General features: G+C 42.5%; 4 protein-coding genes across 4 annotated transcripts; all 4 read left to right on the forward strand.

The window, feature by feature from the left end:
- Positions 1-13,567: 13,567 nt before the first annotated feature.
- LOC134472100 (UL16-binding protein 1-like) lies at positions 13,568-18,823 on the forward strand. The gene is made up of 5 exons (XM_063233014.1): positions 13,568-13,731; positions 14,119-14,211; positions 16,177-16,443; positions 16,658-16,933; positions 17,577-18,823. Exons 2-5 carry the CDS (start codon positions 14,124-14,126, stop codon positions 17,687-17,689), a joined length of 744 nt encoding a protein of 247 aa, XP_063089084.1. The 5' UTR covers positions 13,568-13,731; positions 14,119-14,123; the 3' UTR covers positions 17,690-18,823.
- An 11,498-nt stretch (positions 18,824-30,321) lies between these two features.
- On the forward strand, positions 30,322-33,162 carry LOC134472171 (uncharacterized). The gene is made up of 3 exons (XM_063233344.1): positions 30,322-30,781; positions 32,700-32,966; positions 33,071-33,162. The coding sequence occupies exons 1-3, from the start codon at positions 30,322-30,324 to the stop codon at positions 33,160-33,162; spliced, it is 819 nt and encodes a 272-aa protein (XP_063089414.1).
- LOC134472101 (UL16-binding protein 3-like) lies at positions 33,146-34,347 on the forward strand. Its single transcript, XM_063233015.1, has 2 exons — positions 33,146-33,453; positions 34,095-34,347. The coding sequence occupies exons 1-2, from the start codon at positions 33,195-33,197 to the stop codon at positions 34,253-34,255; spliced, it is 420 nt and encodes a 139-aa protein (XP_063089085.1). The 5' UTR covers positions 33,146-33,194; the 3' UTR covers positions 34,256-34,347.
- A 19,202-nt stretch (positions 34,348-53,549) lies between these two features.
- Positions 53,550-58,551, forward strand: LOC134472172 (UL16-binding protein 3-like). The gene is made up of 4 exons (XM_063233345.1): positions 53,550-54,009; positions 55,931-56,197; positions 56,412-56,687; positions 57,331-58,551. Exons 1-4 carry the CDS (start codon positions 53,550-53,552, stop codon positions 57,489-57,491), a joined length of 1,164 nt encoding a protein of 387 aa, XP_063089415.1. The 3' UTR covers positions 57,492-58,551.
- Positions 58,552-71,325: the final 12,774 nt, after the last annotated feature.

Here is a 71,325-nt window from a genome sequence, read left to right on the forward strand (position 1 = left end):
CTCAATTCACCAATCTAAAGATATAGACTGGCAGAGTAAGTCAAGAAACAACATCTAACAATATGTTGCATATAAGAAACACATTTACCTCAAAAAGAAATATATACACTTAAGGTCAAGGGTGGAAAACAGTATTCCATGTGACAGGAAACAAGAAAACAGCAGGGGTAATTATTCTATTTGCAAACAATGTGAAATGTAAGCCAAGAGAAATGAAAAGAAGTACAGAAGGTCACTACATTCTTGTTAATGAGAAACTCCAAGAAGGGATAACAATCATAAATATTTATGTATCAAACGTAAGAACACCCAACTATATCAAACAAATATTAGTGGACATGAAAAATCACATAAGCACTAACACAATTATAATAACGGAACCTATACTTTACCCCTTTGTCACAGATAGATCCACTAGGCAAAAAGTCAATACAGAAATATCAGAACTTAACCCAACCTGTGATTAAATGGATTTAATAGATATCTACAGTGTTTTATCCAATGACATCAGAGTACACATTTTTAGCAGCTGCACATGAGACATTCTCCAAATCACACCACATACAGGACAAAATACAAGGAAACAACATGATTAAATAAATGCAAATGAATTTAAATTATGCAATATATATGATCTGACCATAGAATAATAAAAGGGTACATATTATCTGAACATGGAATAATGAAATGAATAGCAAAACAACAAAAATTCTATGAATACATGTAAATTAAATAACACCATGCTGACAACAAATGGGTCATAGATGAAATTAAAGAAGAAATTAGACAGTACCTATGATTAAATAATAGTGGTGACACAACATCCCAGAATCTATGAAATGCAATGAAAGCAGTCATAAGAGAGAAATATATAACTATGAATACTCATATTGTAGGCAATGCTTGCAATGGAAACAATTTAATACAGGGCATACAATTTACAGTATTATTTTATAATAGTCACCTAAAGAGTCAAACATAAAAGTGCAGGAAATCCATCTACGTACTAAAGACCCCAAGAATTCAGTTGAGGGCCTGGATCACACAGCAATGTCCTGCCTAAGTCCATCTGAAGACCTAAAACTTATGACAATGCCTCATGCAAGTCTGTTTCATGATCTGCACTGGGAAGGTCCAAAAGTCAGTAATGGAAGTTAGAAAGTCTGTGCCAATGGAATGAAGGAATCTGTGCCAGTAGGCTGAGGGTTATACACTGCAGCCAGGAAACAATATTCAAAGTAAGGGCCAGGCCTCCCCCAAATAGTACCACAACCATCCTCAGTGACAAGGTCCCAAGCTCCTCTGATGATGAGACCATCCAAGTTCATATCAGAAAGCCAACTTGACAAGCTTCTCCAAGAGACTAAACAGCATACCATCTTCTCTCCAGAGCCAGTAAGTGATGTTCAATGTAAGGACCAGAGACCTCTCAAACTGACCCGCAGCCATTCTCAGCAACAAGGTCCCAAGCTACATCAATGATGAAAACAGCCAAGTTTGCTTCCAGGAGAACATGGCAGACAGATAGCAGCAGCTACGGAGGCTCTCTGAAAGACCCAGCTTAGAATTCAGGAATGGTGTGGCGTGAGGAATCAAAAGCAAGTGGAGATATGCCCTGCTGACCCAAGAATGAACTGGGCTGAGAGAAAACAACTGGGAATGCAATCCTGGTGCTATAACAGGAACAGAAAACCCTTAGTGTGGAAGCTGGAGCCCACAGCATTGGAAGCCATGATTTGGGTTTCCCGCTGCCACTGCTGCATCTACATTGGCTCAGCAGGGAGAGAGACACACAGAAGCTCTGAGAATGGGAATCTGTGAATGGAGCTGAAAGCAGGACGGGCGGGGAGCTGTGCATTGACTCGTGGTGAGTGAGAGAAACTGGGTCTCTTCCATGGTTTAGGAGCCTCCAACAGAGGACATTCTGGGACCGGGAAGACTTGCGGGAACAGGGCGTGGCAGTGACTTTAGCCACGTACCCCCTCTCAAGCGGGATTGGTGAGCAGTGCCTAGCCTACGTGACGCTGCTGGCTGAGACCCAGTAGGCTAGCACAACCCAGGTCCCAGCGCCTGAAGGTAGATTGACCTGGAGGGGTGGGCCCCGCATAGGCTACCTGGTCTGCAACTTCCTGGTGTGCTGCGGTGGGCGGAAACACCTAGCCGGCACAATTAAATCAGACTGTGGCTGACAGGGAAGGAAGCTGGGCCTCCTATATATGCTTGCATATATAAGGAACAAAGAATATGGGGAGAGGCAACAAGAAAGGGTCCTCGGCCCCCAATCCTGAGAAAGAGGAAATAGCAGACACAGCACCAATAGATATAAAGCGCTATCTCCAGAGCCTCATAGACAAGTTCAGGAATGAAGTTATTAATGACCTGAAGCTAGACATAAGCAGAATAGTTAGAGAAATGCTAAGTACCACCCAAAAAAAAAAAAAAAACAGATGGTGGAATGGAAGAACAGAAAAAGAGGGGAGAATTGTTTGATGGAAAAAATAGAGAAAGCATAGAATACGTGAAGCAGGTTCAAAGAGATTACCAGGAAACTAAAAACTCTATCGAAAACTGGCATAACAGCTTGAAAGAAACTAAGGACAGATTATCTGAACTGGAGGGCAGATTTGTAATATGGGAGAATGAAATGAAAAACTTCTTAAAAATAACAAAGAAATAGGGGCTGGAGGTTTAGCTCAGCGGCATAAGCACCTGCCTTGAAAGCAGGCAGTCGTGAGTTCGATCCCCGGTACCGATAAAAACGAAAAAGCCAAAAAAAAATAAAAAATAAAAAAAATAACAAAGAAACAAACAGCAATAATACAAAGACTAGAAGATGATAAGAGGATCCATAACTTAAGAATTAAGAACATAAAAGAAGAAGTAGGGACACAAACAAATGAACTACAAAAGCTACTCACAGAAATAATCCAGGAGAATTTTCCTAATTTAGCAAAAGGTAAAGATACTCAGTTGTATGAGGCATACAGGACCCCAGCCACCTACAACCCAAACAGAGCAACGTCCAGGCATATAATAATTAAAATTCCAGAAATCCAATACAAGAACAGAATATTAAAAGCCATCAGAGACAAGAAACAGATCACTTACAAGGGAACACCCATCAGAATTACAGCAGATTTCTCGGCACAAACCATCAAATCATGAAGAGCGTGGGGGGAAATAATTCAGGCGTTGAAAGATAATAATCTCCAGCCAAGATTGATATATCCTGCACAACTATCCCTGGAAATTGATGGGAAAACAAGGTGCTTCCAGGATAAAGAGGAACTAGGGGAATATGCAACCCCCAATTCAACTCTACAGAGAGTATTGCAGGATATTCTAAAAAAGAAAAATACGAAGAATCCAGAAATAGTGGCAGAGAGGCCACAATGAATGGAGCAGAAAACAAAATGAAAAAGACAAACTGACAACTAATGACAGAAAAAGAGCTCAACAGAAATGAGGCAGAGAAGATTGGATGATAGGAACAGCTATTTTGGAGAAAATAATGTCTTAATAGGTAATACTGATTTAGTATAATCCTGTTGTGAAGTCTCATCAAGCTTTTGTTCTTCTGTCTCCATTGGTCTAAACAGGTTGTATCTTATTGGATTTTATTATGTATGATAGTATAAGCAAAAACTTTTATAGACAAGGAGATTATACAGAAACCATTGTTCATTATCTGTTAGTTGATTCTAAATACCCTGTAATACTGTCATTCTCTTAAATGGTTTTACATTGTTTTGATATATTTGATGCTACAGTATACGAAGTTATACTCAAAGATTTCAAGGAAAGAGACAATATGGTAACTACTTTTATGTCGGGATTATCTTGTGGTGAAACACTATTTTGCTTAAATGGTTATGTTTTGATCTGCGCTGTTTTGTTGTTATGCCCTCTTTTATCTCAATCTCCGCTTTATTATTTACTTTTTTATTTTTATCCTTTTAATTAAGGGAAAATAAATAAAAAATAGCAGGATATATTATAGTAACCCACTTTGACTTTCCATTATCTTGATTTAAATCCCTGTATTGCTCTCACCATCTTGTTATGCCTGATGTCCCTCTATTCTGTTTTGCTTGATAGTACCAGGTTCGAAAGTTTAGGCAACAGTTGTGAAGATAGTGGGATTCATGATGACGCCCATTCTGGTTGACTATTATCTACTTTTGAAGATCTATAATGTCTCCAATGTTTTGGTTTTGTTCAATTATATTATAACTGATGATATAGGCAATTCTATTAGAGATAGCGGGAGGCATTATGGTAACCTTGTTGATCACCTTGTATTGTGATTTTACATTATCTATTATGTCCACCCTTTTGATTTGACTGATTATGTTCTGTTATGTCACATTTGGTTCTACTCTCTTCCAAAAAAGTAATAAGAACTGTGGGAGCAACAAAACCCAAAATGTGTAATTGTCATTGTACAAAAGAGAGGAAAAGAAAGTGCTCTAAACGATATAACTGCATGTATATTTAAGTGTATAAGATAGATAATGATATCACTGAGTTTTGTTGGATCACTGAACAGAACTGTTTGCAGTCTCACTGTTGGAATGTCCACTTTATAAGCTTTAATTTTGTAACTTGAACAATTATTTCTAAGATGACAATATATAATCCATTAATTAGTGATTTCCTACTGTTTATTTTTTTTCTGTAAATCTGTATAACTTGTACCCTTTCTCTGCTTTTTTTCTTTTTCTCCTTAAATAAAATTAAAAGAAAAACAGCCAAGTTCATATCACAAAAGAAACTCAACAAGGTCCTCCAAGAAAGCCAAAGGAAACAGAAGAACCAGTAACACTACCCTTTCCTCTCCAGTTCTCCTTTTTACCACACTGATTCAGGTCAGCTGGTGTTATAAGTTGACTACAAGTTAGCAATCCACCACACTATATCAGGAAGACAGAGTAAGCTCAAATAAAAAACACAACCAAATACGGAATCTCAAACTATTAGAAAAAGAACAAGCCAAACTCAAAGCTGGCACAAAAGAAAAACTATAAAGATCAGAGCAGATATCAGTGCAATCCAGAATAAGAAAACAATACAGAATCAATGAATTAAAGAGTTGTTTCTCTGAACGATTCAATAACATTGATAAAACCTTAGACAAACATCAGAAAAAGAAAATACTAAGATTCAAACAATTAGCTGTGAAAGGGATGCAATTGCAACAGATCCTGCAAAAATCCAGATCATCAAGGACTTCGATTTGAAGAAAATGGAAAACACAGATGAAATGGACATATTCCTAGATACATATGAAAACTAGCTAAGCTTAATCAAGATGATATAAAAAATCTAAATAATCTAATATCAGTCAATGAAAATGAAACTTCAATTAAAAACCTACCAACAAAGAAAAGCCCAGGCCCTGATGGATACACAGCTGAGTTTCACAAGAAATTTATACCATCTAATGTCATTACTCCTCAAACTCTTCAATGAAACAGAAAGGGAAGCAATACTCTCAAACTCTTTCCTGGAAGTAGTATCCTGATACAAAACCCAGAGAGGATCCACCCAAAAAGAGAGAACTACAGGCCAGTCTCCCTAATGAATGTAAATACAAAAGTCCTTGACAAAATACTAGCAAGCCAAATGCAGCAAATCACCAAGAAGATTATATAGCATCACGCAGTAGAATTCAACCTAGAGTTACAGAGATGGCTCAACATATGCAAATCAATAAACATAATACACCACATCAACAGAGCCAAAGATAAAAATCACATTGTCATCTCAATAGATGCAGAAACAGCATTTGATAAAGTCCAGCACCCATTCATGATAAAAACTTTACAGAAAGTTGGAACAGATGATCTTTATCTCAATCTGATAAAAATCATTGATGACAGACCAACCCCAAACATCATATAGAATAGTCAAAAGTAGAAAACTTTCACTCTAAAATTAGCAAAAAGTTAAGGATGTCCACTATCATTACCTTATTCAATATATGTCTGGAAAAATTGGCCAGAGTAATTAAACCACAGAGGGAAATAAAAAGAATAAGGATAAGAAAAGATGACATTAAATTGTTATCCATAGATGACAAGATACTCTACATAAAAGGTCCCAAAAAGCCCACCAAAATGCTTTGAAATTTAACACCCAGATTCAGTAGCTTAGCTGGCTACGAAGTCAATATTCAAAAATCAGTTGCATTCCTGTATACAAATAACAAACTCACTGAGAGAGAAATTAGGGAAATAGCACCATTCACAATATACATCTAACAAAGGAAGTAAAAGATCTGCACATTGAAAACTACAGTACTCTGAAAAAGGAGAACAAAGAAGATATTAAAAATGGAAAAATACCCTTGCTCTTGGGTAGGAAGAACCAACATAGTGAAAATGGCCATAATCGCAAAATTGGTTTACCAATTTAATACAATCCCATCAAAATACCATTAGCATACTTCAAAGAACTAGAGAAAACATTCTTAAAATTCATTCAGAACCAAAAGAAACCTAGAGTAGCAAAAACAATTCCTGGCCACAAAGGCCAGGCAGGGGGCATCACAGTCCCTGATCTGAAATTATATTACAGAGCTTCTGTGATCAAATCAGCATGGTACTGGCCAAAGAACAGACCTAAAGATCAATGGAGCAGACTATAATTTGCAGAAACAACTCCAAATACTCTCAGCCAGTGGATTTTTGACAAAAAGCACAAACAGCTTCACTCAAAGGATAGCCTCTTTAACAAATGGTACTGGAAAACTAGCCTCTCACATGCTGAATGCTAAAATTAGACCCATGTCTATCACCATGCACTAAACTAAAGTCAAAATGAATCAAAGATCTAAATATTAAGACAGAAACACTAAACCTGCTAGAAGACCAAGTAGGTAGACCTTTGGAACACCTGGATGTAGACAAAGACTTTACAAACAAGACACCAACTGCACAGGAACTATCACAAAGAATCAACAACTGAGATTTCATCTTATTATGAAGTTTTTGCAAAACAAAAGAAATCAACAACAGAGTAAAAAGACAACTTACAGAATGGGAAAAACTTTAGCTAAGTGTCCCTCAGACAAAAGACTTCTTTCTAGAACATATAAAAAATTGAAAAAAAAACTGCTCCCTCCCCTAATTTCTTTTTGTTGGTTTGTTTGCTTGTTTTGTTTTATTTTGTTTTGTTTTTATTTTAAGGAAGTTAAATTTAAACAGAACAAAACAGATCATAAGAAAACAATTTAAGAAACACAGATTTCAAAGCACGACCACCAGAGATCTTCACTATCATATTGTCTCTTATTTTCTTCCAAAAAGTTGTCCATATCTTCACACACAGTGAATTCATACTGAACAAAATAGTACTAAACTGATCAGAACAGGATGATGAAGGCATTTTAGGTTTTCAAGACCAGACAATAGGGAAATCAACAATGGCTGCCATCATGTCTGTCATTCTCCTTGAAATGGCTGTCTATATCTTTAAGGATGTTGAAATTAAACAAAAGAAAACAGACTAATATCCTATGGACAGAGAATAATATTATTGCTAGATTTTGTATCATGATGCTACGGAATTAGCACTGGGTATCTTAGTGTCTCTTTTTCTTCAGAGTATCCGTTCATTACATCCTACATTTTATAATCTATTCTCATAACTATTTAGAAGTTCTATGCATGTGTGAAGCTCTACATGTGTACCTATCTTTTCTGTATTATAGGAGATAACAAATCAGAACAAGACAACAAACCCAATTCCTAGAAAAGCATGAAAGGAAAAAGACTTAAAAACACAATACTAGGTGATCTACAGTAGTTACTATGCTTTCTCTTGTTCTTTTCAATACAATTGTCTGTATCATCAGGCATAATATAATTGAACATAGCACTACATAGCAATACTAATAAAAATAAAACATTGGAGACATTGTAGGACTTCAAAAGCAGTTAACAATCAAACCACAATGGGTATCCTACTGAATCTTGTCATCTTCAGAGTAGTTGCCTCTACTCTTAGACTTGATAATATCAGGTATACCAAATTCCAATAAAATGAGTCAACACAAAACAGTGATCTAACAAACCATATTCAAATAAGATGAGTCATAGTAAGACAATATAAGTAATACAGAGCTTTAGCTTAAGTTAATAGGAAATTAAGAATAGTCACTATAGTATATCTTATTGTTTGGGGGCTACCTGTCTATGCCCTCAAATTTAGTAAGAGTAGACGGACTGGAACAGAATAAAATCAAACTGAACAGAGGGATAAGACTAATGTGGCTTTTGAATCCTGATACACTATTAACAATGTCTTGTGATTTTCTTTTTTAGACAGTTCCTCCCCTTTCCCTTTCTCAGGGTGTTTTATAAATTTTGGGTCCTACTAACTCTTTTAGTTTTTAGATTAGGGGGTCAACCCATTATCTATCTGAGTGGTGCTGAACTTTTTTACCCCTGAGCTTGATCTTGAGCTGTATTCCTTTACTTACTAAAGCCACAAGGTTTTCCTTCTTTATAGCTGAGTAGTTCTCCTCTGCACAAAAGTGTCATGACTTTCCAACCCATCTGCAGCTGCTGGACAAGCTGTCCCTATTTCTCTCTGGTTCCCTGTCACATAGGGCATTGTTTCCTCATCTTTGACTTTCGGTTTATTAACCCTCTTTCAGGTTGAGTGTATTTCCTATTCGGAGCATCTTGATGGTTCCTGCCTCCTAATCTACTCTGTGTTTCTTTTTGTTAGTGTATCAAGGCTATCTATATTAGACATTATAGCCCACCTTCCCTGCCTCATCTCTGCTACTCTGTTTCTCTGCTATTATTTGTCCACTTTTCTCCTTCATTCCACTGTGTGTCCCATTCATTGAGACCTCTCTGCCACTGTTGCTAGAATCCTGGTATTTTTTTCTCTATCTCTCTAGAATGTCCTTCAGTATTTTTTGAAGGGTTGAATTGATGGCCATGAACTCTCACACTTGCTCTTTGTCTTGGAAACATCTTGTTTCTCCATTAATTTTGAGATAGAGTTTTGCAGAGTACATCAGTCTGAGTTGGAGGTTATTTTCTTTCAGTGCTTGGAATACTTCACTTCAAGATCATCTTGATTTGATAGTTTGTGTTAAGAAGTTTGTCGTGATTTCGATGGGTTTTCCATTATAGGTGATCTGTTTCTTTTCTCTGATAGCTTTTAATATTCTCTTCTTATGATGACTTTCTGGGATCTTGATTACTATATGTCTGGATGTAGATCTGTTTTATTGTAGCTGGCTGGAGATCTATATGCCTTATTTATCTGGATACCATTTCCTTTTCCTATTCTTGGGAAGTTTTCCTTAATTATTTCCATGAATAGCCTTTGTATTTCATTTGTGGTTACTCCTGCTTCTTTGCTCATGTTTTTTCTTCTTAAGTTACAGATTCTCTAGTCATCTTCTAGTCTTTGTATTGTTACTTATTGATTCCTTGTTGTTTTTAAGAGATCTTGCCTTTCCAGATCACATATTGCAAGTCTATCTTCAAGTTTTAAAAGTCTAACTTTACTTTCTGTCAAGGCATTTTGCCAGCTTTCAATGAAGTTTTTAATTTCCTGGTAATCTCTTTGGATCTGTTTCATGTATTCTGGATTTTGTTTATATTCTTCATCAAAGGTTTCTCTCCTTTTTCTGGGTTCCTCCATTCTCCTATCTGTATCTTCTTGAGATGTGCTTAGCATTTCTTTCACTATTCTTATTATCTTACCTCACTTGAATTAGAATTTCAGTTTTAATTTTATCTATGAATCATGAAGGTATTTTTGTCCACTGATGCTATAGCCGATATTGCATGATTGCTGCCTTTGATCTGTTCTGTAGTTACCTCTCCTGGACTAATTTTCCCTGGATCAGCAGCTCGAGGCTTTTCCTTGTTTCTCTTTCTTGCCATGTTTCTGGTTTCTTTCAGACAGTTGTATGGTAGAGGTCTCAGGCCCTTTCCGTATTGCTTACAGTTTTTATGAAGCATGCTGGCTAGGGGATTGCTGCCCTCTCCAGTATACTGTTGATCTGTGAGGTGCACATAGTGAGACGTGGACTGGCCCTTCTCCTATGAGCCAGTCAAACCGCGAGTGTCTTCAGGACATTAATCTGTGCCATGTGGACAGAAGTCACAGATGTCATCCCTGATTGTTTCCTCCCTGGACAGCTTCCTCTCTGGTTGTTGGGTCTCGACCAGGGGCATGACTCAGCCCAAGTAGTTCCCACCAGTCCTCTTTGGGCCAGGGGCACCAAGTGACACCACTGTGGTTCTGGGTTCAGGCTTGTCTGGCTCACCTCCAATATGTGGTCCAGTGGGTCACTCCCTCTGTGAAATGCAATTCCTAGCGCTTACCACCGGTTATTGTAGCTCTCCACATTGATTTAACTCTCTGCTGTGCTGTATCCTCCCGCCAAGGGCCTTGGGCTCACCTACCCCTGATTTTGGCATTTTGGCAACCACGACTTCAGCCAACCATGAGTCATCTGAATCCAAAGCGCGCCCAGCCCAACGAGGGACCAGCTCCAGTGAGAGTGCATCTGGTTCCCACCTTTCATCCATGTTTTTCCTACCTTTCTTACTTCTTTTTTCTTTTTCGTTTTTCTCTTTCTTTTTCCTTTTTCGTTTTTCTCTTTCTTTTTCCTCAGTTTCTTCCTGGATCATGAGCATCCCTCTCCTTTCATCTGGTCTTCTCCATGGTGTTTTTCTCAGAGAGGCTCTCTACCTTTCTACCTATCAATCCACCATCTTACCCAAATTTCCCCTGCCCTAAATTCAAAGACACAATCCAAAAATGGACATCTGAGATCAGTACGCACTTCTGAGATAAAGAAATACAAATGACAAATAAATGAAAAAATGTTCAATATTATTGGTCATTCAAGAAATGCAAATTAAAACAACACTGACTTTGCATCCCACACCAGAAAGAATGGTTATCACCAAGAAATCAAACAATAACAAATGCTGGCAGGGTTGTGAGGAAAAAGGAAACCCTCTCCATTATTGTTGGGAGTGTAAACTGATGCAAGCACTATGAAATCAATGTGCAGATTCCTCAAAAAATTAGGATTATAGGTCCCATTCAATCCGACTAATCCCCTTCTGGGTATTTTCCCAAAAGAACTGAAAACATCATATCACAGATCCATGTACACTCACGTTATGGCACCATAATTTGTAATAGCTAAATCTTAGAAACAACCAAAATGTCCACCAACCAAAGAATGGATTTTTTAAAAGGTGGAGATTTATACTCAACCATAAACAAGGATAGTCTCAAGGTTTTTATAGGTAAATGGATACAATGTCCAAAAGAAACAGAAACAAGAAAGTGACCATGAGAAACCTCCAGGTGACAGTACAACTGGCATTCCTGCCTGTGACCAAGGTATTTCTAATTGAGAAATTCCTTCCTGCATATTTTGTCCTCCTAGAAATATGACTATTTGTTGACAGGATAGTTAACGACTCTCTTCAACCATGTTGGCTTCTATGGAAATACCTAGGTTTGCAGGGTCTGAAGTACTCAGGTCTTCTAACATAAAAGAGAAAGAGTGCGAAGATGAAGATAGTGAAAAAGAAGAGCCCAAGAAGGAATGGGACATCATGCAAGCAGCTCATCTTGCTAAAGTCTAATGACTCATCTATGCTAAGGAGAAAGTGACGTTCAGCACATATGAATATCATTTATCTTTGTCATTGAATTAGGATATGTTTGCAATGCATAACAATTTTATAATTTTTTTGAAAATTGCAATGGAAACCCCAGGAACCATATTCATAAACCAAATTTATGTATCCCATAAAGCTCCCACCTAAACCAAAAGGCAGTGCAGCTCCATACACACCCCTCCTCCCTGAAACCTACCTTGGTTAATTCTGAAGCCCCTCTGGCATCTTGGTCTTTTTCCAACAAAGTCAAGTGACCATGAATGTGGGTATCAGTCTCATGGGCACAGGGAAAGCGAACTTTCTTCTGGGACATGAGGCTGTTACCAGGGAATGTCCTTTCTTCCTCAAGCAAAGAAAGAATGCCAGCTTTCTACTGGTGGAGGACAGCACAGTGTGGGAAGGAGCAGTGGTCCTTCTGCCAGCTCAGCCCTTCAGAGAGAATCTCTTCCCCTCACAGATATTATTAGATGGCACAACGGTTCATTCCTTGCTCACCTCTAAACTTTCCTTATGCTTTTCCCTTGTAGGCACTTACTCTCTTTTCTATGAATTCATCATCAATCCTAAGCCTCTGTCTGAACAAGAACAGTGCAAAGTCCAAAGTCAGCTGGATATCAGAAAATTTTTTGTTTCCTATGACTGTGTTAACACCAAGGCAATTCCTCCAGTGTCTTTAGAGGGAAGCTGAATAGCACCAAGTCCTGGAAATACCAGTTAGTAACACTACAGTATGTGGCCATGGACCCACAAGCTCCTAAGACATCTGTGGCAGCTGTGGGATAAAGTTCTTCTGGGCACTCTTGGGGACCCATCTTCTCTGCCTCTACAGAACTGAGTCACAATCAATGAGAGGTGGCTCATTGGGATCTGTGTCTGGTCCCTGGTCACCTCCCAGCACTGGAGGTCTCTGAATGGGTAAAAACAGATCATAAACCAAGAGCCAGGAACCAAGAACCCGGTATCCTCTCACCTCTATAGGTGACCATTTCCCACATGGACACACAGGCGGGCATGGCAGCCTAAGAATTTATTTCAATTGCATTGACCTGGTGATAAGATGCTGGCCTGCATGGACACTGAATGAAGATGGAAATGTCCAAAAGAAGCAGAAAACAGAAAGTGGACATCATTAGAAGCCCCCACAACTGGCATTTCCAGCCTTGGGCCAAGGATTTTATAACTGAGAAATTGTTTCCTGTGCTTTTCTTCTACTGGAAATATCATTATTTGTTGACAGGATAGCTTAGGACTCTTCAAACACGTTGGCTTCCAAGGAGACTGCTTGTGGGGTCTCAAATACTTAGGTCTTCCACGAAAAAGAGAAAGTGTCCAACCATGAAGACACTAAAACAGAAGGGCCCAAGAAGGAGTGGAAAGAGAAAGTGTCCAACCATGAAGACACTAAAACAGAAGGGCCCAAGAAGGAGTGGCACTAAGCTTGTCTTGCTAAACAAGTCTGATGACTCATTTATGCTAAGCAGAAAGTGAAGTTCAGCACCTACAGTTATCAGTTATTTCTTTTTTCATTTCATGAGTGTACCTTTGAAATGCATAAAAAGCACATAACTGTTTTAAAACTGCAGCCAGACTCTTATTCAAATTGGGCAGTGTTAAACAGAAAAATCAGGACTTGTTCAGTATATTGATGTTCATATCAAAGACAACAACTGGTTGTCTCCCAAGACAAGCCAAAAACCAAATGCCTGGCATGCACGGTGCCCCCTGCCTATAATACCAGCATTCCGGAGGCCTAGGCAGGAGAATTTCCAGGAATTCCAGCTGCAGACATCAAATCTAGCCACTGAAATTCAGAGCAAGTAACTAGGCCCGCCCCTTACGCAACCACAAAGCGAAACCAAGCCGCGAATGAATGAGTCTCTGGAAACTAGCGGAAGAACTTTTTTTTTCTAACGCCGCACACTTAGGTGAGTTGAGCGCAGGCGCGAGGCTGACTCCTATGAAGCTCCTTGTTCAGCTGTTCCGTTGGTTGTGTTGAGTCCAGAAGAACAGAGTTTGAAGCACACGAGGGCTGCAGCGCGGAAATCGGCCCAAGGTACAGCAGGGGAGCAGGGAGAGGGCGGCGGGGAGAGGGCGGCGGGCTGGTGCTCCCCTCCGCCGCCACCGAGCCGCTGGACGGGGGCGACCCCGCCGACCGCCAGGTCCGCGCCCAGGAACCCTGAAACCGTGCGGGGCTGGGGAGCGCAGAGAGGACCCGCGGAAGGCAGATTCCCCAACCCCGGAGTCCCCGGATCTCTGCAACTTCGGGGAGGCGCGGGCGGAGTGTCCGCAGGTGGCGCCCAAGCGGAGTGTCCGCAGGTGGCGCCCAAGCGGAGTGTCCGCAGGTGGCGCCGCAAGCGGAGTGTCCGCAGGTGGCGCCGCGGTCCCAGCGCTGCTTTGAGGGCTCCGCCTCGGGACCCCTCTGCCTTCCTTGTCCCCACAGGACCCATGGACCGGGCCGCTATGTCCGATTTCCTCCTCGCGGTCCTGGCCGGGCTGCTGAAGCTGTCAGAGCCTCTCCAGGCAGCAGGTGCCGGTGAGTCACTGCGCGCTGCGCTGCGCCACCTACAGATTCCTTTCCTGGGGACCAGGTCACTTCAGCCCTGCTCCCCACCCCACACCAGGGCCGCAGAAGGGGTGGAAATCACAGGAAGCAGGGGAATGGAGAGGTTGCAGGGCAAAGCCTAAGAGGAGGCTGTCAGTCCAGTGACCAGCGGGCTGCCAGTCAGAGATCTAAACTCCTGGAAAGTGCAGCCTCTATTCCGGGATGGGAAGCTAACCCAGAAGGCTTCAGGGAGCCCAGGCCACCTCCTGTCTGTGACAGACTCTCTCCATCCATAGTTCTCCACAATCTTTGCCAGCAGATCACAGGCCAGGCGCCCCCACGGAATCACCAGCCCAGTCCACCACCCACTTCCCTCCTGAGTCACCCACTGCCCTGGTGCGCCCTGCCCACGTGCCCAGGCTCCAGGTACCTCAGGTCTCCCTCTGCCTGAGGACACAGTCCAGCAACACATCCCTTCTCCCAGACAGGATCTAAAGTGTTGAGACCAGAGGAGCTCTTGTGATTTCCCTAGGGAAGGACCACAGGGGACTACAAAACACAGAGGAGGGGAAGGTTGGGGTCAGGTGGAGCCCTAACTCTGGATGGGAGGAAAGGAACTGCCCCCTCACTGTAGGAGACTTATTTACACATTTAGCAACTTAACATTACCTGACACCCCCTTGTCCTAGCAACTGGGTTTACAGATTGTCTTGGGGCTCCGTGTTCACTGGGCTGAAGCAGATTCTTTACATGGCTTAGTCACCCAACAGCCATGCCCCAGCCAGCCCTGCATCTGTGCTCAATGTCCAGCCTTCAGGCTCCCTACACGAAGGCAGCAGGTATGGGCACTCTGTGCCCAGGAGGACACTGGCAGGGGTGTAGGCAGGGGCATCTAGAGACTTCTGCCTTTGAGCCCAGACCCCTGGCCTTCCTTTTGGGAGGAGAGCACAGGAAGAGGGTTATTAATTAGACAGGAATCCATCACTTTTCTCTCAAGTCCTTTCAGCTTCGCAGGCCACACAGCTCTCTCTGAGTGCCAGCTTTAGTGTGAAGCTGTAGAGGGCGTGTCAGTGAACTGGAATCAGACTTTATCACTTCCTGGGTTTTCTTGCTGATGAATCACTTATCGCACTAATTTTCTACTCTCTAATGGTCATCTCTGTCTCACTATGCTGATGTTGGTTTGGTGTTGTTTTTTTTTTTCTTTGCTCAACATTATTTGTCTACTTGACATATAAGTGTCCTCCTGACTTCCTATGAAGAAGAGTGCACAGGACATTTTTCTGGTGTTCATGTTACATCCACTCTGAACTTACTGATCTTTCCTCTGATGCATTTCCTGGATATTCTAGTTTTCTTTTTCTAATTTTTATTTTTATTCCATTCAGCATGGGGAATAGCTGCTAGTACATAACATGTTTTATTGTTTCTGTGGCATGCAGCACAGGTTACAGCTTCCCAAGCTAACAGAAGCCTCTCTCCTACCACAGTGATGCCCCCTCACAGCAGTCCATGGAAACCCCATGAACCATAATCATAAACTGAACCTCTGTGTCACTCCTGACTCCCACTCTCACCCCAAAATTCAGTGCAGCTCCATATAATCCCCATCTCCCTGAAGCCCACCTGGGTTGCTTCTGAAGCCCCTCTGCCCTCTGGGTCTTTCGTCCCACCAGGTCAAGTGGTCATGAATGGGAGTATCAGTCCCATGGGCACAGGGAATGCAAACCTTCTTCTGGGACATGCAGCTGCCACCAGGGAATGTCCTTTCCTCCTCAAGCAAGGATACAATACCAGCTTTCTACTGGTGGAGGACAGCACAGTGTGGGAAGGAGCAGTGGGCCTTCTGCCAGCTCAGCCCTTCAGAGAGAGTCTCTTCCCCTCAGATATTATTAGATGACAGATTGGTGCATTCCTTGCTCACCTCTAATCTTTCCTTATGCTTTTCCCTAACAGGCACTCACTCTCTTTTCTATGAATTCATCACCACTCCTAAGTCCCTGCCTGGACAGCAGCAGTGCAAAATCCAAGGTCAGCTGGATCAGAAGATCTTTCTTTCCTATGACTGTGTTGGTGCCAAGGCCAACACATCAATGGGTGTCCTTGGAGGGAAGCTGAATAGCACCAAGTCCTGGAATGACCAGTTAAAAACACTGGAGGATTTGGCCACAGAGTTTAGAAAGCTGTTGTGGGACATTAAACTAGAGGACTTTGCATCCACAGGTAAGTTGGAATACTCCAAGACAATGAGAGAGGTGCTAGGGCTTTGGGGATATTTACCATATTCCTTGGGTTAAAGAAAACAACTGGAGGTTGGTCTCATCAAGGTTGGATGTGGAGGAAGAACACGGGAAGATTAGTAGATCACATGAGGTGGGTATTGGGTGGGGGCCAAGGATTTCTCAAGAAGGGAGGTTAATCTCTTTCCCTGGGGCAGATCCCCATTTCTTCATGGTCAGGATGACCTGTCTCCAGAAAGCTGATGGAAACATCCTCGGATTCTGGGACTTTGGATGCAATGGAAAATTTTTTCTCCATTTTCACTCAAACAATAAAACATGGGAAGACCTCCTTTCTGGATTCAGCTCCATGAAGGAGAAGTTGAAGAATGACATGGAGCTGAGTGAGTTGTTATACAGGACATCACTGGTCGACTGTGGAAGTCGGTTAAAGGAATTCCTGGAGCATTCAGAGGAAAATCTTGAGACCACAGGTAACTGGGAAGAACATGAGGAAGGTGTTGCTCCCTTCAGATAAGATGCTCCCATGTGCCTATGTGTGTCTGCTTGTGTTCCTGTGTGTGTGTACCTGTGTGTGTGTAAATTTTTCATCTAGAATGATCAGGAATGATTGCTCCCTGGGAAATGGTGCCATGTGTATTCTTCCCATCTTTTCCCTTCTCATCTCCTAACATCGCCTGCGCACTGCACATAGCTTTGATGCATTCACCATGGGTTTCTTGCTGACCTCCACACTGAGGACACCATTCTCTCTCCAGGATTCCCTTGGCATCATTCTTCTCTCATCTCACCTGGCCTCTTTCTCTTTCAAAACCACCTCACAGGTGAGCTCCTGAGACCATTCCCTACCACTCTGATCAGGAATCACTTCCTCTTCTGTCACCAGCTAGGATGGGTTACATTGTGACCCTGGCTGCTTGCCTAAATATGTCACTAACTCCAACGACCTCCTTCTCTTTCTTTACCCTCCTCAGGACCTGTCACAGTGGCTGCCACATAGCACAGGGGTAGAAGCTGTCTGCATGGCTGGGTGGGCTGAGGTAGCTGGAGCTGAGGGGGCATCTCCTCAGATATGGGGTCCTGACAAATGCTGATTCTCTCCTGTTTCTATCCCAGCACCACCCACCACCCCAGCAGGATCTGAATCCACTTTAATGGCCGCCCTACCGAGCTGCTTGGTCCCAGTGCTACTCTCATGTGTGATTTTTCTCTTTTTAAAAAAAAACTAAATTACGTTATATGATAAAATGTTCAAGGCTGCGGTTTAGCTCAGCCGCATAAGTGTTTGCCTGGCAAGTACGAGGTCCTGAGTTTCATCTACCAGAAAAAAAAAAAGAAAACATGTTTACAATCATTGGTCGTTGGAGAAATTCAGTTAAAACAATCATTGAGGATCCATCTCAACCCAGAAAGAATGCCCAGGATTAAGAAACAACCAATAACAAATGCTGGAGAAGCTGTGAGGAAAAAGATTTCTTCTGTACTGCTAGTGGCAGTGTAGACTGGTACAGCCACTGTGGAAATCAGTGTGGAGATTCCTAACAAAACTGGGATTGGAAGTCCCATTTGTTCCAGCTATCCCACTTCTGGGCATATTCCCAAAAGAACTGAAAACATCATACCACAGTGATATATGTGCACCCATGTTTATAGCAGCACAATTTGTAATAGCCACATTTTGGAAACAACCCAAATGCTCATCAACTGAGGGATGGATAAAAAGGATGTGGTATTTTTATGTAATAGAGTACTACCCAGCTATAAAGAAGGATCACATTGAGGCTTTTATAGGCTTTTCAGATTATACTTGTTAGTAAAATAAACCAACTCACATATGTAAAATCCATGCTGTCTCCCTGATGTAAGAAAGTGGAAGAATAAATAAGATCCAAACTCTTCAATAAATATTGTGAACGGATAAGAAACTGCTCAAAGGGGAAAAATAACTGGGACAGGGAAAAGGAGGAAAGAAGGAAGGGAAAAGAAAAATGATGTCAATTTCTATATAAACCCTTAACGTAGCTAAGATGATTGTATTATTCTATCAGTTCTAGGAACAAAACAGTTAACATTCATGGCATTAGATCAATTTTGCACGTCTGTCTCGGGGAATCTGAGTAACACTTTTGAAGACAACAGTGAAAAATAACAGCCTTTGTTAAGTTCCTACCACGTATTTTGAAAGCTTATATTGTTAATGCTGGGTTTTTTATTATCATTGTTTGTCTCTTTGGTTTCTTGTTTTTCATGCATTTTATTTTATTTTATTTTTTCCTCTTTAAAATAAAAAAAATTATTTAATTGTCTTTCCAACAACATATTCTCTTCTGACATTTAAATAAAGATCTTTATTTTGAAACAAATATCTCAATTAGTCTGGAATTGTATTTTATGATCTGTGTGCATAATTTCATGTGACTACCTGAATGCCTGATAGGTAAAAATACAGTATTTCTAGGTAAGTTTTGGAAAAGTTTCCTGAAAGATCTCATTCAAATTACCAGACCGAAAGACTGCTCTCCACAGTGTAGAGAAACCAGCATGCACAGAGAAATCACAAGCAAAGTAGAGCAGAGGGGAATTCATTCTGCTTCACCACACCCATGCATTTGCATTCCTCCCCTTCACATTGTCATGGTTTGTGTCAGTTCTCACACCCCAGATCTCATGCAAGCATGGACACAGCTGAATAAAGCCTGTGTGATTGGTTCCTTGCCCAGCACTCCATTTGGTGCTGTGAGTACCACACCTGCTCAGGCGTGGAGCCAACATAAAGTTTAATGGCGGGAGAAGACATGTCTTCTCTCTCACCAGCTCCTGTTTGCTGTTTGTCATGGCCCACAATACCACCCTGTCAATTGGAGCCACCTGAGTATGCACTGAAACCTCCAAAATTGAAGAAATAAACCTTTCCTTCCCTAACTTTGGGCCTCAGGTATCAACAATGAGAGACAAAAATAACCAAGACAGATTTTGAATGTTCTCTACCCAAGACTTCCCAAGTCAGACCATAACTTACAACCTTGCCCCCAAGTCTCAAGATTTTGCCAGCAGACAGGATTATACCACTGGCTTTCTTGGTTCCTAAGCCTGTAGACAACATATTGGAAGATTCCTGTTCTGGCTATAAGATGAAATCAGTGTGAGAATTGTGCTTTTTCCTTCACGGGAAGAGGCAGAGTGTGGACCAGGTAGAGGCTTAATAGATGTTGAAAGGAACAGGGAGGGTGAAACAGTCAAAGAGAGGTGGAGAGGCTGGAGACAAAATACACCCTCCAGAGATACACCCCATTCATTCATGTCTACCACCTGGGCTGCACCTCTAGTCCTATCGTACATGAATTTCATACAAGTCTTACCAGTTGCACTTTGGGGAGAAGGATTCCCCCAGAAACTGAGAAGGGAACAGCTCCATGGGAAAAAGCCAGGGCTCAGCATCTCTTGAGGAAAGCTCTGAAAAAATAAAATGCAGTTTGTGTTTTCCATCTTATCATCATACTTCCTATGAATGCCTAGGAATGCATTCCTCTGAGGATAAACTATCAGGACTCTCACCTGGAAAAATGGACCCATGTTTCTATTTTATACTGTGGGGCAAGTTAGATGCCTGTAGAAAGAGGTGTGTGTGGGCGAACCAGTCAAGGAATATCAGCAGGAGATGACAGCTGGGTAACACTTGAGTACTCTGAGTTACCAGGTTTAATGTGTGTAAAGCAATGAGGAATGTGTGTTATTTACCGAAAGTGCTCAGTTCATGTTTACCATCTTAATCTTCGAAGCATCCTCATGAAACACTCAGTGACTTCCCTAAATGAAGAAAAACTTGATGGGGGAGGGGAAAACCCAGAGCCCTGCTGTGCTCACAGAGATCACTTACCATGTACCAGTGTGCTACTCTCAGCTCCAGACCTGCCCTTCCCTGGCCTATCAATGAGGCTGCTCTTTCTTGTGAACACTTTCCTCCTGGCCAGCGCTTTGTCAGCCGAAATGACTACCAGCCAGCCATGGGGGAAGGTGGGAACATGCTCCCCAAGTCTTGCCTCACAAACACGCTCCTTCCTGCACTTTTAGACCCTATTAAGGATTTTTATTCCTGATATCTTGTCATGAGGAATTTCCTAGATTCTACAAACAGCTACTGAGCTTTTCCTACTGAGTTCAGCTGATAAAGCACCCTAGTTACCTTTGTTTCTCACTCAGAGGCCCAGGCTGTCATCTCTCCTAGAAAGACTGATCCCAAGGCCTGAGCATGGAGCTCTTCCAGACTTACTCCTCCTGAGTATTCTCCTTCAACCTTGGAGACAGAGTCTGTTCCCTTATAGGTTACCTACCAATTCCTAGAGCTCTCTTGTCCTCTCAGCATGTACTCACTAGTGTGTAGTTAATCATCTTCATATTCACTGCTACTTCTTCACATTACTATATGACTTGAGTATCCTGAATAAAACTCTGTTAACATCCCCTCCAGATCACCATCATACGACCTTGGTATGGCCAGTGAGCAACTTCCTGTGTGAATGCCCACTGCTGATCTAGACTTCACCATCTTCTCTCAAGCTGTGTCAGCAGAACTATCTAATATTCTCAGACTAGTCTAACATCACAAACATGAGATGATTCAATCAGGTAAGAATTATTTGCTCTAGGGCCAGGGATTCAGCTCTGAGGCACAGCACCTGCCTGGCAAGTGAAAGCAATGAGTTTGATTTCCAAGTTAAAAAATTCCTCTGCATATATAACAGAAGGAGTTAATTGTGGTGCCTGATAAATGTCTGCCTTGGAGATCTCTTAACTGATCATGAAACACTGATTCACGTACCTTTCCAGGATTCATATCAAGTCAACTGCGTTCATCTCTACAAACTCCTCAAATAGGAAGAGCTCTCCCCATGAGTGGGACACTTGACAATATTTGGAGGCAATTTTTCATGCCCCTACTGGGTAGGGGTGTGCTATCATGTCAATTGGATCCTGTTTGAGGCCCCAAATAGTCTGCAATGCACAAGACAAGCTGCAGCAACAAAAAAACATTCGCCCCAAATACTGCTAAACAAATTTTGGGAATTTGGACCAGCTGGTGCCTGTGTCCATCCTTTGAACACTGTGCCTCACTCTACAACACACGGTCCATACACATAACAGGACTCTGACAGTGGTTCAGATTTCTAGTCCACACATGTATCACACCTTGCAACAGGATCCACTTGCACCAGGACTCTGGAATCAGTGAGGGCACTTCTTACCCTCATCTTCCCGCCTTGGACAGCCACATCCCCATTACTGAATTAATGTCACACTTTAAAGCTTAGATTCACCCCTCATGGGGAAAGCTACAATTTTTTTCTGTAGCACATCACAGTTTAGTTCTTACTCTCAAAAAGAATGTACCGCAAATTCATCAGCGTTAGAGGGCAGAATCCTAGCAAAAAAATATCTTCAAGATCTGGTTTGAATCCATTCTGAAGGCAGCCCATTGCTTTTAGGTCACAGTGTGGGGGGGAGCAAAACATGAGGAGACAGCACACACAGTGAAAGACAGAGAGAGAGAGAGAGAGAGAGAGAGAGAGAGAGAGAGAGAGAGAGATCCTGCAATACCTTTAAATGCTTTCTCTAGGATGGAAATGAGACCACTTTTGTTTCCAATCCTGACTACAGGGTTCTGAGAAGTAGGAGGGATCAGACATACTTGATGAACCACAAACATCTTCGCCATAGCCTACCACTAAGATGTTCAGAAGCCTGGGTGCTGGTGCACTCCTGTAATCCCAGCACTCCGGAGCCTGAGGCAGGAGCATCTTGGGAGCAGAACCTGGGTGTTCAGGGCTCCTGCCAGCAGCACCAAGGCCACTGGGCCCTCCCGCGGGCTGTGAAGAGGCACCAGGGCATTCCGAGCTCCTGCGAGCCCGAGCCCGGCTCCGGTTCTTCCGAATCCACAGAGAGCAACTCTTGGTTCGCACAAGCTGTGAAGACAAACCTACCCAAGGTCAGACAGAGCTGCGACCCGAGGAGCTGGGAGAGGGCGGCAGGAGCTGTGGGCAGGTGCCCTCCTGTTCTGCCACCGAGCCGCTGGACGGAGGCGACCGCGCCGACCTCCAGTCCCGCCCAGGAACCCTGCAACTGTGCCCGGCTGGGTAGAGCGCGGAGAGGACCCGCTGAACCCTGAGTCCCCAACCCCGGAGTCAGGGGATACTCTGCAACTTTGGTGAGGCTCAGGGGGAGTACCCGCAGGTGGCGCCGCCCCTTACAGCCCTGCTTTGAGGGCTCCCCCTGGCGACCCCTCTGTCTTCCCTGTGCCCACAGGACCCAAAGAGGCAGCCTGGAAGTCTGATTTCCTCCTCTGGGTCCTGGACGCGAAATTGTACCCCACAGGCTCTAAAAAAGTGAAGTTTCCAAAACTAGAGTTAGGTTGGGAGTTCAAAGAGAAAAGCACAAAGAAAAGAAAGCAAATAGTGGGGGCTGCCAGTGCCCTCACAACACACACTGAGCTATGTCTATACACAGGCCCTTCCTTCAAAGTGCTTGTTTAAGTTGCCCAGGCTGGGCCCCAATCTGCAGTGTTCCAGGCTCGGCCTCCCCATGTGCACCCCCATAGCAAACTGACACCAAAAATATAAATAGAATACTAAACATTTTGCAATAATTTATGAACCAAGCACATAAGTATTCTAGAGGCTTAGCTATCAACACACAATAAAGCAGCTTCAGCTGAAGGCATTATCTATACACATATAAATGGATAGATATATGTGAAACTTTCTTTACATGCTACATACTTTAGCTAGTTGTGTGGTTAGATATAATAATCAAATTTAGATGACACGATTAGGAAACTACAAATTGAAGTTCATAGACTAAGCACAGATGTTTTAAAAAGATCAGTGATTATAAAGAGTACTGCTAGATAACTCAAAGTTAACAGGATAAAGGGTACAAAAACTTTTCAGAATCCTTATTAATCGCAAAATACTAGAATTTGCTTGAAATGCTTCCACTCCTAGGGGAAAGAAAAAGTATTAGGATGTGTTATGTACATGTACCAACTCTCCTCGTTATGAATATAATCGGTGTATACTTCAATAACATACTAATGGAATAGAATCATTTAAAAATAAATAAGATTCTCTTCTAAAGGGTATCAAAGTTTATTCACGTAATTTTCTAATACTAAGTATTAAAATCTACTGAGCGCATAGTGCTTAAGTACAAGTAGATGTCTGGGATTTGGGGGCTCATCCATGCTGTCCTTGTTCACTTGAAAAAGCACAAACATGCCAGGATTTCCTAAGGAGAAAAAACTGCTACACTGCCTCTTCAGTAGGATGGGCAATCATCAAAGATGCACCTCTCAGTTAGCCCAAGTAATAAACACACCACACACACACACACACACACACACACACACACACACACACACTATCTAACAGATAAAGAGAACTTCACTGAACAAAGTTTAAAAAATGAACTTATCCACACAATTAAGAATCTTGAGACATCCAGCTAATTCCTTGCTTCAAAAATGTCAGCTCTAACTTCATAATTTAATGCAATATCTTTGGTTGGATCCTAGTCTGGTGGAAGAAAATGGATTCTTGGACACATAACCCTAGAACAGAACCAGGAAGAAAAGGAAAATATGAATGAACCAATTATGAAGAAGAAGACTACGCAGTAAGGAATCTCCAATTTTAAGCAGCTCAGAATTTGTTGATGACTTCTGAATTCTACCAATCATTTAAGAAATAGTAAAATGTTTTTCAACTATCCCTACAATTAGAAGAATAAGAAATACTTCCAAATTCATTGTAAAGGCGAGCATTAACCTGATTCTAAAACCATGAAAACCAAGAAGGAAGGAAGAAAAAAGAAAACTGTAGGTCATTATCCCTGAAGAACATAAATAGTCACCAAAATAATAGCAAGCCAAACTCAATGACATATGAAAAGTATCACTCCGTACAATCCAGTGAATTCATCCAGAGAAACAAGGAAATTTTAATATTCACAAGTAAATACACACATTATTTTCCAATAACCAAATGAAGAACAAACTCATCACTTCAACAAATGGAAAAAAAAAACGTTAAGAAAATTCAGCATTACTTCATGATAAAAGTCTCACCAGGGCTGTGGTGTACCTCTCAGTGCTAGAGGGCTTGCCTGACATGCACAAGACCCTCCTTTGAGCCCCAGCACCACAAAGAGAAAAAGAAAAAAAAAGAGAGAGAGAAAAAGAAAAGAAAAAACTGTTTCTCAACCAAGTAGCTACAGATAGAATACACCACAAAGCAATATGCTGTGTGGAATAAACTCACAACCAATATCACATTGAAGAGGGAAAATCTGAGACCCTTTCCTATAAAATTTGCCAAAAGGTAGTTTCCCCCTCTTGCTGCTTCTAATCAACAGAGACCAGGCCAAAGATTTAGGGCGCAGAGAAATAAACAAAAGGCACATAGCAAGAAAAGAAGAAAGTAAACTGTCATTGTTTGCAGACAACATGATCTTTTCTATACATGACCCTACACACTCCACCAAAAAATTGTTAGTAATAGTAAGTAAATTTAGTAAAGTTGTAGACTAGGAAATCAAAATACAAAAATGTATATCATTGCATTGCATTTGCTTTCTGTCACTATTTAAAATGCAGCTGAATAATCTGCCTCAAAAGCAGGTCGGGGGTCAGAAACTAATTAAAATGCAAACCAGTCCAGCTGGGTGAGTAACTGAGTTTATCAGGGGTTACTTACAAACAGTGGGTGACTTGCAGGCTGCAGCACCACAGGAGCTGCCCATCTCCCCTGTGCCAGGGTACTGCTTTGGTGATTATTAACTGAAAGAGCAAAAGTAGGATTAAAATCAAGAGGGGTCCTTGAAAAACTTATGTGTACTTCACACCCAATTTCATCCTTACCGAGAAACTCTGCTGGTCTCAGTGAACACTGCCCCAGCCACTGTGAAGGGTGGCTTCCTTATACCACCATCTGGCCATATGTATGCACAATGTACATATACACAGTGGAGTATGATTCAGACCCTCAGAAAGATACCTTGAGTCGTTTGAAAGAAAATAGATGCACCTCAAGACTCTAATGCTAAGTGAAAAAAATCAGACACCAAAGATTAAATATCACATGGTTTCTCTTACATGAGAAATCCAAAGTATAAATAGTTCAAAGAACAAAGTAAGAGATAGAGGATAGGAACAGAGACAGAAACTTCGTGGAGAAGGGAAAGAGACCTAGGGATGGGGATAGACAGGGGAGGGGAGGGAAAGAGAAGGAAAAATGATAAAGATGGTATATGTACATCCTCCAGTTCCTCAGGATGAAGATAATCAATATGTTAAAAATGTACTAATTACTAAAGATCATAAAGGTACTTTTGGTAAATTCAAGTTCTACCATATAAATGATTTCATTATATTTTAAAATATTAAATGCTCCAAGGAACATTACAAAAATTAACCCCTCAAATCCTAATTGAACTAATAAGTATGTTCTCAAGATTTCAGGAAAAAAGATTATCATACAAATATTTTATTTCTATATAATTCAAATAAACAGTTCATAAATTCAATTAAGGAAAAAAATTACAAATATAATACTACTAGAAAGAATAAAACACTTGTTAATAAATTTACCAAAAGAAGTGGAAGACGGATAGTGAAAAATCACAAAGATTTAAAAAACTGGGTAGACAGTGCATGCTCATAGAGTGGAAACTTTATCTTTTTTTTTTTTTTTTTTTGCTTTTTTTATTTAAAGAAAAAAAAACAGTATAAAGGTACAAGTAATACAGAATTACAAAAAAAATGGTAAGAAATCATGAGTTAATAGGTTACATATTGTCATCTTAGAAATAGTTGTCCAAATTATAAAATTAAAGCATGTAAAGTGGGCATTCATACAGTGAGACTGCAGACAGTTCCATTCGATGATCCAACAAAAGCTCAGTAATATGGTTTTCCATCCTACACACTCAAACATCCATGTAGTTATATCCCTTAGACCATCTTCCTTTCCTCTCCTTTTTATAGTAACAATTACACTTTTTGGGTTTTATTACTCCCACAGTTCTTATTACTTTTTTTTTGAAGAGAATAAAACCAAACATGACTAAACAAAACAGAGTCAGTTAGAACAGAAGGATGGGCATAGTACATGATGCAAAAATAGAATACCAGGTGATCTCTTTGTACCTCTTGATATTTTTAAAAAGAGTTGCCTATATCATCAGGCATAATAGAATTGATCAAAACAGTACAGAACAAGACCAATAAAACCTACACTGGAGACCTTATGGGACTTCAAAAAAGATAATAGTAAACCATAATGGGCATCATAATAAATTTTATTGCCTTCAAAGTGGTTGCCTATACCCTCAAACTTGATACTATCAAACAAAATAGAATATAGTAAAATCAGACAGAACAAGATGGGGAGAGCAATACTGGGGCTGCATATCAGGTTAATAGGAAAACAAAAAAGTTACTATAATGTATCCCGCTATTTTTTAATTCAGTTTCCCCTTAATTGCAAAAAATAAGAAAAAAATAGATTGATTTTACAAAGGGGGGAGATTGAGATAAAAGAGGACATTGTAACAGAACAACACAGGTCAGAACCCAACAATTTAAGCATCATCCCCACTTCTTGCCTGGCCACAGCTTATGGGGCGCTTAGATCTTTGGGAGTAGAGTCCCTGTGAGCCTGACTGGGGCAAAGCTAAGTGAGCAGCTTCTTGGCCTGGTTCTTTCCAGTCCAGAAGAACAGGGTTTGAAGCCCACAAGGGCTGCAGAAGAGAAGGGGCCAACAGTACCTGGGGTGCAGGACTCCAGGAGCTGGGAGAGACCCACTGGAGCTGCCAGCCAGTGGCACCCTCTGCAGCAAGACAGCCTCTGGAGAAAAAGTGCATACAGGGAGCTACAAGGCAGGTGCCCAGGACCTGCCATGACTGTCAGGATCCCCAGGGAACCCATGGAACTTACCGGGCCAGGGAAGCGCACGGACAGGACACAAAGACACTCTGAGTCCCCAAGGTACAAGAGTCCTCCGATGACCTGAAACTTCCCAGAGGCCCTAGTGGAGTATCTGCAGGTGGGGCCCACAGGCCTCCTCTACACCCCTCACCCTTCCCTGTTGCCAGGCTGCAAGGCGACTGCCCACTCCTGGACATCTACCTCATGGTCAGGCCAGGCTGCTAGTGATGTCAGATCATCTCCAAGCCATCCCCACTGGTGAGAAGGCCAACACTGCACTGTGCCACCTCTGGACCTGACTAGCTCCCCTGGCTCCTTTCCTGGGAACCAGGTCACCTCAGCCCTGGCCCCCATCCTATCCCGAGGCCCCAAAAACGTGCAGAAATCACAGAAGTAGGGGATGGGGAGGTTGTGGTACCAAGCCACAGATAATGTTATCAGTCAGGTGACTCACTGGCCTCCTGGACACTGTCTGAGCTCCTGCAAAGTGCAGTCTCCAACTCTGAAAGGGACTCTAAACCAGGAGGTCTTGGGCAGCCCAGGCCTTGCGCTGTGTGTTATAAACTCACTCCCCGTAATCTCTATTATTTCTTTCACTATAATGACGTTGGTTTTCTTCTTTGCTCACTAGACATTTTTTTGTCCCCTTGATACATATGAGTCCTTCTGACTTCCTAGGAAGCAGAGCACACAGGACATTTTTCTCTTCCTGTTACATCCAGTCTGAGTCCACTGATCCTTTCCTCTATTGCATTTCCTGGAAGTTCTAGACGTTCTTTTCCTAATTTTTATTTTTATTAGTACATGTTTGCAGTACAAAATGATCATATTCCTCATAGGGAGTATCTGCCTGTGCAAAGCATCTCTTAATTATTGTTTCTGTGTCATGCAGCATAGGTTACAGCTTCCCAAGCTAACAGAACCCACTCTGATACCACAGTGGTGCCCCCTCCCACCTGTCAATGGAAACCCCAGGAACCATACTCATAAACCAAATTTCTGTATCCCATAAGGCTCCACGATCACCAAAATGCAAGGCAGCTCCATAAATGCCCCATCTTCCTGAAACCCACCTTGGTTAATTGTGAAGCCCCTCTGCCATCCTGGTCTTTCTTCCAACCAGGTCAAGTGGTCATGAAAGCCTGTATCAGTCCCTTGGGCACAGGGAATGGGAACCTTCTTCTGGGACATTAGTCTGCTATTAGGGAATGTCCTTTCTTCCTCAAGCAAGGAAACAATGCCACCTTTCAACTGGTGGAGGACAGCACAGTGTGGGAAGGAGCAGTGGTCCTTCTGCCAGCTCAGCCCTTCAGAGAGAGTCTCTTCCCCTCACAGATATTATTAGATGACAGATTGGTGCATTCCTTGCTCACCTCTAATCTTTCCTTATGCTTTTCCCTAACAGGCACTCACTCTCTTTTCTATGAATTCATCATCAATCCTAAGCCCCTGCCTGGAAAAGAACAGTGCCAAGTCCAAGGTCAGCTGGATATCAGAAGATTTTTCTTTCCTATGACTGTGTTAACACCAAGGCAATCCCTCCAGTGTCCTTAGAGGGCAGCTGAATAGTACCAAATCCTGGAAATACCAGTTAGTAACACTGCAGGACATGGCCATGGACCCACAAGCTCCTGAGACATCTGTGGCAGCTAGTGGATAATGTTCTTCTGGGCACCATTGGGGATCCATCTTCTCCACTCTCCTCTGCCTCCTCAGAACTGAATCACAGTCAATGAGAGGTGGCTCACTGGGACCTGTGTATGGTCCCTGGTCACCTCCCAGCACTGGAGGTTTCTGAATGGGTAAAAACAGATCATAAACCGAGAGCCAGAAACCAAGAACCTGGTATCTTCTCACCAAAATACGTGACCATTTCCCACATGGATACACAGGCTGGCATGGCAGCCTAAGAAGTTATGTCAATAGCACTGACCTGGTGATAGGATGCTGGTCTGCATGGACACTGAATGAAGAAGGAAATGTCCAAAAGAAACAGAAAACAGAAAGTGGACATTATTAGAAGCCCCCACAACTGGCATTTCCTGCTGGAGCCAAGGATTTTATAACTGAGAAATTGTTTTCTGTGCTTTTTTCTAGTGGAAATATCATTGTTTGTTGACAGGAAAGCTTAGGACTCTTCAAACACCTTGGTTTCTAAGGAGACTGTCTGTGGGGTGACAAATACTTAGGCCTTCCACAAAAAAAGAGGAAATGTCCAACCATGAAGACACTAAAACAGAAGGGCCCAAGAGGAGTGGAACAAAAGGCACGAAGCTTGTCTTGTTACACAAGTCTGATGAGTCATTTATGCTGAGCAGAAAGTGATGTTCAGCACCTACAGTTATCAGTTATTATTCAAATCAGACTCTTATTCAAATAGGGCAGTGGTAAATTAAACAGAAAAATTAGGACTTGTTCAGTATATTGATGTTCATATCAAAGACAACAACTGGTTGTCTCACAAGACAAACTAAAAACCAAATGCCTGGCATGTATGGTGCCCTGTGCCTATAATGCCAGCATTCTGGAGGCCTAGGCAGGAGAATTTCCAAGAATTCCAGCTGCAGACATCAAAACCAGCCAGGGGCTGGGGATTTAGCTCAGTGGCATAAGCGCCTGCTTTGCAAGCAGGCAGTCCTGGGTTAGATCCCGGTACCCATAAAAGGTTAAAAGACAAAAAAAAAAACAGCCCCTGAAATTCTTGGCAAGTAACTACACCCGGCCGCACAAATCTAAACCCGTCCTGCGCTGAATCCCAGGGCTTTTAAAACAGCCAGGGAGCACAACTTTCCTGTTCCGCCCACTTGTTGAGCGCAGCCGGGAGCGGGATTCCGGGGAAGCTCTTACATCAGCTGCTCCCGCGGTCTCGTGGCGCGCAGAAGGATGGTGTTTGAGGCGCTTGCAGGAGCAGCATGGAAACTGGCCCGAGGTACAGCAGGGGAGCGGGGAGAGGGCGGCGGGGAGAGGGCGGCGGGCTGGTGCTCCCCTCCGCCGCCACCGAGCCGCTGGACGTGGGCGACCGCGCCGACCTTCAGGTCCGCGCCCAGGAACACGCGGAACCGTGCGGCGCTGGGGGAGCCGGCGGAGAGGACCCGCGGAAGCCCGGAGTCCCCAACCCCGGGGTCCCCGGGTGCTCTGCAACATCACCTTCCGGGAGGCCCGGGCGGAGTATCCGCAGGTGGCCCCGGAGGTGCCAGCGCCGCTTTGAGGGCTCCACCTCGCGACCCCTCTGCCTTCCCAGTGCCCACAGGACGCGGGAACCCGGCCGCGATCCTCTGCTTCTTCCTCGCGGTCCTGGTCTTGCTGCTGCAGCTGGCAGAACCTCTCCCTGTGGCCAGTGCTGGTGAGTCCCCGCGCGCTGCGCCGCGCCGCGTCCCTGCTGGGCTCCTTTCCCGGGACCAGGTCACCTCAGCCTGGCTCCCCACCACACTCCGGGGCCGCAGGAGGGGTGGAAATCACAGAAGCTGGGGATGGAGGGGTTGCAGGGCAAAGCCTAAGAGGAGGCTGTCAGTGGGGAGTCCCGCGGGCCGCTAGCGAGAGACCTAAACTCCTGGAAAGTGCAGCCTCTATTCCGGGATGGGAAGCTAACCCAGAAGGCTTCAGGGAGCCCAGGCCACCTCCTGTCTGTGACAGACTCTCTCCATCCATAGTTCTCCACAATCTTTGCCAGCAGATCACAGGCCAGGCGCCCCACGGAATCACCAGCCCAGTCCACCACCCACTTCCCTCCTGAGTCACCCACTGCCCCAGTGACCCCTGCCCACGTGCCCAGTTCCAGGTACCTCAGGTCTCCCTCTGCCTGAGGACACAGTCCAGCAACACATCCCTTCTACCAGACAGGATCTAAAGTGTTGAGACCAGAGCAGCTCTTGTGGTTTCCCTAGGGCAGGACCACAGGGGACTACAAAATACAGAGGAGAGGAAGGCTGGGATCAGGTGGAGCCCTAACTCTGGATGGGAGGCAAGAAACTGCCCCCTCACTGTAGGAAACTTTATTTACAGGTTTAGCAACTTAATGTTACCTGACACCCCCTTGTCCTAGCAACTGGGTTTACAGATTGTCTTGGGGCTAGGTGTTTACAGGGCTGAAGCAGATTCTTTACATGGCTTAGTCCCCCAACAGCCATGCCCCAGCCAGCCCTGCATCTGTGCTCAATGTCCAGCCTTTAGGAGGACACTGGCACGGGTGTAGGCAGGTGCATCTAGAGACTGCTGCCTTTGAGCCCAGACCCCTGGCCTTCCTTTTGGGAGGAGAGCACAGGAAGAGGGTTATTAATTAGGCAGGAATCCACCACTTTTCTCTCATGTCTTTTCAGCTTCGCAGGCCACACAGCTCTCTCTGAGTGCCACCTTCAGTGTGAAGCTTCAGAGGGCAAGCCAGTGGCTGGAACCAGACTTGACCACCTCCTGGGTTTATCTTCCTGATGAATCACTTATCGCATTAATTTTCTACTCTCTTGTCATCTCTGTCTCACTATGCTGATGTTGGTTTGGGGTTTTTTTTTTTTTTTCTTTGCTCACCATTTTTTGTCTACTTGATATAAGAGTCCTCCTGACTTCCTATGAAGCAGAGTGCACAGGATATTTTTCTGGTGTTCATGTTACATCAGTCTGAGCTTACTGATCTTTTCTCTGACACATTTCCTGGATGTTCTAGTTTTCTTTTTCTAATTTTTAATTTTATTCCATTCAGCATGGGGAATAGCTGCTAGTACATAACATGTTTTATTGTTTCTGTGGCATGCAGCACAGGTTACAGCTTCCCAAGCTAACAGAAGCCTCTCTCCTACCACAGTGATGTCCCCTCCCACCAGTCAATGGAAACCCCATGAACCATAATCATAAACTGAACCTCTGTGTCACTCCTGACTCCCACTCTCACCCCAAAATTCAGTGCAGCTCCATGTAATCCCCATCTCCCTGAAGCCCACCTGGGTTGCTTCTGAAGCCCCTCTGCCCTCTGGGTCTTTCGTCCCACCAGGTCAAGTGGTCATGAATGGGAGTATCAGTCCCGTGGGCAGAGGGAATGCAAACCTTCTTCTGGGACATGCAGCTGCCACCAGGGAATGTCCTTTCCTCCACAAGCAAGGATACAATACCAGCTTTCCACTGGTGGAGGACAGCACAGTGACGGAAGGAGCAGTGGGCCTTCTGCCAGCTCAGCCCTTCAGAGAGAGTCTCTTCCCCTCAGATATTATTAGATGACAGATTGGTGCATTCCTTGCTCACCTCTAATCTTTCCTTATGCTTTTCCCTAACAGGCACTCACTCTCTTTTCTATGAATTCATCACCACTCCTAAGTCCCTGCCTGGACAGCAGCAGTGCAAAATCCAAGGTCAGCTGGATCAGAAGATCTTTCTTTCCTATGACTGTGTTGGTGCCAAGGCCAACACATCAATGGGTGTCCTTGGAGGGAAGCTGAATAGCACCAAGTCCTGGAATGACCAGTTAAAAACACTGGAGGATTTGGCCACAGAGTTTAGAAAGCTGTTGTGGGACATTAAACTAGAGGACTTTACATCCACAGGTAAGTTGGAATACTCCAAGACAATGAGAGAGGTGCTAGGGCTTTGGGGATATTTACCATATTCCTTGGGTTAAAGAAAACAACTGGAGGTTGGTCTCATCAAGGTTGGATGTGGAGGAAGAACACGGGAAGATTAGTAGATCACATGAGGTGGGTATTGGGTGGGGGCCAAGGATTTCTCAAGAAGGGAGGTTAATCTCTTTCCCTGGGGCAGATCCCCATTTCTTCATGGCCAGAATGTCCTGTCTCCAGAAAGCTGATGGAAACATCCTAGGATTCTGGGACTTTGGATGCAATGGAAAAGTTTTTCTGCATTTTCACTCAAACAATAAAACATGGGAAGACCTCCTTTCTGGATTCAGCTCCATGAAGGAGAAGTTGAAGAATGACATGGAGCTGAGGGAGATATTATACTGGACAAGGGTCGACTGTAGAAGCTGGTTTAAGGAATTCCTGGAGCATTCAGAGGAAAATCTCCAGACCACAGGTAACTGGGAAGAACAGGAGAAAGGGGTAGCTCCCTTCAGATAAGATGCTCCCGTGGACCTATGTGTGACTACCTGTATTCCTGTGCATGTACCTGTGTGTGTGTGAATTTTTCATCTAGAATGATCAGGAATGATTTCTCCCTGGGAAATGGTGCCATGTGTATTCTTCCCATCTTTTCCCTTCTCATCTCCTAACATCGCCTGCACCCTGCACATAGCTTTGATGCATTCACCATGGGTTTCTTGCTGACCTCCACACTGAGGACACCATTCTCTCTCCAGGATTCCCTTGGCATCATTCTTCTCTCATCTCACCTGGCCTCTTTCTCTTTCAAAACCACCTCACAGGTCAGCTCCTGAGACCATTCCCTACCACTCTGATCAGGGATCACTTCCACTTCTGTCACCAGCTAGGATGGGTTACATTGTGACCCTGGCTGCTTGCCTAAATATGTCACTAACCCCAACGGCCTCCTTCTCTTTCTTTACCCTCCTCAGGACCTGTCACAGTGGCTGCCACATAGCACAGGGGTAGAAGCTGTCTGCATGGCTGGGTGGGCTGAGGTAGCTGGAGCTGAGGGGGTATCTCCTCAGATGTGGGGTCCTGACAAATGCTGATTCTCTCCTGTTTCCATTCCAGCACCACCCACCACCCCAGCAGGATCTGAATCCACTTTAATGACCGCCCTGCTGAGTGGCTTGGTCCTAGTGCTAATCATCTCATGTTTTCTCGTTTATAAAGCAATTAAATTACGTTATATGAAAAAATGTTCAAGGCTGCGGTTTAGCTCAGCCGCATAAGTGTTTGCCTGGCAAGTACGAGGTCCTGAGTTTCATCTACCAGAAAAAAAAAAAAAAGAAAACATGTTTACAATCATTGGTCATTGGAGAAATTCAGTTAAAACAATCATTGAGGATCCATCTCAACCCAGAAAGAATGCCCAGGATTAAGAAACAACCAATAACAAATGCTGGAGAAGCTGTGAGGAAAAAGATTTCTTCTGTACTGCTAGTGGCAGTGTAGACTGGTACAGCCACTGTGGAAATCAGTGTAGAGATTCCTAACAAAACTGGGATTGGAAGTCCCATTTGTTCCAGCTATCCCGCTTCTGGGCATATTCCCAGAAGAACTGAAAACATCATACCACAGTGATATATGTGCACCCATGTTTATAGCAGCACAATTTGTAATAGCCACATTTTGGAAACAACCCAAATGCTCATCAACTGAGGGATGGATAAAAAGGAAGTGGTATTTTTATGTAATAGAGTACTACCCAGCTATAAAGAGGGATCACATTGAGGCTTTTATAGGCTTTTCAGATTATACTTGTTAGTAAAATAAACCAACTCACATATGTAAATTCCATGCTGTCTCCCTGATGTAAGAAAGCGAAAGAATAAATAAGATCCAAAATCTTCAATAAATATTGTGAACGGACAAGAAACTGCTCAAAGGGGAAAAATAACTGGGACAGGGAAAAGGAGGAAAGAAGGAAGGGAAAAAAATGATGTCAATTTCTATATAAGCCCTTAACATAGCTAAGATGATTGTATTATTCTATTAGTTCTAGGAACAAAACAGTTAACATTCGTAGCATTAGATCAATTTTGCATGTCTATCTCTGGGAATCTGAGTAACACTTTTGAAGACAACAGTGAAAAATAACAACCTTTGTTAAGTTCCTACCACGTATTTTGAAAGCCTATATTGTTAATGCTGGGTTTGTTATTATCATTGTTTGTCTCTTTGGTTTCTTGTTTTTCATGCATTTTATTTTATTTTTTCCTCTTTAAAATAAAAAAAAGAAATTATTTTAATTGTGTTTTCCAACCACATATTCTCTTCTGACATTTAAATAAATAAAGATCTTTATTTTGAAACAAATATCTCAATTAGTCTGGAATTGTATTTTATGATCTGTGTGCATAATTTCATGTGACTACCTGAATGCCTGATAGGTGAAAATACAGTATTTCTAGGTAAGTTTTGGAAAGTTTCCTGAAAGATCTCATTCAAATTACCAGACCGAAAGACTGCTCTCCACAGTGCAGAGAAACCAGCATGCACAGAGAAACCACAAGAAAAGTAGAGCAAAAGAGAATTCATTCTGCTTCACCACACCCATGCATTTGCATTCCTCCCCTTGACATTGCCATGGTTTGTGTCATTGCCCCCACCCCTGATCTCATGCAAGCATGGACACAGCTGAATCGAGCATTTGTGATTGGTTCCTTGCCCAGCACTCCATTTGGTGCTGTGAGCACTACACCTGCTCAGGCGTGGAGCCAATATAAAGTTGTTTTTTTTTTTTTTTTATTTAAGAGGAAAAAGAGAAAAACACAAAACAAACCAAAGCGGCGTAAGGGTACACGCAATACAGAACTACAAAACAAAACAAAAAACCATAACAGTAAGAAATTACCTGCTAGTAGATTACACACTATTTTCTTGAAAATAGTTCCTCAAATCACAGTATCAAAGAACACAAGGTGGACATTCAAACAGGGAGACTGCAAACAGCTGTGTTCAATGTTCCAAAAACATTGATAAAGTCAGCTATTTAACACCCCCAAACACACTTGCTGTTATATCCGTTAGAGCTCCTTTTCTTTTTTTTTTTTCCCTCTCTTTTTTACAACAAAATTTACACATCTTGGATTTTATTACTCCTTAGTGCTTATTACTTTCTTTGGGGGGGGAAGAATACAGTCAAATATGGCAAAACAAAGCTGTCAGTCAATACCAAGGATAGACGTACACATGGTGTAGAACAGAGTACAAGTTTATCAACAATGGTTATCAACGTTGTCCCTTGTTTCCTTAAAAAGAATTGTCTATCTTATTAGATATTATAAAGTTGGACAAAACAGTAGAGAACAAGACCAATAAAACTTAGGCATTGTAAACATTACAGGACTTCCAAAGAAGACAATAGTCAAACCAGAATGGGTATCTTAGTGAATCTTATTGTCTTCAAAGTAGTTGCCTATGTCTTCAAACTTGATACTATCATATAGAATGGAACAGAGTCTAATCAGTCAAAACAAGATCGTGGGAGTACTACAGGACTTCAAAACAAGTTAATAGGAAATCGAAAAGAGTTACTATTTATATATCCTAATTTTTTTGAATTTTTTCTTTAATTAAGACAAACATAAGAAATGACTAAATAATTTTTTTTGAAACAATAAGGGGGAGATTGAGATAAAACAGGACATAACAATATAACAATAGAGGTCACAGCATGACTGTTTCAATAACCTAGTACTTCACCACCTTATAACCTGACTTAATAGTAGTTACCATAGTGTCTTTTTCCTTGAAATATTTGGGTAAAACTTCATATACTCTAGCTTCAAATATTTTCATATCAAGAAGCCCAGAATAAAGCCTTTCTAATTAATGAGTGAAAACTTTATAAGGCTTCAAGGCCACCTAATGGGGAATCATGATTACCACATATTTTTATATATTTGAATCATTACTTACATTAGGGAAACTATTCGGTATTCACACATGCGAGATTGATTTATTTCACTTATGAGTATGGTCTCAAGCTGTGCCCATTTATTGATAAATATCTCAATGTGATCCTTCTTTATAGCTGAATAATACTCCATTGTATAGAAATACCACAACTTTTTTATCCATTCCTCAGTTGACGGGCACTTGGGTTGTTTCCAAGATCTGGCGATTACAAATTGTGCTGCTATAAACATAGGTGCACATATATCACTGTGGTATGATGCTTTCAGTTCTTCTGGGAATATGCCTAGAAGTGGAATAGCTGGAATAAATGGGATTTCCAGTCCCAACTTTTTGAGAAATCTCCAGACAGATCTCCACAAAGGCTGTACCAGTCTACACTCCCACCAGCAGTGCAGGAGAGTTCCTTTTTCCCCACAGCCTCTCCAGCATTTGTTGTCGGTTTTCTTGATCCTGGCCATTCTTTCAGGAGTGAGATGGTATCTCAGTGTGGTTTTAATTTGCATTTCTCTAATGACCAATGAGGATGATGAGCATTTTTTCATGTATTTATTTGCCATTTGCATTTCTTCATCTGAGAATTGCATATTCATCTCAGATGCCCATTTTTGGATTGGATCTTTGAATTTCGGAGGTCTGAGTTTCTTTAATTCTTTGTATGTTTTAGACAAGAGGCCCTTGTCTGAGAGAGAGTTCACTAAAATCTTTTCCCAGTTTGTGGGTTTTCTTTTCACTATGCTGGAGATTTCTTTTGACATGCAGAAACTTTTTAATAAGAAGTGGTCCCAGTTATTGATTCTGGGAAGTATTTCCCGTGCGGTTTGAGTCCTGTTCATGAATTCTTTACCTACTCCTATGTCTCCAAGGTTTCTACCTATTTTGTCTTCCAATAGATTTAGTGTTTCTGTTTTAATATTCAGATCTTTGACCCATTTACATTTTAATTTAGTACATGGTGATAGACATGGGTCTAGCTTTAGTTTTCGGCAAATGGAGAGCCAGTTTTTCCAGCACCATTTATTAAAGAGACTGTCGTTCTTCCAGTGAACCTGCTTGGCTCCTTTATCAAAAATAAGGTGGTTGAGTGTGTTCGTAGTTGTGGTTGTATCTTCTAATCTATTCCACTGATCTTCAGCTCTGTTTTGATTCCAATACCATGTTGATTTTACTACTGTTGCTTTGTAGTATAACTTCAAGTCAGGGATTGTGATGCCTCCTGCTTTGTCTTTGCTGCTTAGAATTGCCTTTGCGATTCTAGGTCTCTTCTAGTTCCAGATGAAATTTAGGAGTGATTTCTCTAGATCTATAAGGTATGTTGATGGTATTTCTATTGGGATTGCATTGAATCTGTATAACAGTTTTGGGAGAATGGCCATTTTCACAATGTTTGTTCTTCCTATCCATGAGCAAGGGATGTCTTTCCATTTTCTGAGATCATCTTCAATTTCCTTTTTCAGTGTATTATAATTTTCACTGTATAAGTCTTTCACTTCTTTCGTAAGAGTAATTCCTAAGTATTTCATTTTTTTGCTTGCTAATGTGAATAGTCCAGTTTCTCTTATTTCCCTCTCTGTAATTTTGTTGTTCGTGTATAGGAATGCTATTGATTTCTGAGTATTGATTTTGTATCCAGCCACATTACTGAATTTATTTATTGTATCTAAGAGTATTTCAATGGAGTTTAGGGGGTCTTCTATGTAGAGTATCATGTCATCTGCAAACAATGATAATTTAACTTCTTCTTTTCCTATCTTTACCCCTTTTATTTCTCTTTCTTGCCTAATTGCTCTGGCTAGTACTTCCAGTACTATATTAAATAGGAGTGGTGATAAAGGACATCCTTGTCTTGTACCCGATTTTAAAGTAAAGGCTTTCAATTTTTGGCCATTTAGTATGATGCTGGCTGTTGGTTTGTCATAAATGGCCTTTATTATATTGAGGTAAAGACCATTTATTCCAATTTTCTGTAAAGTTCTTATCATGAATAAGTGTTGGACCTTATCGAAGGCTTTTTCTGCATCTATAGAGATGATCATGTGATTCTTATTTTTGGCTTTATTGATATGGTGGATTACATTTATTGATTTGCGTATGTTGAACCATCCTTGCATTCCTGGGATGAATCCCACCTGGTCATGGTGTATAATCTTCTTGATGAATTGCTGGATCCTATTTGCCAATATTTTATTGAGGATTTTTGCATCTGTGTTCATTAGGGAGATCGGTCTATAGTTCTCTTTTATAGTTGGGTCTTTCTCAGGTTTTGGTACTAGAGTAATATTTGCTTCCAGGAATGACTTAGGAAGGATTGCTTCCCTTTCAATTTCATTGAATAGTTTGAGGAGTGTCGGCATTAGGTCTTCTTTATATTTCTTGTAGAATTCTGCAGTGAATCCCTCTGGGCCTGGGCTCTTCTTGGTGGGCAAGGACCCAATTACATTCTCAATTTCATTAGCAGGGATTGGGTTATTCAACAGTTTTATATCCTCTTGATCTAGCTTTGGTACTTCATATGCTTCTAAGAATCTGTCTATTTCTTCTGTGTTATCAAACTTTTGAGAGTAGAGGTTTTCGAAATAGGTGTTGATGATCCTCTGTATTTCTATTGGGTCTGTAGTGATTTCTCCTTTTTCATTTCTTATTGCATGAATTTGAGCTTTTTCTTTCCTTTTTTTAATAAGGTTGGCTAGGGGCTTATCGATTTTATTTATTCTTTCAAAGAACCAACTCTTTGATTCGTTGATTCTTTGGATTGTTTTCTTAGTCTCTATTGCATTGATTTCTGCTCTGATTCTTATAATTTCCTCTCTTCTTTTGGCTTTGGGCTTGACTTGCCCTTCTTTTTCTAGCTGTTTGAGGTGTAGCATCAAGTTATTTACTTGTGTTCGTTCTGTTTTCCTGATGTGGGAACTCAGTGCAATAAATTTTCCTCTCAGAACGGCTTTCATTGCATCCCACAGATTCCGGTAAGTTGTATCTGCATTTTCATTTTCTTTTAGGTATTGTTTAATTTCTTCTTTAATTTCTTCTGTGACCCACTGATTACTCAAGAGTGTGTTATTTAGTTTCCATGTGTTTGCGGAATTTTTGCAGTATCCTTTGTCATTAATTTCTAATTTCAGAGCGCTATGATCCGATAATATGCAAGGGATGATTTCAACTCTTTTGCATTTGCTTAAATATGTTCTGTGAGCTAATATATGGTCTATTTTAGAAAATGATCCATGTACTGCTGAGAAGAATGTGTATTCTGATGTTGTTGGGTGGAACATTCTGTATATGTCTATCAAACCCATTTGTTCACAGGTGTGATTCAGTTCTGTTATTTCTTTGCTCATTTTCTGTCTGGTTGATCTGTCCCTTGGTGTCAGTGGTGTATTAAGGTCTCCTGTTACAATTATGTTACTGATAATTTGAGTTTTCATTTCTGTTAATAATTGTTTTATATAACTGGGTGCTCTGGAGTTTGGTGCGTATATATTTAAGATAGTTATCTCTTCCTCTTGGAGTTTTCCCCTTCCGAGTATGTAGTGACCTTCTTTGTCCTTTATGGTCATTGTTGGTTTAAAGTTCACGTTGTCTGCAAACAGAATGGCTACTCCTGCCTTTTTTTGGATTCCTGCTGCATGAAGGATTGTTTTCCATCCTTTGACTTTCAGTCTGTGAGTATCTTTCTGGGTTAGATGGGTTTCCTGTAAACAGCATATGGTTGGATTTTGTTTCTTGATCCATTCTGCTAGTCTGTTTCTTTTGATTGGTGCATTGAGACCATTTACATTAATGGTTATTACTGTTAAATGCTGGTTAATTGTAGGAATGTTATCTCTCTGCTGTTGCATCTTTATCTTTCGGTTCTGTTTAATTATTTGCTTTGCTTAGTGGTTTTTTCCTTTGTGTATCTAAACTGTCTTTCAATATTTTTTGCAGGGTTGGTTTGGTGTTCATGAAGTTCTTCAGCTGTTCTTTGTCATGGAAGTATCGTATTGCACCATCTATTTTGAATGATAGTTTTGCAGGATATATCAGTCTTGGTTGGAAATCATTTTGCTTTAGGATCTGGAATACTTCACTCCATGCTCTTCTTGACTTTATCGTTTGTGCTGAGAAGTCTGCTGTGATTCTGATAGGTTTTCCTTTATAAGTGATTTGTCTTTTCTCTCTGACAGCTTTTAATAATCTATTCTTGTGTTGGATTTCTGGGATGGTGACTATTATATGTCTGGGTGTAGTTTTATTTTGGTTATGACTGTTTGGAGTTCTATATGCTTCACTGATCCTGATGTCAGTTTCTGATCTCATGCTTGGGAAATTTTCAGCTATTACTTCTCTAAATATCCTCCTGACATCCTTCATGTTGTCTCCCTCTCTTTCATTAATCCCTATCATTCTTATGTTATTCTTCTTTGCATCGTCTTGCAGTTGTTGAATTGTTGTTTCCTGGTTCCTTGTTATTTTCAAAAGATCTTTCCTTTCCTGTTCACTAGCTGCAATCCTGTCTTCAAAGTCTGAAATTCTATCTTCACTTTCATTAAGGCGGTTTTTACAACTTTCAGTGGAGTTTTTTATTTCCTGTATATCTCTGTGCATCTGCATTATGTATTCTGTTTGTTTCTTATATTGCTCGTCTAGGGATTCTATCTTTTTGTTTAGTTCCTCCAATTTTTTATCTGTGTTTTCTTTAGATATATTTAGAATCTCTTTCATTTCTTTTATCATTTCTTCTTTTATCTGGGAGATTATTTCGAGTTTGAATTTCTTTAAAGCTTCCTGGAGTTGCTTGTCAATTTCAGTGGCTATTGTGTCCGATATATGAGGTGGATGGGATATATTTTCTTCTATATACATCGCTTCTAGGGTTTCTTGAGATGGGCTGGAGGTTTGAGGTTGTAATTTGGTCTTTTGTTTTGTCATTTTCCTATATTTCTGTGTTTCAAGTGTTACTTGAAAGCTTCCTCAGGATCTGTTGAAAATCCCCTTCTATGTTTGGAGCTACTGGGACTCTGGCGCCGCGCTACTCCAAGCCATTAGGCCTACAGAACCAGTGGCCCTCCTCTGCCTGCTCAGAACTCCGCAGTTCCAGACAAGCTGGGCCTCAGGGACACTGTGCGCCCACCTGCCCCTTGGAAGCTCCACAGTTCTTCAATCGCAGCCGGGTTAGGGTACTCACCACAGGCCGCAGTGCTTCAGGAACCTGTGGACCCTCCCTGGTTGCAGAGATATCCACAGTCCTCCAGACACGCAGAGAGGCCAGTGAGGGCACCCCAGATCTGCCCAGCTCCTCCTCTGCAGACCTGTGGCCAGGCGCGGCAGCTAAACAGGCTGGGCTAGGCTGGTAGTGTGGGCCAGCCCACCTATCGGGAGCTCAGCAGGTCTCCAAATGAAGCCGGGAATGGGGAGGCTGATGTGGAAGCCTTAAACCCACCTCTCTCCTTCACTGCACCTGGAAGCCTGAGGGAACTCCAGCAGTCTGGGCGCAGAAATCCAGAGTCCTCCAGACACGCAGAGAGGCCAGTGAGGGCACCCCAGATCTGCCCAGCTCCTCCTCTCAATATAAAGTTTAATGGGGGGAGAAGGCATGTCTTCTCTCTCACCAGCTCCTGTTTGCTGTTTGTCATGGCCCACAATACCACCCTGTCAATTGGAGCCACCTGAGTATGCACTGAAACCTCCAAAATTGAAGAAATAAACCTTTCCTTCCCTAACTTTGGGCCTCAGGTATCAACAATGAGAGACAAAAATAACCAAGACAGATTTTGAATGTTCTCTACCCAAGACTTCCCAAGTCAGACCATAACTTACAACCTTGCCCCCAAGTCTCAAGATTTTGCCAGCAGACAGGATTATACCACTGGCTTTCTTGGTTCCTAAGCCTGTTCTGGCTATAAGATGAAATCAGTGTGAGAATTGCAGTTTTTCCTTCACAGGAAGAGGCAGAGTGTGGACCAGGTGGAGGCTTGAGAGATGTTGAAAGAAACAGGGAGGGTGAAACAGTCAAAGGGAGGTGAAGAGGCTGGAGACAAAATACACCCTCCAGAGATACACCCCATTCATTCATTTCTACCACCTGGGCTGCACCTCTCTTCCTATCATACATGTATTTCATACAAGTCTTGCCAGCCTGCACTCTGGGGGGAGGGTTGCCCCAGAAACTGAGGAGGGAACAGCTCCATGGAAAAAAAAACCCAGGGCTCCACATCTCTTGAAGAAAGGTCTGAAAAATAAAATGCAGTCTGTGTTTTCCATCTTATCATCATACTTCCTATGAATGCCTAGGAATGCATTCCTCTGAGGATAAACTATCAGGACTCTCACCTGGAAAAATGGGCTCAGGTTTCTATTTTGTACTGTGGGGCAAGTTAGATGCAGTTAGAAAGAGGTGTGTGTGGACGAACCAGTCAAGGAATATCAGCAGGAAATGACAGCTGGGTAACACTTGAATACTCTGAGTTACCAGGTTTAATGGGTGTAAAGCCATGAGGAATGTGTGTTACCTACTGTAAGTGCTCAGTACATGTTTACCATCTGAATTTTCAAATCATCCTCATGAAACACTCAGTGATTTCCCTAAATGAAGGGAAAAACTTGATGGGGGAGGGGAAAACCCAAGCCCTGCTGTGCTCACAGAGACCTCCTTACCATGTACCAGTGTGCTACTCTCAGCCCCAGACCTGCCCTTCCCTGGCCTATCAATGAGGCTGCTCTTTCTGGTGAACACTTTCCTCCTGGCCAGTGCTTTGTCAGCAGAAAAGACTACCAGCCAGCCATGGGAGAAGGTGGGAACATGCTCCCCGAGTCTTGCCTCACAAACACGCTACTTCCTGCACTTTTAGACCCTATTAAGGATTTTTATTCCTGATATCTTGCCATGAGGAGTTTCCTAGATTCTACAAACAGCTACTGAGCTCTTCCTACTAGTTCAGTTGACAAAGCACCTTAGGGACCTTTGTTTCTCACTCAGAGGCCCAGGCTGTCATCTCTCCTAGAAAGACTGATCCCAAGGCCTGAGCATGGGGCTCTTCCAGACCTACTCCTCCTGAGTATTCTCCTTCAACCTTGGAGACAGAGTCTGTTCCCTTATAGGTTACCTACCAATTCCTAGAGCTCTCCTGTCCTCTCAGCATGTACTCACTAGTGTGTAGTTAATCATCTTCATATTCACTGCTACTTCTTCACATCACTATGTGGCTTCAGTCTCCTGAATAAAACTCTGTTAACATCCCCTCCAGATCACCATCATACGACCTTGGTATGGCCAGTGAGCAACTTCCTGTGTGAATGCCCACTGCTGATCTAGACTTCACCATCTTCTCTCAAGCTGTGTCAGCAGAACTATCTAATATTCTCAGACTAGTCTAACATCACAAACATGAGATCATTCAATCAGGTAAAAATTATTTGCTCTGGGGCCAGGGATGCAGCTCCGAGGCACAGCACCTGCCTGGCAAGTGAAGGCGCTGAGTTTGATTTCCAATTTTAAAAATTCCTCTGCATATACAACAGAAGGAGTTAATTTGGTGCCTGATAAATGTCTGTCTTGGAGATCTCTTAACTGATCATGAAACACTGATTCACGTACCTTTCCAGGATTCATATCAAGTCAACTGCGCTCATCTCTACAAACTCCTCAAATAGGAGGAGCTCTCTCCATGAGTGGGACACTTGACAATATTTGGAGGCAATTTTTCATGCCCCTACTGGGTAGGGGTGTGCTATCATGTCAATTGGATCCTGTTTGAGGCCCCAAATAGTCTGCAATGCACAAGACAAGCTGCAGCAACAAAAACCATTTGCCCCAAATGCTGCTAAACAAATTTTGGGAATTTGGACCAGCTGGTGCCTGTGTCCATCCTTTGAACACTGTGCCTCACTCTACAACACACTGTCCATACACATAACAGGACTCTGACAGTAGTTCAGACTTCTAGTCCACACATGTATCACACCTTGCAACAGGATCCACTTGCACCAGGACTCTGGAATCAGTGAGGGCACTTCTTACCCTCATCTTCCGCCTTGGACAGCCACATCCCCATTGCTGAATTAATGTCACACTTTAAAGCTTAGATTCACCCCTCATAGGGAAAGCTACAATTTTTTTCTGTAGCACATCACAGTTTAGTTCTTACTCTCAAAAAGAATGTACCACAAATTCATCAGCGTTAGAGGGCAGAATCCTAGCAAAAAAAATATCTTCAAGATCTGGTTTGAATCCATTCTGAAGGCAGCCCATTGCTTTTAGGTCACAGTGTGGGGGGGGAGCAAAACATGAGGAGACAGCACACACAGTGAAAGACAGAGAGAGAGAGAGAGAGAGAGAGAGAGAGAGATCCTGCAATACCTTTAAATGCTTTCTCTAGGATGGAAATGAGACCACTTTTGTTTCCAATCCTGACTACAGGGTTCTGAGAAGTAGGAGGGATCAGACATACTTGATGAACCACAAACATCTTCGCCATAGCCTACCACTAAGATGTTCAGAAGCCTGGGTGCTGGTGCACTCCTGTAATCCCAGCACTCCGGAGCCTGAGGCAGGAGCATCTTGGGAGCAGAACCTGGGTGTTCAGGGCTCCTGCCAGCAGCACCAAGGCCACTGGGCCCTCCCGCGGGCTGTGAAGAGGCACCAGGGCATTCCGAGCTCCTGCGAGCCCGAGCCCGGCTCCGGTTCTTCCGAATCCACAGAGAGCAACTCTTGGTTCGCACAAGCTGTGAAGACAAACCTACCCAAGGTCAGACAGAGCTGCGACCCGAGGAGCTGGGAGAGGGCGGCAGGAGCTGTGGGCAGGTGCCCTCCTGTTCTGCCACCGAGCCGCTGGACGGAGGCGACCGCGCCGACCTCCAGTCCCGCCCAGGAACCCTGCAACTGTGCCCGGCTGGGTAGAGCGCGGAGAGGACCCGCTGAACCCTGAGTCCCCAACCCCGGAGTCAGGGGATACTCTGCAACTTTGGTGAGGCTCAGGGGGAGTACCCGCAGGTGGCGCCGCCCCTTACAGCCCTGCTTTGAGGGCTCCCCCTGGCGACCCCTCTGTCTTCCCTGTGCCCACAGGACCCAAAGAGGCAGCCTGGAAGTCTGATTTCCTCCTCTGGGTCCTGGACGCGAAATTGTACCCCACAGGCTCTAAAAAAGTGAAGTTTCCAAAACTAGAGTTAGGTTGGGAGTTCAAAGAGAAAAGCACAAAGAAAAGAAAGCAAATAGTGGGGGCTGCCAGTGCCCTCACAACACACACTGAGCTATGTCTATACACAGGCCCTTCCTTCAAAGTGCTTGTTTAAGTTGCCCAGGCTGGGCCCCAATCTGCAGTGTTCCAGGCTCGGCCTCCCCATGTGCACCCCCATAGCAAACTGACACCAAAAATATAAATAGAATACTAAACATTTTGCAATAATTTATGAACCAAGCACATAAGTATTCTAGAGGCTTAGCTATCAACACACAATAAAGCAGCTTCAGCTGAAGGCATTATCTATACACATATAAATGGATAGATATATGTGAAACTTTCTTTACATGCTACATACTTTAGCTAGTTGTGTGGTTAGATATAATAATCAAATTTAGATGACACGATTAGGAAACTACAAATTGAAGTTCATAGACTAAGCACAGATGTTTTAAAAAGATCAGTGATTATAAAGAGTACTGCTAGATAACTCAAAGTTAACAGGATAAAGGGTACAAAAACTTTTCAGAATCCTTATTAATCGCAAAATACTAGAATTTGCTTGAAATGCTTCCACTCCTAGGGGAAAGAAAAAGTATTAGGATGTGTTATGTACATGTACCAACTCTCCTCGTTATGAATATAATCGGTGTATACTTCAATAACATACTAATGGAATAGAATCATTTAAAAATAAATAAGATTCTCTTCTAAAGGGTATCAAAGTTTATTCACGTAATTTTCTAATACTAAGTATTAAAATCTACTGAGCGCATAGTGCTTAAGTACAAGTAGATGTCTGGGATTTGGGGGCTCATCCATGCTGTCCTTGTTCACTTGAAAAAGCACAAACATGCCAGGATTTCCTAAGGAGAAAAAACTGCTACACTGCCTCTTCAGTAGGATGGGCAATCATCAAAGATGCACCTCTCAGTTAGCCCAAGTAATAAACACACACACACACACACACACACACACACACACACACACACACACACTATCTAACAGATAAAGAGAACTTCACTGAACAAAGTTTAAAAAATGAACTTATCCACACAATTAAGAATCTTGAGACATCCAGCTAATTCCTTGCTTCAAAAATGTCAGCTCTAACTTCATAATTTAATGCAATATCTTTGGTTGGATCCTAGTCTGGTGGAAGAAAATGGATTCTTGGACACATAACCCTAGAACAGAACCAGGAAGAAAAGGAAAATATGAATGAACCAATTATGAAGAAGAAGACTACGCAGTAAGGAATCTCCAATTTTAAGCAGCTCAGAATTTGTTGATGACTTCTGAATTCTACCAATCATTTAAGAAATAGTAAAATGTTTTTCAACTATCCCTACAATTAGAAGAATAAGAAATACTTCCAAATTCATTGTAAAGGCGAGCATTAACCTGATTCTAAAACCATGAAAACCAAGAAGGAAGGAAGAAAAAAGAAAACTGTAGGTCATTATCCCTGAAGAACATAAATAGTCACCAAAATAATAGCAAGCCAAACTCAATGACATATGAAAAGTATCACTCCGTACAATCCAGTGAATTCATCCAGAGAAACAAGGAAATTTTAATATTCACAAGTAAATACACACATTATTTTCCAATAACCAAATGAAGAACAAACTCATCACTTCAACAAATGGAAAAAAAAAACGTTAAGAAAATTCAGCATTACTTCATGATAAAAGTCTCACCAGGGCTGTGGTGTACCTCTCAGTGCTAGAGGGCTTGCCTGACATGCACAAGACCCTCCTTTGAGCCCCAGCACCACAAAGAGAAAAAGAAAAAAAAAGAGAGAGAGAAAAAGAAAAGAAAAAACTGTTTCTCAACCAAGTAGCTACAGATAGAATACACCACAAAGCAATATGCTGTGTGGAATAAACTCACAACCAATATCACATTGAAGAGGGAAAATCTGAGACCCTTTCCTATAAAATTTGCCAAAAGGTAGTTTCCCCCTCTTGCTGCTTCTAATCAACAGAGACCAGGCCAAAGATTTAGGGCGCAGAGAAATAAACAAAAGGCACATAGCAAGAAAAGAAGAAAGTAAACTGTCATTGTTTGCAGACAACATGATCTTTTCTATACATGACCCTACACACTCCACCAAAAAATTGTTAGTAATAGTAAGTAAATTTAGTAAAGTTGTAGACTAGGAAATCAAAATACAAAAATGTATATCATTGCATTGCATTTGCTTTCTGTCACTATTTAAAATGCAGCTGAATAATCTGCCTCAAAAGCAGGTCGGGGGTCAGAAACTAATTAAAATGCAAACCAGTCCAGCTGGGTGAGTAACTGAGTTTATCAGGGGTTACTTACAAACAGTGGGTGACTTGCAGGCTGCAGCACCACAGGAGCTGCCCATCTCCCCTGTGCCAGGGTACTGCTTTGGTGATTATTAACTGAAAGAGCAAAAGTAGGATTAAAATCAAGAGGGGTCCTTGAAAAACTTATGTGTACTTCACACCCAATTTCATCCTTACCGAGAAACTCTGCTGGTCTCAGTGAACACTGCCCCAGCCACTGTGAAGGGTGGCTTCCTTATACCACCATCTGGCCATATGTATGCACAATGTACATATACACAGTGGAGTATGATTCAGACCCTCAGAAAGATACCTTGAGTCGTTTGAAAGAAAATAGATGCACCTCAAGACTCTAATGCTAAGTGAAAAAAATCAGACACCAAAGATTAAATATCACATGGTTTCTCTTACATGAGAAATCCAAAGTATAAATAGTTCAAAGAACAAAGTAAGAGATAGAGGATAGGAACAGAGACAGAAACTTCGTGGAGAAGGGAAAGAGACCTAGGGATGGGGATAGACAGGGGAGGGGAGGGAAAGAGAAGGAAAAATGATAAAGATGGTATATGTACATCCTCCAGTTCCTCAGGATGAAGATAATCAATATGTTAAAAATGTACTAATTACTAAAGATCATAAAGGTACTTTTGGTAAATTCAAGTTCTACCATATAAATGATTTCATTATATTTTAAAATATTAAATGCTCCAAGGAACATTACAAAAATTAACCCCTCAAATCCTAATTGAACTAATAAGTATGTTCTCAAGATTTCAGGAAAAAAGATTATCATACAAATATTTTATTTCTATATAATTCAAATAAACAGTTCATAAATTCAATTAAGGAAAAAAATTACAAATATAATACTACTAGAAAGAATAAAACACTTGTTAATAAATTTACCAAAAGAAGTGGAAGACGGATAGTGAAAAATCACAAAGATTTAAAAAACTGGGTAGACAGTGCATGCTCATAGAGTGGAAACTTTATCTTTTTTTTTTTTTTTTTTTTTGCTTTTTTTATTTAAAGAAAAAAAAACAGTATAAAGGTACAAGTAATACAGAATTACAAAAAAAATGGTAAGAAATCATGAGTTAATAGGTTACATATTGTCATCTTAGAAATAGTTGTCCAAATTATAAAATTAAAGCATGTAAAGTGGGCATTCATACAGTGAGACTGCAGACAGTTCCATTCGATGATCCAACAAAAGCTCAGTAATATGGTTTTCCATCCTACACACTCAAACATCCATGTAGTTATATCCCTTAGACCATCTTCCTTTCCTCTCCTTTTTATAGTAACAATTACACTTTTTGGGTTTTATTACTCCCACAGTTCTTATTACTTTTTTTTTGAAGAGAATAAAACCAAACATGACTAAACAAAACAGAGTCAGTTAGAACAGAAGGATGGGCATAGTACATGATGCAAAAATAGAATACCAGGTGATCTCTTTGTACCTCTTGATATTTTTAAAAAGAGTTGCCTATATCATCAGGCATAATAGAATTGATCAAAACAGTACAGAACAAGACCAATAAAACCTACACTGGAGACCTTATGGGACTTCAAAAAAGATAATAGTAAACCATAATGGGCATCATAATAAATTTTATTGCCTTCAAAGTGGTTGCCTATACCCTCAAACTTGATACTATCAAACAAAATAGAATATAGTAAAATCAGACAGAACAAGATGGGGAGAGCAATACTGGGGCTGCATATCAGGTTAATAGGAAAACAAAAAAGTTACTATAATGTATCCCGCTATTTTTTAATTCAGTTTCCCCTTAATTGCAAAAAATAAGAAAAAAATAGATTGATTTTACAAAGGGGGGAGATTGAGATAAAAGAGGACATTGTAACAGAACAACACAGGTCAGAACCCAACAATTTAAGCATCATCCCCACTTCTTGCCTGGCCACAGCTTATGGGGCGCTTAGATCTTTGGGAGTAGAGTCCCTGTGAGCCTGACTGGGGCAAAGCTAAGTGAGCAGCTTCTTGGCCTGGTTCTTTCCAGTCCAGAAGAACAGGGTTTGAAGCCCACAAGGGCTGCAGAAGAGAAGGGGCCAACAGTACCTGGGGTGCAGGACTCCAGGAGCTGGGAGAGACCCACTGGAGCTGCCAGCCAGTGGCACCCTCTGCAGCAAGACAGCCTCTGGAGAAAAAGTGCATACAGGGAGCTACAAGGCAGGTGCCCAGGACCTGCCATGACTGTCAGGATCCCCAGGGAACCCATGGAACTTACCGGGCCAGGGAAGCGCACGGACAGGACACAAAGACACTCTGAGTCCCCAAGGCACAAGAGTCCTCCGATGACCTGAAACTTCCCAGAGGCCCTAGTGGAGTATCTGCAGGTGGGGCCCACAGGCCTCCTCTACACCCCTCACCCTTCCCTGTTGCCAGGCTGCAAGGCGACTGCCCACTCCTGGACATCTACCTCATGGTCAGGCCAGGCTGCTAGTGATGTCAGATCATCTCCAAGCCATCCCCACTGGTGAGAAGGCCAACACTGCACTGTGCCACCTCTGGACCTGACTAGCTCCCCTGGCTCCTTTCCTGGGAACCAGGTCACCTCAGCCCTGGCCCCCATCCTATCCCGAGGCCCCAAAAACGTGCAGAAATCACAGAAGTAGGGGATGGGGAGGTTGTGGTACCAAGCCACAGATAATGTTATCAGTCAGGTGACTCACTGGCCTCCTGGACACTGTCTGAGCTCCTGCAAAGTGCAGTCTCCAACTCTGAAAGGGACTCTAAACCAGGAGGTCTTGGGCAGCCCAGGCCTTGCGCTGTGTGTTATAAACTCACTCCCCGTAATCTCTATTATTTCTTTCACTATAATGACGTTGGTTTTCTTCTTTGCTCACTAGACATTTTTTTGTCCCCTTGATACATATGAGTCCTTCTGACTTCCTAGGAAGCAGAGCACACAGGACATTTTTCTCTTCCTGTTACATCCAGTCTGAGTCCACTGATCCTTTCCTCTATTGCATTTCCTGGAAGTTCTAGACGTTCTTTTCCTAATTTTTATTTTTATTAGTACATGTTTGCAGTACAAAATGATCATATTCCTCATAGGGAGTATCTGCCTGTGCAAAGCATCTCTTAATTATTGTTTCTGTGTCATGCAGCATAGGTTACAGCTTCCCAAGCTAACAGAACCCACTCTGATACCACAGTGGTGCCCCCTCCCACCTGTCAATGGAAACCCCAGGAACCATACTCATAAACCAAATTTCTGTATCCCATAAGGCTCCACGATCACCAAAATGCAAGGCAGCTCCATAAATGCCCCATCTTCCTGAAACCCACCTTGGTTAATTGTGAAGCCCCTCTGCCATCCTGGTCTTTCTTCCAACCAGGTCAAGTGGTCATGAAAGCCTGTATCAGTCCCTTGGGCACAGGGAATGGGAACCTTCTTCTGGGACATTAGTCTGCTATTAGGGAATGTCCTTTCTTCCTCAAGCAAGGAAACAATGCCACCTTTCAACTGGTGGAGGACAGCACAGTGTGGGAAGGAGCAGTGGTCCTTCTGCCAGCTCAGCCCTTCAGAGAGAGTCTCTTCCCCTCACAGATATTATTAGATGACAGATTGGTGCATTCCTTGCTCACCTCTAATCTTTCCTTATGCTTTTCCCTAACAGGCACTCACTCTCTTTTCTATGAATTCATCATCAATCCTAAGCCCCTGCCTGGAAAAGAACAGTGCCAAGTCCAAGGTCAGCTGGATATCAGAAGATTTTTCTTTCCTATGACTGTGTTAACACCAAGGCAATCCCTCCAGTGTCCTTAGAGGGCAGCTGAATAGTACCAAATCCTGGAAATACCAGTTAGTAACACTGCAGGACATGGCCATGGACCCACAAGCTCCTGAGACATCTGTGGCAGCTAGTGGATAATGTTCTTCTGGGCACCATTGGGGATCCATCTTCTCCACTCTCCTCTGCCTCCTCAGAACTGAATCACAGTCAATGAGAGGTGGCTCACTGGGACCTGTGTATGGTCCCTGGTCACCTCCCAGCACTGGAGGTTTCTGAATGGGTAAAAACAGATCATAAACCGAGAGCCAGAAACCAAGAACCTGGTATCTTCTCACCAAAATACGTGACCATTTCCCACATGGATACACAGGCTGGCATGGCAGCCTAAGAAGTTATGTCAATAGCACTGACCTGGTGATAGGATGCTGGTCTGCATGGACACTGAATGAAGAAGGAAATGTCCAAAAGAAACAGAAAACAGAAAGTGGACATTATTAGAAGCCCCCACAACTGGCATTTCCTGCTGGAGCCAAGGATTTTATAACTGAGAAATTGTTTTCTGTGCTTTTTTCTAGTGGAAATATCATTGTTTGTTGACAGGAAAGCTTAGGACTCTTCAAACACCTTGGTTTCTAAGGAGACTGTCTGTGGGGTGACAAATACTTAGGCCTTCCACAAAAAAAGAGGAAATGTCCAACCATGAAGACACTAAAACAGAAGGGCCCAAGAGGAGTGGAACAAAAGGCACGAAGCTTGTCTTGTTACACAAGTCTGATGAGTCATTTATGCTGAGCAGAAAGTGATGTTCAGCACCTACAGTTATCAGTTATTATTCAAATCAGACTCTTATTCAAATAGGGCAGTGGTAAATTAAACAGAAAAATTAGGACTTGTTCAGTATATTGATGTTCATATCAAAGACAACAACTGGTTGTCTCACAAGACAAACTAAAAACCAAATGCCTGGCATGTATGGTGCCCTGTGCCTATAATGCCAGCATTCCGGAGGCCTAGGCAGGAGAATTTCCAAGAATTCCAGCTGCAGACATCAAAACCAGCCAGGGGCTGGGGATTTAGCTCAGTGGCATAAGAGCCTGCTTTGCAAGCAGGCAGTCCTGGGTTAGATCCCGGTACCCATAAAAGGTTAAAAGACAAAAAAAAAAACAGCCCCTGAAATTCTTGGCAAGTAACTACACCCGGCCGCACAAATCTAAACCCGTCCTGCGCTGAATCCCAGGGCTTTTAAAACAGCCAGGGAGCACAACTTTCCTGTTCCGCCCACTTGTTGAGCGCAGCCGGGAGCGGGATTCCGGGGAAGCTCTTACATCAGCTGCTCCCGCGGTCTCGTGGCGCGCAGAAGGATGGTGTTTGAGGCGCTTGCAGGAGCAGCATGGAAACTGGCCCGAGGTACAGCAGGGGAGCGGGGAGAGGGCGGCGGGGAGAGGGCGGCGGGCTGGTGCTCCCCTCCGCCGCCACCGAGCCGCTGGACGTGGGCGACCGCGCCGACCTTCAGGTCCGCGCCCAGGAACACGCGGAACCGTGCGGCGCTGGGGGAGCCGGCGGAGAGGACCCGCGGAAGCCCGGAGTCCCCAACCCCGGGGTCCCCGGGTGCTCTGCAACATCACCTTCCGGGAGGCCCGGGCGGAGTATCCGCAGGTGGCCCCGGAGGTGCCAGCGCCGCTTTGAGGGCTCCACCTCGCGACCCCTCTGCCTTCCCAGTGCCCACAGGACGCGGGAACCCGGCCGCGATCCTCTGCTTCTTCCTCGCGGTCCTGGTCTTGCTGCTGCAGCTGGCAGAACCTCTCCCTGTGGCCAGTGCTGGTGAGTCCCCGCGCGCTGCGCCGCGCCGCGTCCCTGCTGGGCTCCTTTCCCGGGACCAGGTCACCTCAGCCTGGCTCCCCACCACACTCCGGGGCCGCAGGAGGGGTGGAAATCACAGAAGCTGGGGATGGAGGGGTTGCAGGGCAAAGCCTAAGAGGAGGCTGTCAGTGGGGAGTCCCGCGGGCCGCTAGCAAGAGACCTAAACTCCTGGAAAGTGCAGCCTCTATTCCGGGATGGGAAGCTAACCCAGAAGGCTTCAGGGAGCCCAGGCCACCTCCTGTCTGTGACAGACTCTCTCCATCCATAGTTCTCCACAATCTTTGCCAGCAGATCACAGGCCAGGCGCCCCACGGAATCACCAGCTCAGTCCACCACCCACTTCCCTCCTGAGTCACCCACTGCCCCAGTGACCCCTGCCCACGTGCCCAGTTCCAGGTACCTCAGGTCTCCCTCTGCCTGAGGACACAGTCCAGCAACACATCCCTTCTACCAGACAGGATCTAAAGTGTTGAGACCAGAGCAGCTCTTGTGGTTTCCCTAGGGCAGGACCACAGGGGACTACAAAATACAGAGGAGAGGAAGGCTGGGATCAGGTGGAGCCCTAACTCTGGATGGGAGGCAAGAAACTGCCCCCTCACTGTAGGAAACTTTATTTACAGGTTTAGCAACTTAATGTTACCTGACACCCCCTTGTCCTAGCAACTGGGTTTACAGATTGTCTTGGGGCTAGGTGTTTACAGGGCTGAAGCAGATTCTTTACATGGCTTAGTTCCCCAACAGCCATGCCCCAGCCAGCCCTGCATCTGTGCTCAATGTCCAGCCTTTAGGAGGACACTGGCACGGGTGTAGGCAGGTGCATCTAGAGACTGCTGCCTTTGAGCCCAGACCCCTGGCCTTCCTTTTGGGAGGAGAGCACAGGAAGAGGGTTATTAATTAGGCAGGAATCCACCACTTTTCTCTCATGTCTTTTCAGCTTCGCAGGCCACACAGCTCTCTCTGAGTGCCACCTTCAGTGTGAAGCTTCAGAGGGCAAGCCAGTGGCTGGAACCAGACTTGACCACCTCCTGGGTTTATCTTCCTGATGAATCACTTATCGCATTAATTTTCTACTCTCTTGTCATCTCTGTCTCACTATGCTGATGTTGGTTTGGGGTTTTTTTTTTTTTTTTTTCTTTGCTCACCATTTTTTGTCTACTTGATATAAGAGTCCTCCTGACTTCCTATGAAGCAGAGTGCACAGGATATTTTTCTGGTGTTCATGTTACATCAGTCTGAGCTTACTGATCTTTTCTCTGACACATTTCCTGGATGTTCTAGTTTTCTTTTTCTAATTTTTAATTTTATTCCATTCAGCATGGGGAATAGCTGCTAGTACATAACATGTTTTATTGTTTCTGTGGCATGCAGCACAGGTTACAGCTTCCCAAGCTAACAGAAGCCTCTCTCCTACCACAGTGATGTCCCCTCCCACCAGTCAATGGAAACCCCATGAACCATAATCATAAACTGAACCTCTGTGTCACTCCTGACTCCCACTCTCACCCCAAAATTCAGTGCAGCTCCATGTAATCCCCATCTCCCTGAAGCCCACCTGGGTTGCTTCTGAAGCCCCTCTGCCCTCTGGGTCTTTCGTCCCACCAGGTCAAGTGGTCATGAATGGGAGTATCAGTCCCGTGGGCAGAGGGAATGCAAACCTTCTTCTGGGACATGCAGCTGCCACCAGGGAATGTCCTTTCCTCCACAAGCAAGGATACAATACCAGCTTTCCACTGGTGGAGGACAGCACAGTGAAGGAAGGAGCAGTGGGCCTTCTGCCAGCTCAGCCCTTCAGAGAGAGTCTCTTCCCCTCAGATATTATTAGATGACAGATTGGTGCATTCCTTGCTCACCTCTAATCTTTCCTTATGCTTTTCCCTAACAGGCACTCACTCTCTTTTCTATGAATTCATCACCACTCCTAAGTCCCTGCCTGGACAGCAGCAGTGCAAAATCCAAGGTCAGCTGGATCAGAAGATCTTTCTTTCCTATGACTGTGTTGGTGCCAAGGCCAACACATCAATGGGTGTCCTTGGAGGGAAGCTGAATAGCACCAAGTCCTGGAATGACCAGTTAAAAACACTGGAGGATTTGGCCACAGAGTTTAGAAAGCTGTTGTGGGACATTAAACTAGAGGACTTTGCATCCACAGGTAAGTTGGAATACTCCAAGACAATGAGAGAGGTGCTAGGGCTTTGGGGATATTTACCATATTCCTTGGGTTAAAGAAAACAACTGGAGGTTGGTCTCATCAAGGTTGGATGTGGAGGAAGAACACGGGAAGATTAGTAGATCACATGAGGTGGGTATTGGGTGGGGGCCAAGGATTTCTCAAGAAGGGAGGTTAATCTCTTTCCCTGGGGCAGATCCCCATTTCTTCATGGCCAGAATGTCCTGTCTCCAGAAAGCTGATGGAAACATCCTAGGATTCTGGGACTTTGGATGCAATGGAAAAGTTTTTCTCCATTTTCACTCAAACAATAAAACATGGGAAGACCTCCTTTCTGGATTCAGCTCCATGAAGGAGAAGTTGAAGAATGACATGGAGCTGAGGGAGATATTATACTGGACATCAAGGGTCGACTGTAGAAGCTGGTTTAAGGAATTCCTGGAGCATTCAGAGGAAAATCTCCAGACCACAGGTAACTGGGAAGAAGAGGAGGAAGGGGTTGCTCCCTTCAGATAAGATGCTCCCTTGTGCCTATGTGTGTCTGCGTGTGTTCCTGTGTGTGTGTGCCTGTGAGTGTGTAAACTTTTCATCTAGAATGATCAGGAATGATTTCTCCCTGGGAAATGGTGCCATGTGTATTCTTCCCATCTTTGCCCTTCTCATCTCCTAACATCGCCTGCACCCTGCACATAGCTTTGATGCATTCACCATGGGTTTCTTGCTGACCTCCACACTGAGGACACCATTCTCTCTCCAGGATTCCCTTGGCATCATTCTTCTCTCATCTCACCTGGCCTCTTTCTCTTTCAAAACCACCTCACAGGTCAGCTCCTGAGACCATTCCCTACCACTCTGATCAGGGATCACTTCCACTTCTGTCACCAGCTAGGATGGGTTACATTGTGACCCTGGCTGCTTGCCTAAATATGTCACTAACCCCAACGGCCTCCTTCTCTTTCTTTACCCTCCTCAGGACCTGTCACAGTGGCTGCCACATAGCACAGGGGTAGAAGCTGTCTGCATGGCTGGGTGGGCTGAGGTAGCTGGAGCTGAGGGGGTATCTCCTCAGATGTGGGGTCCTGACAAATGCTGATTCTCTCCTGTTTCCATTCCAGCACCACCCACCACCCCAGCAGGATCTGAATCCACTTTAATGACCGCCCTGCTGAGTGGCTTGGTCCTAGTGCTAATCATCTCATGTTTTCTCGTTTATAAAGCAATTAAATTACGTTATATGAAAAAATGTTCAAGGCTGCGGTTTAGCTCAGCCGCATAAGTGTTTGCCTGGCAAGTACGAGGTCCTGAGTTTCATCTACCAGAAAAAAAAAAAAGAAAACATGTTTACAATCATTGGTCATTGGAGAAATTCAGTTAAAACAATCATTGAGGATCCATCTCAACCCAGAAAGAATGCCCAGGATTAAGAAACAACCAATAACAAATGCTGGAGAAGCTGTGAGGAAAAAGATTTCTTCTGTACTGCTAGTGGCAGTGTAGACTGGTACAGCCACTGTGGAAATCAGTGTAGAGATTCCTAACAAAACTGGGATTGGAAGTCCCATTTGTTCCAGCTATCCCGCTTCTGGGCATATTCCCAGAAGAACTGAAAACATCATACCACAGTGATATATGTGCACCCATGTTTATAGCAGCACAATTTGTAATAGCCACATTTTGGAAACAACCCAAATGCTCATCAACTGAGGGATGGATAAAAAGGAAGTGGTATTTTTATGTAATAGAGTACTACCCAGCTATAAAGAGGGATCACATTGAGGCTTTTATAGGCTTTTCAGATTATACTTGTTAGTAAAATAAACCAACTCACATATGTAAATTCCATGCTGTCTCCCTGATGTAAGAAAGCGAAAGAATAAATAAGATCCAAAATCTTCAATAAATATTGTGAACGGACAAGAAACTGCTCAAAGGGGAAAAATAACTGGGACAGGGAAAAGGAGGAAAGAAGGAAGGGAAAAAAATGATGTCAATTTCTATATAAGCCCTTAACATAGCTAAGATGATTGTATTATTCTATTAGTTCTAGGAACAAAACAGTTAACATTCGTAGCATTAGATCAATTTTGCATGTCTATCTCTGGGAATCTGAGTAACACTTTTGAAGACAACAGTGAAAAATAACAACCTTTGTTAAGTTCCTACCACGTATTTTGAAAGCCTATATTGTTAATGCTGGGTTTGTTATTATCATTGTTTGTCTCTTTGGTTTCTTGTTTTTCATGCATTTTATTTTATTTTTTCCTCTTTAAAATAAAAAAAAGAAATTATTTTAATTGTCTTTTCCAACCACATATTCTCTTCTGACATTTAAATAAATAAAGATCTTTATTTTGAAACAAATATCTCAATTAGTCTGGAATTGTATTTTATGATCTGTGTGCATAATTTCATGTGACTACCTGAATGCCTGATAGGTGAAAATACAGTATTTCTAGGTAAGTTTTGGAAAGTTTCCTGAAAGATCTCATTCAAATTACCAGACCGAAAGACTGCTCTCCACAGTGCAGAGAAACCAGCATGCACAGAGAAACCACAAGAAAAGTAGAGCAAAAGAGAATTCATTCTGCTTCACCACACCCATGCATTTGCATTCCTCCCCTTGACATTGCCATGGTTTGTGTCAGTGCCCCCACCCCTGATCTCATGCAAGCATGGACACAGCTGAATCGAGCATTTGTGATTGGTTCCTTGCCCAGCACTCCATTTGGTGCTGTGAGCACTACACCTGCTCAGGCGTGGAGCCAATATAAAGTTTTTTGTTTTTTTTTTTTTTTTTATTTAAGAGGAAAAAGAGAAAAACACAAAACAAACCAAAGCGGCGTAAGGGTACACGCAATACAGAACTACAAAACAAAACAAAAAACCATAACAGTAAGAAATTACCTGCTAGTAGATTACACACTATTTTCTTGAAAATAGTTCCTCAAATCACAGTATCAAAGAACACAAGGTGGACATTCAAACAGGGAGACTGCAAACAGCTGTGTTCAATGTTCCAAAAACATTGATAAAGTCAGCTATTTAACACCCCCAAACACACTTGCTGTTATATCCGTTAGAGCTCCTTTTCTTTTTTTTTTTTTTCCCTCTCTTTTTTACAACAAAATTTACACATCTTGGATTTTATTACTCCTTAGTGCTTATTACTTTCTTTGGGGGGGGGAAGAATACAGTCAAATATGGCAAAACAAAGCTGTCAGTCAATACCAAGGATAGACGTACACATGGTGTAGAACAGAGTACAAGTTTATCAACAATGGTTATCAACGTTGTCCCTTGTTTCCTTAAAAAGAATTGTCTATCTTATTAGATATTATAAAGTTGGACAAAACAGTAGAGAACAAGACCAATAAAACTTAGGCATTGTAAACATTACAGGACTTCCAAAGAAGACAATAGTCAAACCAGAATGGGTATCTTAGTGAATCTTATTGTCTTCAAAGTAGTTGCCTATGTCTTCAAACTTGATACTATCATATAGAATGGAACAGAGTCTAATCAGTCAAAACAAGATCGTGGGAGTACTACAGGACTTCAAAACAAGTTAATAGGAAATCGAAAAGAGTTACTATTTATATATCCTAATTTTTTTGAATTTTTTCTTTAATTAAGACAAACATAAGAAATGACTAAATAATTTTTTTTGAAACAATAAGGGGGAGATTGAGATAAAACAGGACATAACAATATAACAATAGAGGTCACAGCATGACTGTTTCAATAACCTAGTACTTCACCACCTTATAACCTGACTTAATAGTAGTTACCATAGTGTCTTTTTCCTTGAAATATTTGGGTAAAACTTCATATACTCTAGCTTCAAATATTTTCATATCAAGAAGCCCAGAATAAAGCCTTTCTAATTAATGAGTGAAAACTTTATAAGGCTTCAAGGCCACCTAATGGGGAATCATGATTACCACATATTTTTATATATTTGAATCATTACTTACATTAGGGAAACTATTCGGTATTCACACATGCGAGATTGATTTATTTCACTTATGAGTATGGTCTCAAGCTGTGCCCATTTATTGATAAATATCTCAATGTGATCCTTCTTTATAGCTGAATAATACTCCATTGTATAGAAATACCACAACTTTTTTATCCATTCCTCAGTTGACGGGCACTTGGGTTGTTTCCAAGATCTGGCGATTACAAATTGTGCTGCTATAAACATAGATGCACATATATCACTGTGGTATGATGCTTTCAGTTCTTCTGGGAATATGCCTAGAAGTGGAATAGCTGGAATAAATGGGATTTCCAGTCCCAACTTTTTGAGAAATCTCCAGACAGATCTCCACAAAGGCTGTACCAGTCTACACTCCCACCAGCAGTGCAGGAGAGTTCCTTTTTCCCCACAGCCTCTCCAGCATTTGTTGTCGGTTTTCTTGATCCTGGCCATTCTTTCAGGAGTGAGATGGTATCTCAGTGTGGTTTTAATTTGCATTTCTCTAATGACCAATGATGATGAGCATTTTTTCATGTATTTATTTGCCATTTGCATTTCTTCATCTGAGAATTGCATATTCATCTCAGATGCCCATTTTTGGATTGGATCTTTGAATTTCGGAGGTCTGAGTTTCTTTAATTCTTTGTATGTTTTAGACAAGAGGCCCTTGTCTGAGAGAGAGTTCACTAAAATCTTTTCCCAGTTTGTGGGTTTTCTTTTCACTATGCTGGAGATTTCTTTTGACATGCAGAAACTTTTTAATAAGAAGTGGTCCCAGTTATTGATTCTGGGAAGTATTTCCCGTGCGGTTTGAGTCCTGTTCATGAATTCTTTACCCACTCCTATGTCTCCAAGGTTTCTACCTATTTTGTCTTCCAATAGATTTAGTGTTTCTGTTTTAATATTCAGATCTTTGACCCATTTACATTTTAATTTAGTACATGGTGATAGACATGGGTCTAGCTTTAGTTTTCGGCAAATGGAGAGCCAGTTTTTCCAGCACCATTTATTAAAGAGACTGTCGTTCTTCCAGTGAACCTGCTTGGCTCCTTTATCAAAAATAAGGTGGTTGAGTGTGTTCGTAGTTGTGGTTGTATCTTCTAATCTATTCCACTGATCTTCAGCTCTGTTTTGATTCCAATACCATGTTGATTTTACTACTGTTGCTTTGTAGTATAACTTCAAGTCAGGGATTGTGATGCCTCCTGCTTTGTCTTTGCTGCTTAGAATTGCCTTTGCGATTCTAGGTCTCTTCTAGTTCCAGATGAAATTTAGGAGTGATTTCTCTAGATCTATAAGGTATGTTGATGGTATTTCTATTGGGATTGCATTGAATCTGTATAACAGTTTTGGGAGAATGGCCATTTTCACAATGTTTGTTCTTCCTATCCATGAGCAAGGGATGTCTTTCCATTTTCTGAGATCATCTTCAATTTCCTTTTTCAGTGTATTATAATTTTCACTGTATAAGTCTTTCACTTCTTTCGTAAGAGTAATTCCTAAGTATTTCATTTTTTTGCTTGCTAATGTGAATAGTCCAGTTTCTCTTATTTCCCTCTCTGTAATTTTGTTGTTCGTGTATAGGAATGCTATTGATTTCTGAGTATTGATTTTGTATCCAGCCACATTACTGAATTTATTTATTGTATCTAAGAGTATTTCAATGGAGTTTAGGGGGTCTTCTATGTAGAGTATCATGTCATCTGCAAACAATGATAATTTAACTTCTTCTTTTCCTATCTTTACCCCTTTTATTTCTCTTTCTTGCCTAATTGCTCTGGCTAGTACTTCCAGTACTATATTAAATAGGAGTGGTGATAAAGGACATCCTTGTCTTGTACCCGATTTTAAAGTAAAGGCTTTCAATTTTTGGCCATTTAGTATGATGCTGGCTGTTGGTTTGTCATAAATGGCCTTTATTATATTGAGGTAAAGACCATTTATTCCAATTTTCTGTAAAGTTCTTATCATGAATAAGTGTTGGACCTTATCGAAGGCTTTTTCTGCATCTATAGAGATGATCATGTGATTCTTATTTTTGGCTTTATTGATATGGTGGATTACATTTATTGATTTGCGTATGTTGAACCATCCTTGCATTCCTGGGATGAATCCCACCTGGTCATGGTGTATAATCTTCTTGATGAATTGCTGGATCCTATTTGCCAATATTTTATTGAGGATTTTTGCATCTGTGTTCATTAGGGAGATCGGTCTATAGTTCTCTTTTATAGTTGGGTCTTTCTCAGGTTTTGGTACTAGAGTAATATTTGCTTCCAGGAATGACTTAGGAAGGATTGCTTCCCTTTCAATTTCATTGAATAGTTTGAGGAGTGTCGGCATTAGGTCTTCTTTATATTTCTTGTAGAATTCTGCAGTGAATCCCTCTGGGCCTGGGCTCTTCTTGGTGGGCAAGGACCCAATTACATTCTCAATTTCATTAGCAGGGATTGGGTTATTCAACAGTTTTATATCCTCTTGATCTAGCTTTGGTACTTCATATGCTTCTAAGAATCTGTCTATTTCTTCTGTGTTATCAAACTTTTGAGAGTAGAGGTTTTCGAAATAGGTGTTGATGATCCTCTGTATTTCTATTGGGTCTGTAGTGATTTCTCCTTTTTCATTTCTTATTGCATGAATTTGAGCTTTTTCTTTCCTTTTTTTAATAAGGTTGGCTAGGGGCTTATCGATTTTATTTATTCTTTCAAAGAACCAACTCTTTGATTCGTTGATTCTTTGGATTGTTTTCTTAGTCTCTATTGCATTGATTTCTGCTCTGATTCTTATAATTTCCTCTCTTCTTTTGGCTTTGGGCTTGACTTGCCCTTCTTTTTCTAGCTGTTTGAGGTGTAGCATCAAGTTATTTACTTGTGTTCGTTCTGTTTTCCTGATGTGGGAACTCAGTGCAATAAATTTTCCTCTCAGAACGGCTTTCATTGCATCCCACAGATTCCGGTAAGTTGTATCTGCATTTTCATTTTCTTTTAGGTATTGTTTAATTTCTTCTTTAATTTCTTCTGTGACCCACTGATTACTCAAGAGTGTGTTATTTAGTTTCCATGTGTTTGCGGAATTTTTGCAGTATCCTTTGTCATTAATTTCTAATTTCAGAGCGCTATGATCCGATAATATGCAAGGGATGATTTCAACTCTTTTGCATTTGCTTAAATATGTTCTGTGAGCTAATATATGGTCTATTTTAGAAAATGATCCATGTACTGCTGAGAAGAATGTGTATTCTGATGTTGTTGGGTGGAACATTCTGTATATGTCTATCAAACCCATTTGTTCACAGGTGTGATTCAGTTCTGTTATTTCTTTGCTCATTTTCTGTCTGGTTGATCTGTCCCTTGGTGTCAGTGGTGTATTAAGGTCTCCTGTTACAATTATGTTACTGATAATTTGAGTTTTCATTTCTGTTAATAATTGTTTTATATAACTGGGTGCTCTGGAGTTTGGTGCGTATATATTTAAGATAGTTATCTCTTCCTCTTGGAGTTTTCCCCTTCCGAGTATGTAGTGACCTTCTTTGTCCTTTATGGTCATTGTTGGTTTAAAGTTCACGTTGTCTGCAAACAGAATGGCTACTCCTGCCTTTTTTTGGATTCCTGCTGCATGAAGGATTGTTTTCCATCCTTTGACTTTCAGTCTGTGAGTATCTTTCTGGGTTAGATGGGTTTCCTGTAAACAGCATATGGTTGGATTTTGTTTCTTGATCCATTCTGCTAGTCTGTTTCTTTTGATTGGTGCATTGAGACCATTTACATTAATGGTTATTACTGTTAAATGCTGGTTAATTGTAGGAATGTTATCTCTCTGCTGTTGCATCTTTATCTTTCGGTTCTGTTTAATTATTTGCTTTGCTTAGTGGTTTTTTCCTTTGTGTATCTAAACTGTCTTTCAATATTTTTTGCAGGGTTGGTTTGGTGTTCATGAAGTTCTTCAGCTGTTCTTTGTCATGGAAGTATCGTATTGCACCATCTATTTTGAATGATAGTTTTGCAGGATATATCAGTCTTGGTTGGAAATCATTTTGCTTTAGGATCTGGAATACTTCACTCCATGCTCTTCTTGACTTTATCGTTTGTGCTGAGAAGTCTGCTGTGATTCTGATAGGTTTTCCTTTATAAGTGATTTGTCTTTTCTCTCTGACAGCTTTTAATAATCTATTCTTGTGTTGGATTTCTGGGATGGTGACTATTATATGTCTGGGTGTAGTTTTATTTTGGTTATGACTGTTTGGAGTTCTATATGCTTCACTGATCCTGATGTCAGTTTCTGATCTCATGCTTGGGAAATTTTCAGCTATTACTTCTCTAAATATCCTCCTGACATCCTTCATGTTGTCTCCCTCTCTTTCATTAATCCCTATCATTCTTATGTTATTCTTCTTTGCATCGTCTTGCAGTTGTTGAATTGTTGTTTCCTGGTTCCTTGTTATTTTCAAAAGATCTTTCCTTTCCTGTTCACTAGCTGCAATCCTGTCTTCAAAGTCTGAAATTCTATCTTCACTTTCATTAAGGCGGTTTTTACAACTTTCAGTGGAGTTTTTTATTTCCTGTATATCTCTGTGCATCTGCATTATGTATTCTGTTTGTTTCTTATATTGCTCGTCTAGGGATTCTATCTTTTTGTTTAGTTCCTCCAATTTTTTATCTGTGTTTTCTTTAGATATATTTAGAATCTCTTTCATTTCTTTTATCATTTCTTCTTTTATCTGGGAGATTATTTCGAGTTTGAATTTCTTTAAAGCTTCCTGGAGTTGCTTGTCAATTTCAGTGGCTATTGTGTCCGATATATGAGGTGGATGGGATATATTTTCTTCTATATACATCGCTTCTAGGGTTTCTTGAGATGGGCTGGAGGTTTGAGGTTGTAATTTGGTCTTTTGTTTTGTCATTTTCCTATATTTCTGTGTTTCAAGTGTTACTTGAAAGCTTCCTCAGGATCTGTTGAAAATCCCCTTCTATGTTTGGAGCTACTGGGACTCTGGCGCCGCGCTACTCCAAGCCATTAGGCCTACAGAACCAGTGGCCCTCCTCTGCCTGCTCAGAACTCCGCAGTTCCAGACAAGCTGGGCCTCAGGGACACTGTGCGCCCACCTGCCCCTTGGAAGCTCCACAGTTCTTCAATCGCAGCCGGGTTAGGGTACTCACCACAGGCCGCAGTGCTTCAGGAACCTGTGGACCCTCCCTGGTTGCAGAGATATCCACAGTCCTCCAGACACGCAGAGAGGCCAGTGAGGGCACCCCAGATCTGCCCAGCTCCTCCTCTGCAGACCTGTGGCCAGGCGCGGCAGCTAAACAGGCTGGGCTAGGCTGGTAGTGTGGGCCAGCCCACCTATCGGGAGCTCAGCAGGTCTCCAAATGAAGCCGGGAATGGGGAGGCTGATGTGGAAGCCTTAAACCCACCTCTCTCCTTCACTGCACCTGGAAGCCTGAGGGAACTCCAGCAGTCTGGGCGCAGAAATCCAGAGTCCTCCAGACACGCAGAGAGGCCAGTGAGGGCACCCCAGATCTGCCCAGCTCCTCCTCTCAATATAAAGTTTAATGGGGGGAGAAGGCATGTCTTCTCTCTCACCAGCTCCTGTTTGCTGTTTGTCATGGCCCACAATACCACCCTGTCAATTGGAGCCACCTGAGTATGCACTGAAACCTCCAAAATTGAAGAAATAAACCTTTCCTTCCCTAACTTTGGGCCTCAGGTATCAACAATGAGAGACAAAAATAACCAAGACAGATTTTGAATGTTCTCTACCCAAGACTTCCCAAGTCAGACCATAACTTACAACCTTGCCCCCAAGTCTCAAGATTTTGCCAGCAGACAGGATTATACCACTGGCTTTCTTGGTTCCTAAGCCTGTTCTGGCTATAAGATGAAATCAGTGTGAGAATTGCAGTTTTTCCTTCACAGGAAGAGGCAGAGTGTGGACCAGGTGGAGGCTTGAGAGATGTTGAAAGAAACAGGGAGGGTGAAACAGTCAAAGGGAGGTGAAGAGGCTGGAGACAAAATACACCCTCCAGAGATACACCCCATTCATTCATTTCTACCACCTGGGCTGCACCTCTCTTCCTATCATACATGTATTTCATACAAGTCTTGCCAGCCTGCACTCTGGGGGGAGGGTTGCCCCAGAAACTGAGGAGGGAACAGCTCCATGGAAAAAAAAACCCAGGGCTCCACATCTCTTGAAGAAAGGTCTGAAAAATAAAATGCAGTCTGTGTTTTCCATCTTATCATCATACTTCCTATGAATGCCTAGGAATGCATTCCTCTGAGGATAAACTATCAGGACTCTCACCTGGAAAAATGGGCTCAGGTTTCTATTTTGTACTGTGGGGCAAGTTAGATGCAGTTAGAAAGAGGTGTGTGTGGACGAACCAGTCAAGGAATATCAGCAGGAAATGACAGCTGGGTAACACTTGAATACTCTGAGTTACCAGGTTTAATGGGTGTAAAGCCATGAGGAATGTGTGTTACCTACTGTAAGTGCTCAGTACATGTTTACCATCTGAATTTTCAAATCATCCTCATGAAACACTCAGTGATTTCCCTAAATGAAGGGAAAAACTTGATGGGGGAGGGGAAAACCCAAGCCCTGCTGTGCTCACAGAGACCTCCTTACCATGTACCAGTGTGCTACTCTCAGCCCCAGACCTGCCCTTCCCTGGCCTATCAATGAGGCTGCTCTTTCTGGTGAACACTTTCCTCCTGGCCAGTGCTTTGTCAGCAGAAAAGACTACCAGCCAGCCATGGGAGAAGGTGGGAACATGCTCCCCGAGTCTTGCCTCACAAACACGCTACTTCCTGCACTTTTAGACCCTATTAAGGATTTTTATTCCTGATATCTTGCCATGAGGAGTTTCCTAGATTCTACAAACAGCTACTGAGCTCTTCCTACTAGTTCAGTTGACAAAGCACCTTAGGGACCTTTGTTTCTCACTCAGAGGCCCAGGCTGTCATCTCTCCTAGAAAGACTGATCCCAAGGCCTGAGCATGGGGCTCTTCCAGACCTACTCCTCCTGAGTATTCTCCTTCAACCTTGGAGACAGAGTCTGTTCCCTTATAGGTTACCTACCAATTCCTAGAGCTCTCCTGTCCTCTCAGCATGTACTCACTAGTGTGTAGTTAATCATCTTCATATTCACTGCTACTTCTTCACATCACTATGTGGCTTCAGTCTCCTGAATAAAACTCTGTTAACATCCCCTCCAGATCACCATCATACGACCTTGGTATGGCCAGTGAGCAACTTCCTGTGTGAATGCCCACTGCTGATCTAGACTTCACCATCTTCTCTCAAGCTGTGTCAGCAGAACTATCTAATATTCTCAGACTAGTCTAACATCACAAACATGAGATCATTCAATCAGGTAAAAATTATTTGCTCTGGGGCCAGGGATGCAGCTCCGAGGCACAGCACCTGCCTGGCAAGTGAAGGCGCTGAGTTTGATTTCCAATTTTAAAAATTCCTCTGCATATACAACAGAAGGAGTTAATTTGGTGCCTGATAAATGTCTGTCTTGGAGATCTCTTAACTGATCATGAAACACTGATTCACGTACCTTTCCAGGATTCATATCAAGTCAACTGCGCTCATCTCTACAAACTCCTCAAATAGGAGGAGCTCTCTCCATGAGTGGGACACTTGACAATATTTGGAGGCAATTTTTCATGCCCCTACTGGGTAGGGGTGTGCTATCATGTCAATTGGATCCTGTTTGAGGCCCCAAATAGTCTGCAATGCACAAGACAAGCTGCAGCAACAAAAACCATTTGCCCCAAATGCTGCTAAACAAATTTTGGGAATTTGGACCAGCTGGTGCCTGTGTCCATCCTTTGAACACTGTGCCTCACTCTACAACACACTGTCCATACACATAACAGGACTCTGACAGTAGTTCAGACTTCTAGTCCACACATGTATCACACCTTGCAACAGGATCCACTTGCACCAGGACTCTGGAATCAGTGAGGGCACTTCTTACCCTCATCTTCCGCCTTGGACAGCCACATCCCCATTGCTGAATTAATGTCACACTTTAAAGCTTAGATTCACCCCTCATAGGGAAAGCTACAATTTTTTTCTGTAGCACATCACAGTTTAGTTCTTACTCTCAAAAAGAATGTACCACAAATTCATCAGCGTTAGAGGGCAGAATCCTAGCAAAAAAAATATCTTCAAGATCTGGTTTGAATCCATTCTGAAGGCAGCCCATTGCTTTTAGGTCACAGTGTGGGGGGGGAGCAAAACATGAGGAGACAGCACACACAGTGAAAGACAGAGAGAGAGAGAGAGAGAGAGAGAGAGAGAGATCCTGCAATACCTTTAAATGCTTTCTCTAGGATGGAAATGAGACCACTTTTGTTTCCAATCCTGACTACAGGGTTCTGAGAAGTAGGAGGGATCAGACATACTTGATGAACCACAAACATCTTCGCCATAGCCTACCACTAAGATGTTCAGAAGCCTGGGTGCTGGTGCACTCCTGTAATCCCAGCACTCCGGAGCCTGAGGCAGGAGCATCTTGGGAGCAGAACCTGGGTGTTCAGGGCTCCTGCCAGCAGCACCAAGGCCACTGGGCCCTCCCGCGGGCTGTGAAGAGGCACCAGGGCATTCCGAGCTCCTGCGAGCCCGAGCCCGGCTCCGGTTCTTCCGAATCCACAGAGAGCAACTCTTGGTTCGCACAAGCTGTGAAGACAAACCTACCCAAGGTCAGACAGAGCTGCGACCCGAGGAGCTGGGAGAGGGCGGCAGGAGCTGTGGGCAGGTGCCCTCCTGTTCTGCCACCGAGCCGCTGGACGGAGGCGACCGCGCCGACCTCCAGTCCCGCCCAGGAACCCTGCAACTGTGCCCGGCTGGGTAGAGCGCGGAGAGGACCCGCTGAACCCTGAGTCCCCAACCCCGGAGTCAGGGGATACTCTGCAACTTTGGTGAGGCTCAGGGGGAGTACCCGCAGGTGGCGCCGCCCCTTACAGCCCTGCTTTGAGGGCTCCCCCTGGCGACCCCTCTGTCTTCCCTGTGCCCACAGGACCCAAAGAGGCAGCCTGGAAGTCTGATTTCCTCCTCTGGGTCCTGGACGCGAAATTGTACCCCACAGGCTCTAAAAAAGTGAAGTTTCCAAAACTAGAGTTAGGTTGGGAGTTCAAAGAGAAAAGCACAAAGAAAAGAAAGCAAATAGTGGGGGCTGCCAGTGCCCTCACAACACACACTGAGCTATGTCTATACACAGGCCCTTCCTTCAAAGTGCTTGTTTAAGTTGCCCAGGCTGGGCCCCAATCTGCAGTGTTCCAGGCTCGGCCTCCCCATGTGCACCCCCATAGCAAACTGACACCAAAAATATAAATAGAATACTAAACATTTTGCAATAATTTATGAACCAAGCACATAAGTATTCTAGAGGCTTAGCTATCAACACACAATAAAGCAGCTTCAGCTGAAGGCATTATCTATACACATATAAATGGATAGATATATGTGAAACTTTCTTTACATGCTACATACTTTAGCTAGTTGTGTGGTTAGATATAATAATCAAATTTAGATGACACGATTAGGAAACTACAAATTGAAGTTCATAGACTAAGCACAGATGTTTTAAAAAGATCAGTGATTATAAAGAGTACTGCTAGATAACTCAAAGTTAACAGGATAAAGGGTACAAAAACTTTTCAGAATCCTTATTAATCGCAAAATACTAGAATTTGCTTGAAATGCTTCCACTCCTAGGGGAAAGAAAAAGTATTAGGATGTGTTATGTACATGTACCAACTCTCCTCGTTATGAATATAATCGGTGTATACTTCAATAACATACTAATGGAATAGAATCATTTAAAAATAAATAAGATTCTCTTCTAAAGGGTATCAAAGTTTATTCACGTAATTTTCTAATACTAAGTATTAAAATCTACTGAGCGCATAGTGCTTAAGTACAAGTAGATGTCTGGGATTTGGGGGCTCATCCATGCTGTCCTTGTTCACTTGAAAAAGCACAAACATGCCAGGATTTCCTAAGGAGAAAAAACTGCTACACTGCCTCTTCAGTAGGATGGGCAATCATCAAAGATGCACCTCTCAGTTAGCCCAAGTAATAAACACACCACACACACACACACACACACACACACACACACACACACACACTATCTAACAGATAAAGAGAACTTCACTGAACAAAGTTTAAAAAATGAACTTATCCACACAATTAAGAATCTTGAGACATCCAGCTAATTCCTTGCTTCAAAAATGTCAGCTCTAACTTCATAATTTAATGCAATATCTTTGGTTGGATCCTAGTCTGGTGGAAGAAAATGGATTCTTGGACACATAACCCTAGAACAGAACCAGGAAGAAAAGGAAAATATGAATGAACCAATTATGAAGAAGAAGACTACGCAGTAAGGAATCTCCAATTTTAAGCAGCTCAGAATTTGTTGATGACTTCTGAATTCTACCAATCATTTAAGAAATAGTAAAATGTTTTTCAACTATCCCTACAATTAGAAGAATAAGAAATACTTCCAAATTCATTGTAAAGGCGAGCATTAACCTGATTCTAAAACCATGAAAACCAAGAAGGAAGGAAGAAAAAAGAAAACTGTAGGTCATTATCCCTGAAGAACATAAATAGTCACCAAAATAATAGCAAGCCAAACTCAATGACATATGAAAAGTATCACTCCGTACAATCCAGTGAATTCATCCAGAGAAACAAGGAAATTTTAATATTCACAAGTAAATACACACATTATTTTCCAATAACCAAATGAAGAACAAACTCATCACTTCAACAAATGGAAAAAAAAAACGTTAAGAAAATTCAGCATTACTTCATGATAAAAGTCTCACCAGGGCTGTGGTGTACCTCTCAGTGCTAGAGGGCTTGCCTGACATGCACAAGACCCTCCTTTGAGCCCCAGCACCACAAAGAGAAAAAGAAAAAAAAAGAGAGAGAGAAAAAGAAAAGAAAAAACTGTTTCTCAACCAAGTAGCTACAGATAGAATACACCACAAAGCAATATGCTGTGTGGAATAAACTCACAACCAATATCACATTGAAGAGGGAAAATCTGAGACCCTTTCCTATAAAATTTGCCAAAAGGTAGTTTCCCCCTCTTGCTGCTTCTAA

The sequence above is a fragment of the Cavia porcellus genome, unplaced genomic scaffold (genome assembly GCF_034190915.1).
Source record: "Cavia porcellus strain 051 isolate PalLab524CR breed Dunkin Hartley unplaced genomic scaffold, mCavPor4.1 scaffold_22, whole genome shotgun sequence".
NCBI classification, from domain to species: Eukaryota; Metazoa; Chordata; class Mammalia; order Rodentia; family Caviidae; genus Cavia; species Cavia porcellus.

Excerpts from the sequence above, each read along its gene's own strand:
- LOC134472100 (XM_063233014.1), top strand. The coding sequence starts at position 14,124 with ATGGACCGGGCCGCTATGTCCGATTTCCTCCTCGCGGTCCTGGCCGGG. Across the intron at positions 14,212-16,176 it reads TCTCCAGGCAGCAGGTGCCG|GCACTCACTCTCTTTTCTAT; the intron begins GTGAGTCACTGC and ends TTTCCCTAACAG. Across the intron at positions 16,444-16,657 it reads AGAGGACTTTGCATCCACAG|ATCCCCATTTCTTCATGGTC; the intron begins GTAAGTTGGAAT and ends TCCCTGGGGCAG.
- LOC134472171 (XM_063233344.1), top strand. The coding sequence starts at position 30,322 with ATGGTGTTTGAGGCGCTTGCAGGAGCAGCATGGAAACTGGCCCGAGGT. Across the intron at positions 30,782-32,699 it reads TCTCCCTGTGGCCAGTGCTG|GCACTCACTCTCTTTTCTAT; the intron begins GTGAGTCCCCGC and ends TTTCCCTAACAG. Across the intron at positions 32,967-33,070 it reads AGAGGACTTTACATCCACAG|GTTGGATGTGGAGGAAGAAC; the intron begins GTAAGTTGGAAT and ends GGTCTCATCAAG.
- LOC134472101 (XM_063233015.1), top strand. The coding sequence starts at position 33,195 with ATGGCCAGAATGTCCTGTCTCCAGAAAGCTGATGGAAACATCCTAGGA. Across the intron at positions 33,454-34,094 it reads GGAAAATCTCCAGACCACAG|CACCACCCACCACCCCAGCA; the intron begins GTAACTGGGAAG and ends TTTCCATTCCAG.
- LOC134472172 (XM_063233345.1), top strand. The coding sequence starts at position 53,550 with ATGGTGTTTGAGGCGCTTGCAGGAGCAGCATGGAAACTGGCCCGAGGT. Across the intron at positions 56,198-56,411 it reads AGAGGACTTTGCATCCACAG|ATCCCCATTTCTTCATGGCC; the intron begins GTAAGTTGGAAT and ends TCCCTGGGGCAG. Across the intron at positions 56,688-57,330 it reads GGAAAATCTCCAGACCACAG|CACCACCCACCACCCCAGCA; the intron begins GTAACTGGGAAG and ends TTTCCATTCCAG.